Source organism: Giraffa tippelskirchi, chromosome 4 (genome assembly GCF_054371585.1).
Source record: "Giraffa tippelskirchi isolate mGirTip1 chromosome 4, T2T-mGirTip1v1.2.pri, whole genome shotgun sequence".
NCBI classification, from domain to species: Eukaryota; Metazoa; Chordata; class Mammalia; order Artiodactyla; family Giraffidae; genus Giraffa; species Giraffa tippelskirchi.
The window spans coordinates 87,130,724-87,202,812 of record NC_137278.1 but is presented as its reverse complement, the minus strand read 5'-3'; positions in this window follow the sequence as shown (position 1 = coordinate 87,202,812).

Below are 72,089 nucleotides of genomic sequence, written 5' to 3'. Positions count from 1 at the left end.
TAAACCTCGACCAAGATGAACACACACACTCAAATCACACCAAGGTATATCATAACCAAATTTCTGAGAACCAGTCATTTAGGGGACAATCTTAAAAGTAGCCAGAAGAAAGGACATATAGGAACAAAGGCAATAAGTTCAACAGATTTCTCAGAAAATATGCAAGCCAGAAGGCAATGGAATATTTAAAGTGCTTTTTTTTAATCAAGAATTTCATATCCAATGAAAATATCATTCAAAAATGAAGATAAGGAGATTTGCTGCCAGACATCATGATGGACTAACATTCATACACACACACACAGCAGAAAGCAATGACAAAAATCTAAGAGGAAAAACTACCTGAAGGTACTGGAGAATAAACAGCAGCAGACGGATACTGATGGGGCGTTTGTGTTCACATGGAACGGGGATGTGGCCAGCTATAGGCATAAGTTCCTCTTCTGTGAGACTCTTAGCCTGGACTAAGTGCTATTTGACTAGTCTACACAGCAGCAACAAGGACACATGGGGATAAACCTCCCATATTCCTGGGAAGCAAACAGCCAGAGAGGGAATTCACAAATTCTGTCTACTGCATCTGCACACATGAAGAACAGACTCAAAGCAATTCAGCTTAAGACAAAAGTTCTGAATGGAGACAGAAGAAACGAAGTTTGAAATTCAAGCCCAGCCAAGGAAATTACCATCTAAAACAAAAGGAATGATATTCATAAGAGAAAAATAACATAACCCACAATCTCTACAATGTAACAGACAAGGACAAGAGAGACAGATGGGGACATTAAAAGTAGGCAAAGAAATAATGGCTGACATATTTCCAAATTTGATAAAAGAGAAATGATGCTGTAAAAATCATAGGAGTGCAGATATCTTTTTGATATCCAGTTTTCATACTTTTAGTATATATACCCCAAAGTGGAAGTGCTAGATCGTATGGCAGTTCTATTTTTAATTTTTGAGGAACCTCCATACAGTTTTCCATAGTAGCTGAACTAATTTACATTCCCAGTAACAGTGTACAAGGGTTCCCTTTTCTCCTCATCTTTGCCAACACTTATTTTCTCTTTTCTTCTTGATGATAACCATTCTAGCAGGTGTGAGGTTATATCTCATCATGGTTTTGATTTTCTTTTCCTTGATGGTTAGTGAGGTTGAGCATATTCTCATTTGTCTATTAGCCATTTGTATTTCTTTTTGCAAAAATTTCTATTTGGTTTCTCTGTCCTTTCTTTAATTGAGTTGTCTGTTGTTGTTGTCATCATCATTAAGATGTGTGAGTTCTTTATATTCTGGATATTAACCTCTTGTCCAACATATGAGTTGCATATATTTTCTTCATTCCATATGTTGCCTTCATTTTGTTGATTGGTCCTTTTGCTGTGCAGAAGACTTTTTGTTTGATGTAGTCCCACTTGTTAAATTTTTTCTTTGTTGCTTGTGCTTTGGATATCATATCAAAAAAAATAATTGCCAAGATTCATGTCAAGAAGCTTCTTCCCTGTTTTCTTTTAGGAATTATGGCATCAGGTCTTATGTTAAAGTCCTTAGCCCACTGCAAGTTAATTTTTGAGTATTATAAGAAAGGTGTCCAATTTAATTTTTCTGCATTTCCAGCTTTCCCAGCACCACTTATTAAAGAGACTGTCCCTTCCCAATTGAGTGCTGTCTCCCTTGTTAAATATCAGTTGATTGCATATGCAGAGGATTATTTCTGGGCCTGCTGTTGCATTCCATTGATCTATTTGTCTAATACCCATACATACTGTTTGAAATATTGTATATTTGTATTATAGTTTGATTTTCAACAAAAGTTACCAAAGCTATTCAATAGAGAAAATGGTGCTGGAAAGTTGGATCTTTCTATGGAAAAAAAAAAAAACCTCAACTCTTCCCTTATATTATATAGAAAATCAACTTTTAAAATAGATTATAGATCTAAATGTTTGAGTTAAAACTAATAAAATTCTAGAAGAGAACACAGCATAAAATCTTTGTGACATCAAGTTAGATAAAGATTTCTTAAATGAGACCTTCTAAAGAGTGAAGTATAAAAGAAAAATTATAAATATCAACTTCATGAAGATTAAAAACTTTTTCCTTTTCCAAAGATGCAGTTAAGAAGACTAAATGGCAAGCCATACACTTGGAAAACATTTTTACCACATGTATATTCAACAAAGGAATTGTCTTCAGAGTACGTAAATAACTTTTACAATTCAATCATTAGATGATATAAAGTACAATTAAAATGGGCAAAATATTTTAATAGACATTTCATAAAGAAGATCTACAAATATCCAATAAACACATGAAAATATGCTCAACATTATTAGTCATCAGAAAGATGTAAGCTAAAACACAATGTGATACTACTACATTCCCACAAGAGTGGTTAAAATTTAAAAGAGTGAAAATTCTAAGTGTTGACAAGGATGTGTAACAACTTGAAATCTCATACATTGAGGTGTAAAATAGTACAACCATTTTGGAAAACAGTATATAGTACCTTATAAAGTTAAACATACATTTATCAAGTGATCCAGTAATTCCCCTCATTTAAGTATTTACCCAAGAAGAAAGGAAACACATGTCCACACAAAACATGTAACTGAATGTTTAAAGCAACATTGTTCATTATAGTCCAAAACTGGAAGCAACTTAAATGCTCACCAACAGGTGAATGAATTAAAAAAAAATAGTGGTATAGCTATAATTTGGACCACTATTCATCAATGTAAAGGAAACAAATATATACAATAACGTGGGTGCATCTCAAAAACATGAGCCAAAAAGTCACACAAAATGTTAGGTATCAGGTATCTGGTAGGGAGGAGTGGGAGATTTGGAGAAGGATAAATGCATATGCGGTCTGGGGTCCTGTGTCTTGTCTTCATAGCAGCCCTCACTGTAATACTAGCAATCTTCTCTCTTCTAAGTGTTGTTTATAGAAACAAGCTCTGGCACTGTAATTGAAAGAGGGAAGACTTGAAGTATTTTTGCTCCCCCACATTATTCTGGGTAAGCCAGTTCAATCCAAGAGAAAAGTATTAGTTAGTCTAATAGGGTTACAGGTCAAGGTTGTGTTCTCCAAGGAAACTTTACCAGTGAAACTAATAGTTTGATTTTTTTGTTGTTATTATAGAGCTTTATGAGAAATGGATTTTTAAAAGGCAGATTATACAAAGAAGTGAATGGTATAAATATCTAAATTTTTAGATTTCAGGAATTCTTATTTATATAAAACCAAAATTCATCTTGTCTGCTTGGAAAATTCCTAAGCTTTCTTCCAAACCTAGCTCACACTGACCTTTCCTATCTTTTCCGGAAAGAATTAATTACTCTCTCTTCCATGTGTTCATGGTACTTTCTGCATCTGTACTAAATCACTTGCCACAGTTCTCACAAGTTTCTGTTCACATGGCCATTTCTTCTGTTTAATGTGAGCTTCTTAAAAGCAGTATAGCATAACTGTTGAGATAATAGACTTGCAACTAAACATGAGTTCTTTCCCCTACCATAATATTGAGTTGTATTACTTTGGGCATCTGATAACCTTTCTGAGACTGATTTTCTACATTAGTAAAATAGGTATGATAATACTATAATCGGCAGTAGTTTTTAAGATAAAAGTGATAGAAACCAATCTCAAACTAGCTTAAGCAAGAAATATATATATATTATATATTTATATTCATATTGGGAAGTCCAAAAGGTAGCTCCAAGCAAAGGTAGCTTCATCCCTGGATCCAGGATTCCAAACATCATCACTAGAGTCTCCTACTCATCATTTAATAGCTCTGCTTTCTTCTGCTTCATTCTCAGGCAGGGTATTCCAGCAGCTCCAGATTTAGCCATGCCTAGTTCTTGCAATATAAGAAGTAGATTCCTCTATGAAGAGATCACCCTCCTAAAAGAATTCAACCACTGATTAAGTCATGTTCCTAGAAGAAACACTCTCCAAAGGTACATCATGTACCCTTCACGGAGTACATCATGTGACCATGCTGTGGCCAGGAAGCTTTCATTGATAATCCCACAAGACCTAAAATTTACACGGGGTGTGTGTATGTGCATGCACATCCTGGGATAGAAGTTAGTCACAGTTTAGTGCAAAAAATAGAAACTACTTGAATTATCTCTAGCAGAAAGATTTGTCATACAGGGAATTAAAAAATTGTTGGAAGGGGCTGGAGCAAATTCAAGACACTGCTACTGGGCTTCAAAATCGCCTCACTATTGATTTCATAGTCACACCGCTACAACTGAGATGCAGAGGACTACAAACCGCCGTCAGCATTTTAACATGTCCCATGAGGCTGGTGAACACACAGTGGAAAGTAGGTTCTGGCAGCTACTAAAGCTTGCTTGTGCAGAGCCCTCACATGGCCACCACCAGGACAAGTAGGCTGACTATCTCCTTTTTGTATTCTAAGCCTCAGGGGAGTGTCTCTCACTGGCAGAACCTAAATCATGTCCAGAACCCTAACTGCAAGGGAATGTTCTTCAGGCCAGTCCTGGGAAGGAGATCAGAGAAGGGAGGGATTTGGATGTTGAGCACCAGCAAACAATACTGAACACTGGCAATCAAAGCTAATAGATCAGATAATTGGTTTTAAATTTCTATTTAATACACACTTTGCGATTTTACACTTGATCAACTAACATATATAAATTACAACTCACAATTTTTTCTGTGTATAACTAACTTCTTTTTTTTCAGGTTTTTTTTTTTTTTACTCATGTCTGTTGATTTTTTTTTTAATTGGAGGATAATTGCTTTACAATGTTGTGTTGGTTTCTGCTGTACAACAATGCAAATCACTCATGGTTATATAACTTAATGTATTTGCAGGTCAGGGGAAGAGTTCACTTCTTAGTTCCAATGATTATTATTATATGGTAGTTAAATCATTATGAACAAAATATCATTATAAACAAAAATATCAGGACACTACCTGTGTTTAGTTGCTCAGTCGTGTCTGATTCTTTGTGACCCCGTGGACTGTAGCCAGCCAGACTTCTTTGTCCATGGGGATTCTTCAGGCAAGAATACTGGAGTGGGTTGCCATGCCCTCCTCCAGGGGATCTTCCCAACCCAGAGACCAAACCCAGGTCTCCCGAATCTCAGTAGTATTTTTTACTGTCTGAGCCACCAAGGAAGCCCATGGATACTGGAGTGGGTAGCCTATCCCTTCTCCAGGGGATCTTTCCGACCCAGGAATCAAACCAGGGTCTCCTGCATTGCAGTGGATTCTATCATCTAACAACTTTAACTCATTCCTCAAAAGCCTGCTAACTGAAAAATGTTAAATGGGTAAACATTCCATTTATTTCAATGAGAAAAATCAAGATACATTTCAAGCAAAAATACACAAATAATTTCACCAAAAAAGTGTCAATTCATACCAAAGTAACATTATATACATAATATACAGCATTTTTTAAAAAATGTGGCCATGTCATGAAGCTTACAGGATCTTAGTTCCCCAATCAGGAACTGAACACATGCCCCCTGCAGGGGAAGCAAGGAGTCCTAACCACTGGACCACCAGGGAGTTCCCAATATTTAATAATTTTTTAAAAAGTAAATAAAATGTGTACTTACAATGTAATTTAAAGAAGATTTATTGTACTCACTAAAGAAGGGAAATAAAAACTGATAATAAGTGGTAGTTGGTGTAGTTTGGAATGCAGAGTTTCCTTTCTGCATCATTATGTTCATAAATATTTTAACATTTGATGGAATGTGGATATCTTACATTCAAAACGCACTCAACAATGAAAAGAAAAACATAATTGTAACAAAATAAAATAAAAACTAAGTATAAGAACATTTTGAAACATATGGCATCATACACATATACACCAGACTAGAGAATCATGCTGCTTCTTCACCCTTCTTGCTTAGCATATGTGCATGCATGCATGCTCGGTTGCTTCAGTCGTGTCTGACTCTTTGTGATCCCATGGACCATAGCCTGCCAAGCTCCTCTGTTCATGGAATTTTCCTGCAAGAATACTGGAGTGGGTTGCCATGCTCTCAGGGGGTCTTCCTAACCCAGGGATCAAACCCATGTCTCCTGCATCTCCTGCATTGCAAATGGATTCTTTTACCACTGAGACACTGGGGAAGCCCTTAGCATATATACATAAGGCAAAGTGTTTGGGGTTCTTCCAAATATGTTGTGCAAATCTGTTCCATGTGCAATTTTCTGATTACAAACTGTTCTGTCAAGTAAATTGATGAGTCTTTGCCTAAAATCATAATGAAGTATTATTTTTTTTATGGCATTTACTTAATGTGTTTCACAGTGAAAAGAATCATTGGGGGGGGAGGGGCTCTATGTGGTAATGTAGGAAGATCTTGAACTCATCTCCTCCCATGGACCCAACTAATCTACAACTATATTTGGAATAATTCCCTTGGAAAGAGACCTGGAAACTAGATGAACAGAGCTTCCACAAGAAAGTGTAAAACGACAGAATTGAGATGCATTGAAGAGGCAGAGGGATGGTCTCGCCAAGGGAAAGGCTTATCCCAACTATGGTGATTCACAATCAAAAATGATCACTCTTCAGAGATCTCTTCTCTGAGGACTGAGGGATTCAAACTCCATATCAGGCACCCCAACCTCTAGGCCACACACAGGAGAGATAAGCCTCCAAAACAATTGGCTTTGAAAACCAATGAGGAATACACTCAGAAAAGTTAGAAAATTACAGGGATTAGAAAAACCCACTCTTAAATGCCTCATATGCAAACTCACCTAATCCCTAAAACCGGTACAGAAACACCAAATTGAAAAGCACATGGACCATAGGTAAAGGACACCCACTTAGTAATCTCAAAACATCAGCCAGAGAGGTAGAAACGAGTTGAAATGATTCCTGGAGACTGAGATACTGGCAGGACCATTTTTGCCATCTCAGGCTACCTTGCTAAAAAATAGAACCATCATATATCATTTTGAAAGTCTCCCTTTAATCTGTTAGTGTGAGTGGGTGTACCCCACTGAGAGTCCTGCCCACATCTGGGCCCTGGTTATATGTTACAGTAGCTCAATTGATAGGTCCACCAGCATACACAGCAGTCAAGTGCAGGCCCCACAGCCAATTCAGGGGCCAACCCCACCCACCAGCACAATGCAGTAGCCATGACTGAGTCCTGCAACTGGTCCAGGGGAGAGCTCCACCCACCAGTACATCCCAACAGCTGTGACTGGGCCCCCACAGCCATTCTGTGATCAACCCCATACCCCAAGGCACCACAGCAGCAGCCACAGCCCCAAAACAGCACAAAGGCAGATGCATCACATGTGGGGGACACTCCTTCAGCACCTGGCTCTGGTGGTCAGGCAAGATTGCACCTCTAACCCCCACAATACATCTCCTAAACAAGGCTACTGCTTTAAGACTGAGAGAAAAGCTGATATACCTAATACATAGAAACAGAGAATCTGGCAAAATGAAAATACAGAGACGTATGTTCAATTCAAAAGATTAAGACAAAACCTCAGAAAAAGGGCTAAATAAAATGGAGATAAGAAATCTACCTGCTAAACAGTATGTCATAAACCACTCATTTTATTCTAAAGAATTGATGAACAACAACAACAAAAGAGTTAATGAACATAGTGATAATTTCAATAAAGAGAGAAGATACAAGAAAAGGCTAAACAGAAGTTGTAACTGAACTGAAAAATACTATAGAAGGATTTAACAGCAGACCTGACGTGGTAGAAGAATGAATCAGTGAGCTGGAAAACAAAACAAAGGAGATCACCCAGACAGAGCAAAAACATGAAAAAAATTTTTAAGTGGAGATATTTTAAGGGACTTTGGGGACATCATTAAGTGGAATAATATTCACATTATGGGGATCCCAGCAAGAAACTATAAAGAAGGAGAACTAGAAAATTTTCTTGAAGAAATAGTGGCTGAAATCTCCCTAATTTAGGAAAGGAAACAAAAATCCACATCCAGGAAGCCCAGAGAGTTCAGAAAAAGTTGAACTCAAAAAGACACACATCAAGACACACTGTATTGGGGTTCTAGAAGGAGAATAGAGAGAGAAGAATGTCGAAATGAACTTGAAGAAATTATGGCTGAAAATGTCCCGAACCTAAAGAAGGAAGCAGATATTCAAAAACAGGAAGCTCAGAGGGTCCCAAGCGAGATGAACCAAAACAGATCCATGTCAAGCCATATCATAATTAAAATGGCAAAGTTAAAGATAAAGACAATTCTAAAGGCGACAAGAGTAAAACAATGAGTCACATACAAGGGAACCTCTGTAAGGCTATCAGCTGATTACTTGCAGAAACTTTGCAGGTGAGAAAGGAGCGGCATGATACATTCAAAGTCCTCATAGGGAAAAACCTGCAAACTAGGACAATCCTGTTGTTTAGTCGCTAAGTCATGTTCAACCCTTTGTGACCCCATGAACTGCAGCACACCAGGCTTCCAAATGAGTATGAGCAAACTATCTCCTGGAGCTTGCTCAAATTCATGTCTATTGAGACAGTGATGCTATCTAACCATCTCATCCTCTGCCGCTCTCTTCTCCTTTTGCCTTCAGTCTTTCCCAGCATCAGGGTCTTTTCCAATGAGTCAGCTCTTTGCCAAAGAGATGGTAGCCGAAGTATTAGAGCTTCAGCATCAGTTCTTCCAATGAATATTCAGGGTTGATTTCCTTTAGGATTGACTGGTTTGATCTCCTTGCAGTCCAAGGGACTCTCAAAAGTCTTTTCCAGAACCATAATTTGAAAGCATCAATTCTTCAGTGCTCAGCCTTCTTTATGGTCCATCTCTCATATCCATACATGACTACTGGAAAAACTATAGCTTTGACTGTATGAACCTTTGTTGGCAAAGAGATGTCTGTCTACATTTGTCATGGCTTTCCTTCCAAACGTCATGTTCTGTCAGAACTCTTCTCTGTGACCTGTCCATCTTGGGTGGCCCTGCACAGCATAGCTCATAGCTTCATTGAGTTCTGCAAGCCCCTTCACCATGACAAAGCTAGATTGATGAAGGGGTAGAACACTCTACCCAGCAAAATTATCAGTCAGAATAGAAGGAGAAATAAAGAATTTTTCAGACAAGCAAAAACTGAAAGAATTCAGCAATACTAAACTAAAAGAAATGTTGAAGGGTCTTCTCTAAATGAAAAAGAAGCAATAATCTGCAAGAAAGGGAAAATTCCAATAGAAAAGGCAAATATATTTGCTAATCTATGTGTAAAAGCAACTATAACTATAATAAACAATAAAGGGATAAGCATTAAAATGTAAAATATAACATAAAAAACACAAAATGTGGGGGAGGATAGTAGAAAATGTAGATCTTATGAAATATGTTTGAAGTTAACTGATTATCAGTTTAAAGTAGATATAATTATAGGTCAACATATATGAACCCCATGGTAACCACAAAACAAAAACATAAAATAGACAGGATGTCCTATCTTGCCCCTTCTGTTTGACATCGTATTGAAAGTTCTAGCCACAGCCATCAGATAAGAAAGAAGAATAAAATGTATCCAAGTTGGAAGAAAAGAGGTAAAACTATCACTATACACAAATGACATGATATTCTATATAGATACCCTAAAGTTTCCACTCAAAAACTATTATATCCAATAAATGAATTCAGCAAAGTCACAGAATACAAGATCATATATAGAAATCTGTTGCATTTCTATACACTAATAATGAAATATCAAAGAAAGTTCCAAAAAATCCCATTTAAAATCATATCAAAAAGTAAACAAAATAGCTAGGGATAAATTTAACCAGAGGTAAAAGATCTATACTCTGAAAACTATAAAAGATTGGTGAAGGAAACTGAAGATGCTTCAAAGAAATGGAATTTCTTGGATTCTCAGGTGGCTCAGTGGTAAAGAATCCACCTGCCAATGCAGGAGACATGAGTTCTATCCCTGGGCCTGGAAGATACCCTGGAGGAGGAAGCGGCAACCCACTCTAGTATTCTTGCCTGGAAAATCCCATGGATGGAGGAGCCTGGTGGGCTGGAGGAGCCTAGAGGTTGCCTGGTGGATGGAGAAGCCTGGTCCATGAGGTCGCAAAGAGTCAGATGTGACTGAGCACAAACACACGCTCTTGGATTAGGAGGAAAACAAAGGCTAGGACCAGACAGCTTCACTAGCAAATTCTGTAAGATTTTCAAAAATTTAACACTATCCTTATCAACACTATACTGATCAAACTCTTACAAAAAAAACAGAAGAGGAGGGAAAACATTCCAAACACATTTTACAAATCAACATTACCCTGATACCCAAACTAGGCAAGGACACCACCAAAAAAGAAAGTCACAAAAATCCTCAATTAAATATTAGCAAGACAAATCCAACATCATATTGAAAGGATTATACACCATGGTCAAGTGGGATTTATCCCTGGTATGCAAAGATGGTTCAACATCTGAAATATTATCAACATGACACATCACAGTAACAAAATGAAGGATAAAAATCGTATTATTATCTTAATAAATGCAGAAAAACATTCAACATCTATTTATGAAAAAATTGTCAAGAAAGTGAATGTAGACAAATGTACCTCAACATATTAAAGGCCATATATAACAAACACACAGCTAACAGCTTACTCTCAATGGTGAAAAGCAAAAAGCATTTCCTCTACAAAATCAGAAACAAGATAAGGAAGCCCACTCTTGCCACTTTCACTCAACATAATATTGGAAGGCCTAGGCACTACAATCAAGCAAGATTAAGAAATAAAAGCACCAAATTGGGAGGGAAGAAATATGACTGTCTTCATAACATAATACTATACATAGAGAACACCAACGACTCAAAAACCTATTATAACTAATCAAGATATTCAATAAAGTCACAGGATACAAAATCCATATACTGAATCTGTGCAATTTCTATACTATTATAAAGAACTATCAGAAAGAAAAATTAGGTAAATAATCCCACTACAATTGCATCAAAAAAGTAAAATACCTAGGAATAAAATAAACCAAGGAGGTAAAAGACCTGTACATTGAAAACTCTAAGACACTGATGAAAGAAATTTAATAAGACCCAAATAACTGGAAAGATGCTATATTCATGGATTAGAGGAATTCACATATTATTAAAACATCCACACTACCCAAAGAAATCTATGAATTCTATGCAGTCCCTATCAAATTTCCAACAAATAATTTGTTCCAACAAATAATTCTAAAATTTATATAGAACCACAAAAGATTTTGAATAGTCAAAACAATCTTAAGAAAGAGGGACAAAGCTGGACGTATCATGCTGCCTGATTTCAAACTTTACTACAAAGCTAAAGTAATTAAAGCAGTATGGTACTATGAAAGTGAAAGTCACTCAGTCATGTCTAACTCTTTGTGACCCCTTGGAGTGTAGCATGCCAGGCTCCTCTGTCCATGTAATTCTCCAGGCAAAAATACTGGAGTGGGTAGCTGTTCTCTTCTCCAGAGGATCTTCCCAACCCAAGGACTGAACCCGGCTCTCCCACATTGCAGGTAGATTCTCTACCATCTGAGCCACCAGGGAAGTCCAATAAAACTGGAGTGGGTAGCCTATCCCTTCTCTAGGGGATCTTCCTGACCCAGGGATTGAACCTGGTCTCCTGCATTGAGGAGTATTCTTTACCAGCTGAGCTACCAGAGAAGCCCAGTATGGTACTGGAACATCAAGAAAGAAAGAAAGAGAGAAACCACAGATCAATGGAACAGAATTTTATAATCCAGAAATGAACCCAAACATATATGGACAATTAACTTACAACTAAAGAGCCTATTGATGAAGGTGAGAGAGGAGAGTGAAAAAGTTGGCTTAAAACTCAACATTCAAAAACAAATATCATGGCATCCAGTCTCATCACTTCATCACAAATAGATGGGGAAAGAATGAGAACAGTGGCAGAATATATTTTCTTGAGCTCCAAAATCACTGCAGATAGTGACTGCAGCCATGAAATTAAAAGATGCTTGCTCCTTGGAAGAAAAGGTATGACAAATCTTGACAGCATATTAAAAAGAAGAGACATCACTTTGCCAACAAAGGTCCATATAGTCAAGGCCATGGTTTTTCCAGTAATCATGTACGGATGTGAGAGTTGGACCATAAAGCTGAGCACCGAAGAATTGATGCTTTTGAACTGTGGTGTTGGAGAAGACTCTTGAGAGTCTCTTGAACTGCAAGGAAACCAAACCAGTCAATCCTGAAGGAAATCAACTCTGATTATTCATTGGAAGGGCTGATGCTGAAGCTGAAGCTCCAATAATTTGGCTACCTGATGCGAAGAGCCGACTCATTGGAAAAGACCCTGATGTGCTGGGAAAGAGTGAAGGCAGGAGGTGAAGGGGGCAACAAAGGATGAGATGGTTGGATGGCATCATCTAATCAATGGCCATGAGTTTGAGAAAACTTTGGGAGATAGTGAAGGACAAGGAAATTTGGTGTGCTGCAGTCGATAGGGTCACAAAGAGTCAGACATGACTTAGCAACTGAACAACAACAACAATTTGCAACAAATGAGCAAAAAAATATACAATGGAGAAAAGATAGTGTCTCCAAAAAAAAATGGAGTTTAGAAAACTAAACAGTTGCATGCAAAAGAATGAAACTAGACCAACATCTTACACCAAACACAAAAACAAACTCAAAATGAGTAAAAGGCTAGAATGAAAGACTTGAAACCATAAAATTCTTAGAAGAAAACATTGGTGATAACTTCAATTACATCATTCTTAGCAATATCTTTTAGATCTGACTCAGGAAAGGGAAACAAAAGCAACAATAAAAAAATTAGAACCATATAAAGTAAAAGGTTTCTACACAGCAAAGGAGACAATAATCAAAATGAAAAAGGAAACATGTCCATTGACAAATGAATGGATAAAGAAGATGTGGTACTTATATACAATGGACTATTACACAGCCATAAAAATGAATAAAATAATGCCATTTGCAGCAACGTGGATGGACCTAGAGATTATCATACTAAATGAAGTCAGATAGAGAAATACAAATATCATATGATATTGCTTATATTTGGAACCTAAAAAATGAAAGAGATAAACTTATTTACAAAATAGAAATAGTCATACATGTAGAAAACATATAGTCAACAGGGGGGAAAGAGGGGAAAGGATAAATTGAGTGATTGGGATTGACATATGCACATTACTATATATGAAATAGATAACTAATGAGGCTTCCCAGGTGGTGCTAGTGGTAAAGAACCCCCCTGCCAATGCAGGTGACATAAGAGACGTGGGTTTGGAACTTCCTGGTGGTCCAGTGGCTAAAACTCCTCACTCCCATTACAGGGAACCTGGGTTCAATCCCTGGTCAGGGAATTAGGTCCCACATGCCCCAACTAAGAATTTGCACACCGCAACTAAAGCCTGGTGCAGCCAAATAAATATTTAAAAAAGAGAGAGAGAGAGGGAGACTTGGGTTCGATCCTTGGATCAGGAAGATCCCCTAGAGAAGAAAATGGCAACCCACTCCAGTATTCTTGCCTGGAGAATCTGCATGGACATAGGAGCCTCGTGGGCCACAGTCCATAGGGTTTCAAAGAGTCAGACACAACTGAAACGACTTAGCATTCAGGCAAGGACCTACTGGACAGCACAGGGAACTCTACTCAATACTCTGTAATGACCTATATGGAAAAAGAATGTAAGAAAGGATGGATATATGTATAACTAATTCACTTTGCTGTATAGCAGAAACTAACACAAACTTTTAAAGCAAATATATTCCAATAAAAAAAAATTTATGGAAAAAAGCAAAAAACAAAGAAAGCAACCTACTGACTGGGAGAAGATATGTGCAAACCATGTATATCCAACAGCAGTTAAAATCCAAAATATATAAAGACCTTGTACAACTAAATAACAACAACAACAAAAATTAGCCAATTAAAAAATAGGCAGAGAATCTGAATGGTCACTTTTTCAAAGAAAACATATGAAGTGGCCAACAAGCTCATGAAAGGATGTTCAGCATTATTATCCATCAAGGAAATGCAGGAGTAAACCACAATGAGATTTCATTTCATACCTGTTTGAATGGTTATTTTCAAAACCACAAGAAATAACAAATGTTGGAGAGAATAGCAAATGTTGGTGAAAAGGGAATCCTTGTACACTATTGGTAGGAATGTAAACTGATGTAGCCACTGTGGAAAGCAGTATGAAAATTCTTCAAAAAATTAAGAATTGAACTGCTACATAACCAAGCTGTTCCATCTGTGGTTATTTATCCAAAGAACACAAAAACACCAGTTTGAAAGGATAGATATGTTCATTGCAGCATTATTTACAATAGCTAAGATATGGAAACATCCTAACTGTCCACTGAAGGATGCATGGGTAAAGAAAATGTGGTACACATATACAATGAAGTATTATTCAGCCCTAAAAAGAAGGAAAACTTGCAATAACATGGATGGACCTTGAAAGCATAATCTAAGGGAAATAAGTCAGTGAAAGGGAAATAACGTTTAATCTTACATATATATGGAATTTTTTCCAAAAAAGGAGTTCATAGATTCAGAGAATAGATCGATGGTTGCCAGAAGCTAGGGGTGTGGGATTGACAAAATGGGTAAAAGTGTCAAAAGGTGCAAACTTTCAGTTATAGATAATTTCTGAGAATGTAGAGTTCAGCATAGTGACTATAGTTAATAATACTCTATTATATATTCATAAGTTGCTAAGAGAATAGATTTTTCAGTCTCTCAAGAAAAAAACTGTAGCTGTATTTGAGATGGATATTAACTTGACTTATTGTGATAATTTCACAATACATACAAATATATTGCATCCTTATGTTGTACGCCTGAAGTTGTTTCATATAAACAAATTTGTCATGTATCAATTATATCTCAGTTTTTTTTAAAAAGAAGGCAGAGTGTTGCCTTATTCAACCTCAGTTGGAAATATGCCCTTTGGGCAGCTTTAAATTTTCACAACTCTATATATGTGAATGACCATGACACTACAAATACTGATTTGGGATTACAAATAAATTTTAGTGAGGAGGCAAAATTTGAAAACACAGAACCCACAAATAATAAAGATCAACTTTATATTTGTCAAGCTAGAAAGACAGAATATATCTTATTTAATAGTTCACTGGCTTAATTGATAGCTTTTAAATATTTAGACATATGGTATCGGGGCTTCAGTTTGACTCTTACACAGCTTCACAAGCCTCCACACCCTAAGAGCTAGCCCTGGACAGAATTGTGAAGCAGGCCAGATTTTGTGGCTAATGCCTTTAATACATACCTTTTGGCACATGTAATATCTTATTTTAGATCCTGTCCTATTCAGAAGTTACATTGCCTCCTTGTGTTTAGACACACACACACACACACACACACACACACACACACACACACAAATACCATGATTTTTTTCAGCAACTTCCTGTACCCAGAATGGAAAGCAAAGCTACCAAGAAGGGAACACTCTAATGCAAACTGCATCTCATTCCTACATGAAAAACTACCTGCCACTATCTCATCCCCTCAGGATCTTGTAATATGATTGATGAGATAATAAAGATGATCAAATAAATTCCTTTATGATAAGGGGCTATTTGACTCTGTTAAACTATGCCAATGTGCTACCGTTCCCAGGTAATATCAAGCCTCAACTAAAATTTTTTTTTCTGGAAAACCCTTGAATAATAACTTGGGATTTTTAGAGGATGGTTATAGATCCTTCTGGAAGATATTTGAGGATTGCACAGTGCTATTGAATCATATCACCAAATTAGAATCTGTTCCATGGGACACTTTAAGTATTAATATGATCCTTCTCCCTAGTACTCAGCCAGAAATATCATTAGGAAGAACAGGAGACATCCCTTCTGTGTCTTGAAGGAGAATGGACAGGCCATTAGTCAGGCGGAAGTGCAAACATCAAAGGACATAAGCTATGAGGGTGGACCCAGACCACAGCTCTGCTGGGCCAAGTTCACTGTGTTCTTGGAAAAGCAGGTCCACACAAGAAGGAAACTGGGTCAATCTAAGGGCAGATGAGGTCTAAAGAGAAACAGTACGTGTGGGAAGTAGGAGCTGAATGAATCTAGAAGCAAGGAGCTTTAAACACATCTCTTCTAAATAACATTTCTTCCCAGTCCCATGCTTCTGGGAAATCTATCTTTCCTTGGAACACCAAAAAAATTGGTTCCTACACTTTGAAATTTCACCAATTACACTTAATTTTTGAAAATCAAGACCTAAGAATTGCTTTTTACTTTGCTGATTGAACACAGTATTTTTAAACTAATATTTGCCATTACAATATTTTTGAACAAGAAAATATTATGAAATCAAAATAATAGAAAGATATAATTACAGAATAAAAGCAAGTCTTTCCCATTCTACAAAGAACAGTTAACGACCCAACACTGACACCGTATGAAATGAAGTTGCTCAATCGTGTTCGACTCTTTGTGACCCCATGGACTGCAGCCTACCAGGCTCCTCCGTCCATGGGATTTTCCAGGCAAGAGTACTGGAGTGGGCTGCCATTTCCTTCTCCAGGGGATCTTCCCGACCTAGGGATTGAACCCAGGTCTCCCACATTGTAGACAGACGCTTTACCATCTGAGCCACAGAAGACAGTGTATGAACCCAGTGAAAACATTGCTGCAGGCTGGCAGATTCCTGGAAGTAAGTGGCTTGAACCAAATCAAGTTCAAGCTCTGGGCTCATAGTCCCAGGCCTATGTTAGACATCAGAAATCTGGACAAGCTTTCTCATCAGAAAAGGTCTTTATGACTTCTTCAACAAAAGCCTGTGGCTATTTTGGGCCTCGATAGTAGGCCTTGTTGTTTCTCCAATAAACCTTTCCTTGAATCTCCTTTCTACCTTTGATGTTGATCAGAACTTGTGGTGCTGAGTTCAAACCTCAAGCAGAACTTGACAGAGAAGGGCTTGACATCTGATGGTTCTTGTTCAGAAAGTAACTCACACTCTTCTCCTGTCTCCAAAGACAGAGCCTGGCTTGGACCCAGGGGAAATGCATGTTCAAAGCACAAAAGCAGCTACTGTTTCATAATTTGGGTCTTTCTTTCAGGAAACAAGATTTCTAACCAAAGCCAGTAGACTGGTGGGAGAGATGAGTCAGGAAGAGCACATGTGGAGGCCACAAGCTGCTGCTGGGTTTCAAACACCCTTTGGCATCTCACTATACCTGATTAAGAGGCAGTCAGGCCGATGGAGATTTCAGCACACCTGAGAGGCCAGGTGGACTATTGTACTGAGCACCAGGATGCTGGGGGGACCCATTGTAGAGCCGTAGTCAAGATGTTTTACCTCTTTCTCACATGCTTAGTTAAGTTTACATGGGTCTCCTTTAGCCCTCATCTTGGTTTTCTTGACTATTAATCAACCATGAGAAATCCTAACCTATTTCCAGCTTCTGGGAATGTAATTTGGAGCCAAAAAATGCTAGGATACGTTTCCAAATTCTAGTGTCAGCTCCTCCACCAATTTATGATATATTAGGTATTATCACCTTCTACCATCTCACCTCGCTTCACATCCATGTGCCTCAAGTTTGCTGTCTGGGAGGAAGGAGTAATGACCCTAGAAGCCCACTTGCAGCTTAGCTATTGCTCCGAGGGTATATGCCATTATTTGTGCTTTCTGCACAAATTTGTGCTTTCTTACTCCACGTCAGTCAGTTCAGTCACTCAGTCGTGTCCGACTCTTTGCCACCCCATGGACTGCAGCACGCCAGGCTTCCCTGTCCTTCACTAACTCCCAGAGTTTGCTCAAACTCACGTCCATTGAGTTGATGATGCCATCCAACCATCTCATCTTCTCTCACCCCTTCTTCTCCTGCCCTCAGTCTCTCCCAACATCAAGGCCTTTTCCAATGAGTCAACTCTTAGCATCAGGTGGCCAAAGTATTGGAGCTTCAGCTTCAGCATCAGTCCTTCCAATGAATATTCAGGGTTGATTTTCTTTAGGATTGACTAGTTTGATCTCCTTGCAGTCCAAGGGACTCTCGAGAGTCTTTTCCAACATCACAGTTCAAAAGCATCAATTCTTTGGTGCTCAGCCTTCTTTATGGTCCAACTCTCACATCCATACGTGATTACTGGAAAAACCATAGCTTTGAAGGTCCATAAATGGACCTTTGTCAGCAAAGTAATGTCTCTGCTTTTTAATATGCTATCTAGGTTGGTTGTAGCTTTTCTTCCAAGCAGCAAGCATCTTTTAATGTCATGGTTTCAGTCACCATCTGCAGTGATTTGGGAGCCCAAGAAAATAAAGTTTCTCACTGTTTCTACTGTTTCCCCATCTATTTGCCATGACATGATGGGACCGGATGCCATGATCTTCGTTTTTTGATTGTTGAGCTTTAAGTCAGCTTTTTCACTCTTCTCTTTCACTCACATCAAGAAGCTCTTTAGTTCCTCTTTGCTTTCTGCCATAAGGGTGGTGTCATCTGGGTATCTAAGGTTATTGGTATTTCTCCCGGCAACTTGATTCCAGCTTGTGCCTTGTCCAGTCTGACATTTCACATGAGCTACTCTGCATATAAGTTAAATAAGCAGGATGACAATATACAGCCTTGACGTACTCCTTTCCCTATTTGGAACCAGTCCACTGTTCCATGTCCAGTTCTAACTGTTGCTTCTTAACCTGCATACAGATTTCTCAGAAGGCAGGTAAAGTGGTCTGGTATTTCCATCTCTTGAAGAATTTTCCACAGTTTGTTGTGATCCACACAGTCAAAGGCTTTGGCATAGTCAATGAAGCAGAAGTAGATGTTTTTCTGGAACTCTCTTGCTTTTTCGATGATCCAATGGATGCTGGCAATTTGATCTCTGGTTCTTCTGCCTTTTCTAAATCCAGCTTGAACATGTGGAAGTTCTCAGTTCATGTTCTGTTGGAGCCTTGTTTGGAGAATTTTGAGCATTACTTCGCTAACGTGTGAAATGAGTGCAATTGTGCGGTAGTTTGAACATTCTTTGGCATTGCCTTTCTTTGAGATTGGAATGAAAACTGATCTTTTCTAGTCCTGTGGCCACTGCTGAGTTTTCCAAATTTGCTGGCATATTGAGTGCAGCACTTTCACAGCATCATCTTTTAGGACTTGATATAGCTCAGCTAGAATTCCATCCCTCCACTACCATTGTTCATAGTGATGCTTCCTAAGGCCCACTTGACTTCGTTCTCCAGAATGTCTTGGAGAAGGACATGCTTCCACATGTTTCTCCACATAGTCACCTAGAAAGAAGACAACTCTGCCAAGATGATGGGCAACATGAGAGTTCTATTCAAAATGGTCTTTCAGAGATTGAGGCACTGGCAATGCTATGAGGAAAGGACTGACAGAGCCATCATAGCCTTAAGGAGAGTGTCGGATGTGACTTCTGACAAGGAAAACTTTCTTACACTTATAGCTCCCATTGAGTTTCCTGTCTAGGAACTACTGGCCTAGAGCCCTTCCCATCTGCTTGGTTGCCAGCTGGTAACCAGTGGAAAGTCTTTGAATTAAGTTACCGTCTAGAAGTTGAACTAGGGAAAGTCTCATGAAATGAATGATGTCTTTACCCACAGGGATATGATGAATGCTTGATCAAAGAAGGAAGAATGACTTAGGAACCAATCAAGGTAAGAATAAACTGAAGGGGGAAAGAAAACCTGTTACATAATTGATTGTAATAACATATGTGAACAAAAGGAACTGAAGAACTAGCTTTGGAAAATGTAAATCCCACCTGTGGAGAAGGAAATGGCAACCCACTCCAGTATTCTTGCCTGGAGAATCCCATGGACCGAGGAGCTTGGCAGGCTACAGTTCATGGGGTTGCAGGAGTCGGACATGACTAAAGAGAGAGAGAATCCCACCTGATCCAAAGGAGATACGTGAAGACACTGAACTGGCTGAGTGGATAGATGCTTCGGTCCCATTAAGGTAATCTTCCCTCCCATTGCCAACATCCTTTTCTCTGATTCAAAATTCACCAGACAAAATGCTGGGATGGCTTTGATTCTCTGTCCTTCACGGAGAGGATGTCCCCTCAACACAGACACAAATATTTGGGTCTCTGGACAAGCATATCCTTCTCTGAAAGTTAAAAAAAAAAAAATGCATCTTGGTTTCCCAGAAGTCTCTTGTGAATTTCACTTGGGTGAATTGGGCCTGGAAAGTCTTGTGCTCTCTGGAAACACAGACAAAACCAGTTTTTTGCACCAGAATACTGACTACAATGTGAGGATCCCACCAAGAAACTAACTGAAGGCTCAGCCAGCCTCAGCTTTTCTCAGAAGCATCCTCTCATATCAGCAGTCATGACCATTTGCTCTCTGCATATGCTGCCCCATGTAACTGTTTAATGCTGTAACAACCCCCACTTTCCAAGTAAAACACAATCTTGTCCTTTAAATGCTTTTTGAAGCAGGTTGCACAGTGCATAGTGTGAAAACACCTAAAAAATTTCTTGTAGCACCAGGGAAGGATCTGGATGGAGGCAAAGAATTTGTAGCAACTGAATAGAATGCACGATAAGTTAAAAAGAATTTACAAAATGGATCACTGACTTAAACATAAGACCTAATACACAGACTTCCCTGGTGATCCAGTGGTTAAGAATCCACCTTGCAATGCAAGGGACATAGGTTCGATCCCTGGTCAGGGAACCAAGATCCCACATGCCTCAGAGAAACATGCCACAACTAAGTTCCAATGCAGCCAAATAAATAATTCTTAAAAAAAAAAAAAAGACTTGATACCATAAGATTCCTTGAAAAAAACATAGACAAGAAGCCTATTGATATTGGTCTTGGCAAGAATTTTTTGGACAAGACACTAAAGGCACAGACAAAAGCAAAAATTATGTGCCAACAGGCACATGAAAAGATTCTCAACATCTCTAATCATCATGGAAATGCAAGTCAAAACCACAATGAGGTATCACCTCACACCTATTAGCATGGGTATCAGCAAGAAGATAAGAGACAACAAGTGCTGGTGAGGACGTTGTGCAAAGAAAACCTTTATATATTGTTGATGGGAATATAAATTAGTTCACCACTATGGAAAACAATACAGAGATTCCTCAAAAAATTAAAAATAGGTGTAACACACAATATAGCAATTCCACTTCTGGGTATATGCCCTAAGGAAATAAAAACAGGATTTCCACAAGATATATGTATGTCCATGTTCACTGTAGCTTTATTCACAATAACCATGATATGGAAACAACCCAAATGTCCATCAACAGATGAATAGATTAAAAAGATATGATATATATACATACATATACAATAGAATATTATTCTGTCATGGGAAAAGAAAATATCCTGCCATTTGCAGCAACATAGATGAACTTGAGCGTGTTATGTAGGTGAGATAAGTCAGACAGAAAAAGACAGGTACTATAGACATCACTTATGTGTGGCTCCAAAAAAATCAAACCTGTTAAAAAACAAACAGGGATGGTTACCCAGGGATGGAAATGTGGGGGATAAGACTGATAGTGTTTAAAGGTACAAACTAGTAATAAATAGTAAATAAACCATAGCACATTATAATGAATATAGACAGTAATACTGTGCTATAATGATGTGATAAATACTGCTTCAGTGGCAATCATATTACAATATCTAAATGTATCGAAGTAGCACACTGTACACCTTAAATGTATAAGCTATAACATGTTAAATTTATCAAATTAAAATACATTAAAAAGCAAAAAAGAAGAGTATGAACTCAGAATGATGAGACCTAGACTCTATAGTGAGACTGTATTTTAAAACTGAAGGTAAAAACTAGAATATCAACTATTTAAATACCTGTTTCTCTATTTCCCTGAAATTTGGTATCTTCAAGGAGAGACAGAATGATTCAGGTCTGGAAGGAGCTTCATGCTTTCTCCATAGCCCCATGTTTCTAGTGGGCCAGAGGCACAAGTACATGTGGATAAATGATTCTCAGAGACAGCGGTAGCGGACTAGTACAACTTTGATTAGTGAAGACAGATAAAGTAGGTGTAACCCAGTTTTAGGTGTCCTGTTCCTTTCTATGAAAAATGGTATTGATAAACCAAAATCTGGCCACTGAGGGTACTCTGCTTCTAGGATGTCATTCTGTTAGTTCAGTTCAGTCTCTCAGTTGTGACTGACGCTTTGCAACTCTATGGACTGCAGCACGCCAGGCCTCCCTCTTCATCACCAACCCCCAGAGTTTACTCAAACTCATGTCCATTGAGTCGGTGATGCCATCCAACCATCTCATCCTCTGTCATCCCCTTCTCCTCCCACCTTCAATCTTTCCCAGCATCAGGGTCTTTTCTAATGAGTCCATTCTTTGCATCAGGTGGCCAAAGTACTGGAGTTTCAGCTTCAGCATCAGTTCTTCCAATGAATATTCAGGACTGATTTCCTTCAGGATGGACTGATCGGATCTCCTTGCAGTCCAAGGGATTCTCAAGAGTCTTCTCCAACACCACAGTTCAAAAGCATCAATTCTTTGGCACTCAGCTTTCTTTATAGTTCAACTCTCACATCCATACATGACTACTGGAAAAACCATAGCTTTGACTAGACAGACCTTTGTTGGCAAAGTAATGTCTCTACTTTTTAATATGATGTCTAGGTTGGTCATAACTTTTCTTCCAAGGAGTAAGCAACTTTTAATTTCATTGCTGCAGTCACCATCTGCAGTGATTTTGGAGCCCCCCAAAATAAAGTCTGACACTGTTTCCACTGTTTCCCCATCTATTTGCCATGAAGTGATGGGACCAGATGCCATGATCTTAATTTTCTGAATGTTGAGCTTTAAGCCAACTTTTTCACTCTCCTCTTTCACTTTTATCAAGAGGCTCTTTAGTTCTTCACTTTCTGCCCCAAGGGTGGTATCATCTGCATATCTGAGGTTATTGATATTTCTCCCAGCAATCTTGATTCCAGCTTGTGTTTCTTCCAGCCCAGCATTTCTCATGATGTACTCTGCATATAAGTTAAATAAGCAGGGTGACAATATACAGCCTTGACGTACTCCTTTTCCGATTTGGAACCAGTCTGTTGTTTCATGTCCAGTTCTAACTGTTGCTTTTTGACCTGCATACAGATTTCTCAGGAGGCAGGTCAGGTGGTCTGGTATTCCCATCTCTTTCAGAATTTTCCAGTTTGTTGTGATCCACACAGTCAAAGGTTTTGACATTGTCAATAAAGCAGAAGTAGATGTTTTTCTGGAACTCTCTTGCTTTTTTGATGACCCAATGGATGTTGGCAATTTGATCTCTGGTTCCTCTGCCTTTCCTAAATCCAGCTTGAACATCTGGAAGTTCACGGTTCACATATTGCTGAAGCCTGGCTTGGAGAATTTTGAGCATTACTTTGCTAGCATGTGAAATGAGTGAAATTGTGTGGTAGTTTGAGCATTCTTTGGCATTGCCTTTCTTTGGGGTTGGAATGAAAACTGACCTTTTCCATTCCTGTGGCCACTGCCGAGTTTTCCAAATTTGCTGGCATATTGCGTGCAGCACTTTAATAGCATCATCTTTTAGGATTTGAAATAGCTCAACTGGAATTCCATCACCTTCACTAGTTTTGTTGGTAGTGATGCTTCCTAAGGCCTACTTGTTATTAAATACTATATTTATTACATATCTTAGTCTGCTTAACTTTCTTTTGGTTTTACTATTGAATTTGTCAGCTTTACATTATATCCTTTAATTCTACCTGTGTGGGAATCATTTAATTTGTTCTATTTTCTTCCCCCTTCTTTCCCCTTTATTTATAGTTTTGATTTGTTATATTTTATCATATACATTACATTTAGATATTATTCTTTCACATGTATTTTCTCCTTTGATTTAGCCTCAGATCTACATCTGAATTATCTGGTGCTCGCCATTCATCTTTGGCCTAAGTTTCTCCAATCATCTCTTGGTTGGTGAAGCTTATTTTCTAGTAGGTTGCAAAGGATGAGCTGACAAATGTTAACAATATTTTTGCATTCAAAACAGCTTTTATGGGACTTCCCTGGTGGTCCAATGATTAAGATTCTGCACTTCCAGTGCCTCCATTGCAGGGGGTGCAGGTTTGATCCTCTGGTCTGAAAACTAAGGTTCCACACATCTCAAATGGCATGGCCAAAACAAACAAAAAGCAGTAGCTTTATGTATCCTCACTACTTGAAGAATAAAGTGGATGGATATAAAATATTGGCTTCCTTTATGTATTCTGTAGAAGTTTCTCAACAACTTTTGACATTAAAAGGAGCTGTTGGAGATTTTAATGAAGCTCCAATATGCTTCCTTTTGTAAGTGACTTGGTTTTTTTACCTGGAGGTTCATACATTTTTTTTCTTTATTTTTAAAATCTAATAGTTTTGTTAGGACATGTCTAGAGATAGTTAAAGTAGAAAAAATTTCCCAAAGTCATGGTGTTCCTTTCAACAGCTAAATGTGTTTCCTTTTATTTCAGAAGATTTTTCTTAAATTATAATTTTTACATATTAGTTCTGCTTTTCTGCTTCTATTTTTGTTTTCCTTTTTCAGCGTCTCCAATTCTATAGAAGTTGGATCTTCTTTGTTTTTCTTGTAAATATATCGCTTTCTGTCTCTCTTAAGCTCACCCTACCCTTCCAGAGGGCTTCCCAGGTGGCGCTAGTGGTAAAGAATACGCCTGCCAATGCAAGAGATCCAAGAGACCTGGTTCAATCTGTCTATTGGGAAGATCCCCTGGAGGAGGGCATGGCGACCCACTCCAGTATTCTTGCTTGGAGAATCCCATGAAGAGAGGAACCTGGCAGGCTACGGTCCATAGGGTTGCAGAGTCAGACACGACTGAAGTGATTTAGCATGCACACATGCTTCCAGAGCCTCCCAAACGTTTTTTTCTCTCTGCAGAGATTGCTTTACTAGGACTGCTGCATAATTATCTTTTGGGACTTCCAAATAGTGCTATTCTAAACTGGATCCTCTAGTTCCTGGATACTATATATCTTCCTCTTTCTTGATTTATTCCCTTGTTTCGGTGAAGCAGCACATTCTCTGGTAAATTACTAATAAAATGTACATGCATGCATGTGTGCTAAGTCACTTCAGTCGTGTCCAACTCTGCAACACTATGGACTGTAGCCTGCCAGGCTCCTCTGTCCATAGAGATTCTCCAGGCAAGAATACTGGAGTGTATTATCATTTCCTCCTCCAAGGGATCTTCCAAACCCAGGGATGGAACCCTTGTCTCCTATGGCTCCTGCATTGCAGGTGGATTATTTACCACTGAGACAGTGGGAAAGCCCCAAAAGGTACATGGTAAGTAAAATTGTTGAGAACTTGCTTATAAAATTAAATTTAAAAATTAAATTTAAAACATTTTAACTTCAGTCTAGCTTCACACTTTGATCAAATAGAAAATTCTGTTTTCATTCAGATCTTCATTTTTCCAAATGTTGAAGTTAAGAAATAGAATAAGAGGTTAAGAATAAGGTACTATTCTTATTGATTATCTCTTGCTTGTGACTGCTTATTTTCTCTGGAAAGTTTTTAGAACCATCACCTAGAGTAATTCTCTAAAATTTCAAAACGATGTTTCTCATGGTCCATTTCTTATTGCTTACAGGGACATTCAGTCATTTAAATCTGGACACATATTCCTCAATTGTTAAAGTTTTTCTCACATTTTTAAACAATTTCTTCTCCCTCAACTTAATTGAGAAGTTCATTTTCTGCAACTTGTGTGTCAGATGTTGGACCTCATAATTTAATCCTCTAATTTCCTAGGTTTTTCTATCTTGTTTTCCTTCTCTGTCTCATTGTTCTATCTCTGTGTTAGTTCCTCAATTTTATCCTCCAATCTTTTCACTGAACGTTTTATTTTAGTTATTCTATTTTTATCTTCCAGGAGTTATTCTTGAACTCTGATTAGGCTTTTATGTAGCACCCTGTTATTGTTTATTACCAACAAATTCTGGTATCTCTTTAATAATATTTATCACAGTTTCTTTGAAAAGTTTGACTATGTCCCTTGCATTATTGCTTTTCCTCTAGGAAATTTTTCTGCTCATTATTTTTATTTGATCTCCTTCATAGTAAGGTCTTTTTTTAAATGTCTGGTGATTCTTTTATTTCCATTTACACATAAAAAAAGGCACAGTAGAAAATGTAAGTAAGAGTTCTTGGCTGCATGAGCAGGACATGACTGTTGGAAGGCTTCCTTGTGAAGTGATCATGTAATTAGCTCACTATTTCACTGAAAATGAACCAGTATTAGTTGATATTGCCTCTGAAAATGTTGATATTTCCAGAGAGGTCTCTTCAGAACTCCTGCCTAAGAGATGCTTTCTGTGAGCCAACTGTAAAAAAAAAAAAAAGTAATGTTGGTCTCACCATAGGAATCAGATACTCATTCTTCATAGTTCTTTCTGTCTGTCATTTCCACTTTGCCTTTCATCTTCAAGTAGAAAGACTCTGATTCAATTTTTCCAGAGACTAGAGCTTTTGACTCTTGTGGGATGGGAGATAATCTACCAAGAGTGAAATAAGAGGTCAGAGAAATAGTGGCATAAATGCTCCTTTTGCAAACTAAAAAAAAAATTACCTTGTGAACTTGGGCCCAGGTGTAGCTAATGAGAAATTCATTCTCTGATGACCAGAGTCTAGCCCTACAGTAGGGCAGGAGAAAAGCAACAGCTCCAAGCCTGTAAGATAGTCATCCTAACTCCTGGGAGGATAAGAATTAAACATCATCTTATGCAGAAAAAGCTTTTGACAAAATTCAACATCTATTTATGATAAAAACCCTTCAGAAAGCAGGCACAGAAGGAACATACCTCAACATAATAAAAGCCATATATGACAAACCCACAGCAAACATTACCCTCAATGGTGAAAAATTGAAAGCATTTCCCCTAAAGTCAGGAACAAGACAAGGATGCCCACCCTCACCACTACTATTCAACATAGTTTTGGAAGCTTTAGCCACAGCAATCAGAGAAGAAAAATAAATAAAAGGAATCTGGATTGGAAAAGAAGAAGTAAAACTCTCACTGTTTGCAGATGACATGATCCTCTACATAGAAAACCCTAAAGACTCAACAGAAAATTACTAGAGCTAATCAATGAATATAGTAAAGTTGCAGGATATAAAATTAACACGCAGAAATCCCTTGCATTCTTATACACCAACAATGAGAAAACAGAAAGAGAAATTAAGGAAACAATTCCATTGACCATTGTAACAAAGAGAATAAAATACTTAGGAATCAGTTCAGTTTGGTCGCTAAGTTGTGTCCGACTCTTTGTGACCCCATGAACCACAGCATGCCAGGCCTCCCTGTCCATCACCAACTCCTGGAGTCCACCAAACCCATGTCTGTTGTGTCAGTGATGCCATCCAACCAACTCATCCTCTGTCAACCCCTTCTCCTCCTGCCCTCAATCTTTCCCAGCATCAGGATCTTTCCAAATGAGTCAGCTCTTCACATGAAGTGGCCAAAGTATTGGAGTTTCAGCTTCAACATCAGTCCCTCCAATGAACACCCAGGAATGATCTCCTTTAGGATAGACTAGTTGGATCTCCTTGCAGTCCAAGGGACTTTCAAGAGTCTTCTTCCAACACCGCAGTTCAAAAGCATCAATTCTTCTGTGCTCAGCTTTCTTCACCGTCCAACTCTCACATCCATACATGACCGCTGGAAAAACCATAGCCTTGACTAGACGGACCTTTGTTGGCAAAGTAATGTCTCTGCTTTTTAATATGCTGTCTTCGAAAAAGCAAGAAAGTTCCAGAGAAACATCTATTTCTGCTTTATTGACTATGCCAAAGCCTTTGACTGTGTGGACCACAATAAACTGTGGAAAATTCTGAAAGAGATGGGAATACCAGACTACCTGACCTGCCTCTTGAGAAACCTGTATGCAGGTCAGGAAGCAACAGTTAGAACTGGACATGGAACAACAGACTGGTTCCAAATCGGAAAAGGAGTACGTCAAGGCTGTATATTGTCACCCTGCTTATTTAACTTATATGCAGAGTACATCATGAGAAACGCTGGGCTGGAAGAAACACAAGCTGGAATCAAGATTGCCGGGAGAAATATCAATAACCTCAGATATGCAGATGACACCACCCTTATGGCAGAAAATGAAGAAGAACTAAAGAGCCTGTTGATGAAAGTGAAAGAGGAGAGTGAAGGGTTGGCTTAAAGCTCAACATTCAGAAAACTAAGATCATGGCATCCGGTCCCATCACTTCATGGGAAATAGATGGGGAAAGAGTGGAAACAGTGTCAGACTTTATTTTTTTGGCTCCAAAATCACTGCAGCCATGAAATTAAAAGACGCTTATTCCTTGGAAGGAAGGCTATGACAAACCTAGATAGCATATTTAAAAGCAGAGACATTACTTTGCCAACAAAAGTCTGTCTAGTCAAGGCTATGGTTTTTCCAGTGGTCATGTATGGATGTGAGAGTTGGACTACAAAGAAAGCTGAGCACCGAAGAATTGACGCTTTTGAACTGTGGTGTTGGAGAAGGCTCTTGAGAGTCCCTTGGACTGCAAGGAGATCCAACCAGTACATCCTAAAGGAGATCAGTCCTGGGTGTTCAATGAAAGGACTCATGTTGAAGCCGAAACTCCAATACTTTGGCCACCAGATGTGAAGAGTTGACTCATTGGAAAAGACCCTGATGCTGGGAAAGATTGAGGGCAGAAGGAGAAGGGGATGACAGAGGATGAGATGGCTGGATGGCATCACCAACTCAATGGACATAAGTTTGGGTAAACTCTGGGAGTTGGTGATGGACAGGGAGGTCTGGTGTGCTGCGATTCGTGGGGTCGCAAAGAGTTAGACATGACTAAGCGACTGAACTTCCTAAACTTCCTGCTGCTGCTGCTGCTGCTGCTGCTGCTGCTAAGTCGCTTCAGTCGTGGCCGATCTGTGCGACCCCATAGATGGCAGCCCACCAGGCTCCGCCGTCCCTGGGATTCTCCAGGCAAGAATACTGGAGTGGGTTGCCATTTCCTTCTCCAGTGCATAAAAGGGAAATGTGAAAGTGAAGTCGCTCAGTCATGTCCGATTCTTAGTGACCCCATGGACTGTAGCCTACCAGGCTCCTCCATCCATGGGATTTTCCAGGCAAGAGTACTGGAGTGGGGTGCCATTGCCTTCTCTGCCTAAACTTCTTAGGTTGGTCATAACTTTCCTTCCAAGGAGTAAGTGTCTTTTAATTTCATGGCTGCAATCACCATCTGCAGTGATTTTGGAGCCCAGAAAAATAAAGTCTGACACTGTTTCCACTGTTTCCCCATCTATTAGCCATGAAGTGATGGGACCAGATGCCATGATCTTATTTTTCTGAATTTTGAGCTTTAAGCCAACTTTTCATTCTCCTCTTTCACTTTCATCAAGAGGCTCTTTAGTCCTTCTTCACTTTCTGCCATAAGGGTGGTGTCATCTGCATATCTGAGGTTATTGAAATTTCTCCCAGCAATCTTGAATCCAGCTTGTGCTTCCTCCAGTCCAGCTACCTAAAGAAAGAAAAGACCTATATATAGAAAACTATAAAACACTGATGAAAGAAATCAAAGAGGACACAAATAGATGGAGAAATATACCATGTTCATGGATCGGAAGAATCAATATAGTGAAAATGAGTTTACTACCTAAAGCAATCTATAGATTCAATGCAATCCCTATCAAGCTACTAACGATATTTTTCACAGAACTAGAACAAATAATTTCACAATTTGCATGGAAATACAAAAATCCTCGAATAGCCAAAGCAATCTTGAGAAAGAAGAATGGAACTGGAGGAATCACCCTGCCTGACTTCAGGCTATACTACAAAGCTACAGTCACCAAAACAGTATGGTACTGGCACAAGGACAGAAACATAGATCAATGGAACAAAATAGAAAGCCCAGAGAGAAACCCACGCACCTATGGACACCTTATCTTCGACAAAGGAGGCAAGAATATACAATGGAGAAAAGACAATCTCTTTAACAAGTGGTGCTGGGAAAACTGGTCAACCACTTGTAAAAGAATGAAACTAGAACACTTCCTAACACCGTACACAAAAATAAACTCAAAATGGATTAAAGATCTAAACGTAAGAACAGAAACTATAAAACTCCTAGAGGAAAACATAGGCAAAACACTCTCCGACATAAATCACAGCAAGATCCTCCATGACCCACCTCCCAGAATATTGGAAATAAAAGCAAAAATAAACAAATGGGACCTAATTAAAATTAAAAGCTTTTGCACAACAAAGGAAACTATAAGCAAGGTGAAAAGACAGCCTTCAGAATGGGAGAAAATAATAGCAAACAAAGCAACAGACAAATAATTAATCTAATAAATATACAAGCAACTTCTGCAGCTGAATTCCAGAAAAATAAACGACCCAATGAAAAAATGGGCCAAAGAACTAAACAGACATTTCTCCAAAGAAGACATACAGATGGCTAACAAACACATGAAAAGATGCTCAACATCACTCATTATTAGAGAAATGCAAATCAAAACCACAATGAGGTATCATTTCACACCAGTCAGAATGGCTGCTATCCAAAAGTCTACAAGCAATAAATGCTGGAGAGGGTGTGGAGAAAAGGGAACCCTCTTACACTGTTGGTGGGAATGCAAACTAGTCCAGCCACTATGGAGAACAGTGTGGAGATTCCTTAAAAAACTGGGAATAGAACTGCCATATGACCCAGCAATCCCACTGCTGGGCATACACACCAAGGAAACCAGAATTGAAAGAGACACGTGTACCCCAATGTTCATCGCAGCACTGTTTACAATAGCCAGGACATGGAAGCAACCTAGATGTCCATCAGCAGACGAATGGATAAGGAAGCTGTGGTACATATACACGATGGAATATTACTCTGCCATTAAAAAAAATACATTTGAATCGGTTCTACTGAGATGGATGAAACTGGAGCCCATTATACAGAGTGAAGTAAGCCAGAAAGAAAAACACCAATACAGTATATTAATGCATATATATGGAATTTGAAAGATGGTAACGATAACCCTATATGTGAGACAGAATAAGAGACACAGATGCATAGAACAATCTTATGGACTCTGAGGGAGAAGGTGAGGGTGGGACGTTTTGTAGAATAGCATTGAAACATGTATGTTATCATATGTGAAACAGAACACCATTCTATGTTTGATGCATGAGACAAGGGCTCAGGGCTGGGGCTATGGGATGACCCAGAGAGATGGGATGGGGAGGGAGGTGGGTGGGGGGTCCAGTAAGGGGAACACATGTAAACCCATGGCTGATTCATGTCAGTGTATGGCAAAAATTATTACAATATTGTAAAGTAATTAGCCCCCAACTAAAATAAATAAATTTATTAAAAAATTAAAAAAAATGAAAGCTGTCGTAAATATATACAATGGAACATTACTCAGCTATTAAAAAGAATCATTTGAATCAGTTCTAATGAGGTGGATGAAACTGGAGCCTATTATACAGAGCGAAGGAAGTCAGAAAGAAAAACACCAATACAGTATAGTAACGCATATATATGGAATTTAGAAAGATGGTAATGATTACCCTATATGCAAGACAGCGAAAGAGACACAGATGTAAAGATCAGACTTTTGGACTCTGTGGGAGAAGGTGAGGGTGGGATGATTTGAGAGAATAGCATTGAAACATGTATATTATCATATGTGAAATATATCACCACTCCAGGTTCAATGCAAGAAACAGGGTCCTCGGGTTTGGTGCACTGGGATGACCTTGAGGGTTGGAATGGGGAGGGAGGTGGGAGGGAGGTTCGGTATGGGGAAATCATGTACACCCATGGTTGATTCATGTGAATGTATGGCAAAAACCACCACAATATTGTGAAGTAGTTAGCCTCCAATTAAAATAAATTTTTAAAAAAGTGTTAAACATCATCTTAAAATTCCTTATCTGGTGATAAATAGAGCCTCAATAAAAATGTGTAATCAAAATAATACCATATTCTATAGTTCTGGACAGTATGTATCAAATTACTATAATTTTCAAATTTTTCAAAATCTGATACAAATCCCCTGAACGATTTAAAAGGATTGAATCTCTGTGGCTTTGATAACAAAGTTTGCTCTAGCCATACTTTGGTTTGCTATGATAAACTTGGGGTCTCTGTGGTTGCTGAGGAATATAGGAAGAAAGCGGGTACCACATGGGGCCTTTCTTCATTGAATAGGCATGTCAGGAATATTCATTTTTTTTAGAATTAAGTCTGGCCCCTTTCAAGTTTTGACCCAGAAGCTTGAGATGGTTCCTCAAGCTATGCGCTTAGCATGTTCCTGTGCCTAGAGAGGCCAAATGCTAACAAATCCCCAGTTCACATATATTGTCTTGGAATAATGATTGAGAAGACTTCTTTTAACTCTCAAAATTGGTTCTGATGACAGATCACACAGTAACTCTATGTATATCATAATGTCTTAAGAAGACAGAGTCGGAGGAAAGGGGAAAAACCCTGAGCCCCATTCCTTCAATATGAGAGTGCTGTGGGAGAATCTGACTTTAAAGTTTCATTTTGGAGGTTCTCCAAAAGAGTGGGAGAGGAGGTTGGAGAGGCAGCTGAAGTTGTAAAGTCTTTACTCTCCAGGAATGGAGAGCAGTGTCAGAAACATCCACAGGCCCCGAGCCATTGAGAAAGTAGTCTAAGACTTCCCTGAACAAGATTAATGATTTAATAGGAGACATCAAAGAACATAGGATTCCCCGGTGGCTCATCTAGTAAAGAATCCACCTGCAATGTGGGAGACCTGAGTTCAATCCTTGGCTTGGGAAGATCCCCTGGAGAAGGGAACAGCTGCCCACTCCAGTATTCTGGCCTGCAGAATTCCATGGACTGTATAGTCTATGGGGTCGCAAAGAGTGGGACACGACTGAGCAACTTTTTCACTTTCATCAAAAAACTGGTTGTCAGTGGCATGATCTCTGAATCCCACAGCCCACATACTTCCCCTTTTTTAAAATGAAAGTCTAAAAAATAGAAATTCATGGAATTCTTGATTCTAAATAGATATGCTAAATTAAACCAACACTACATGTTTGTGCGCAGGATGCCTAGTGGAGTATCAGGTGTCTTTAACTCTGAATTTGAGAGAGCACACAATCATATTCCTTTGGCTGAAACAGGAAATGTATTTTATCTGTCCAGTGTGGTTGCACTAATGTGAACAAATGTATATAGGCATTTTGTGAGCACATAACATTCAAGCGGCTAATGGAAGAAATGACAGAGATCCAAATTACCCAAAGTTACTAGTTAATCTGGATGACAGTGTTGTATCACAGAAGACTTTGAAGAAGCATAAATAAGAGCTTCTTAAATTTGGGGATCATTCAGAAAACACAAGCCAGAAACTATTTCTTAACAAAAGGCAATTACCTCAATCCTCAGTAAAACATACTAAATGGACAATATTGTAATAGAGGATATGCACAGATCTTGAAAAAATCTCTACTTGTGTAAACTGGCTATTTCTCCCCAATTTTAGAAGATTAGAGAAATTCTTGGTATTTCAGAATAGTAAAATCCTTCAATGATATGGGCCCTTCTGTGATATAGGCAGAAACCAGGACATTCCTTAGGAAAGCCCAGCAGTTCAAGCGGCCCAAGCCCCACAACTTCCTAACTTTGTGATGACCAGTAAGGAGAAGTGCAAAGAAGCACTCACAGCACTGCCCTGCTTATATTGCATTTCTGTGCCAGTCCTGCCTCTGATAAGCTCTATTCTAAAGTTACATGCCAGTTTTCAGGATGATGAAGGTATATGAAACCAGGGAAATGATACTTGTGTCTTTTAATTCTTAAATTAGAATTTCTGGAGCTGAAGTGAATAAAGTCTAAGGACTTCCCTGGTGGTCCAGTGGCCAAGATTTCATGCTCCCAATGCAAGGGGCCCAGGTTCAATCCCTGGTCAGGCAACTAGACCCACAAGCCACATCTAAGACTTTTCATGCTTCAACTAAAGATCCCAAACGCCACAACGAAGACCTAGGGCAACTGAATAAATGAGTAAATAATTTAAAAATCAAGTTAAAATTAAAAAAATAAAACGTATGTGGATAGGGTAAGTTTTCAGGTGTAAATGGAAAAGAACCAATTAACCAATGAGTTTTCTAATGTCAATCTAGGTGAAGCTTAGAAGAGACACATATCAGTTCATAAAACTAACACTTCCTTACTAACTAAGATTTGAATTTGTAAGGTTTAAAATTTAGAGAGAAATAAATATGTGATAACAACAATGCAAAAGCAGAAAGGGGTTATATCAAAGTAAGTATTCCAAGACTATTATTTTGAGGAAATGGTAAAAGTAATCACTTATATTGGAGTGTAATAAGTCAAAGATGTGTATTATAATCTCTATGGTAACCACTAAAAGAATAGTAAGAGAACTCATAACAAATTAATGAAGACGATGGGGGTGAAAAAATAATTTTTTATTAATCCAGAAGATAAGAAAGGAAATAAAGAACATACAAACAGGTAGATCAAATATAAAACAAATAGTGAAATGATAGACATAAACCCAAATTTGCCCATAATTCCATTATCTGAAAATTGACTAAATCTCCAATTAAAAGACAAAAAAAGAATCACATTGGATTTTTTAAAAATCTACATGCTAAAAATCTACATGCTAAGTATAGGAGACATTTCTTAAATATAGGGTGACAGAAAGATTGAAAGTGGAAGGTTGGAAAAAGATACATATGCAAGCACTCACTATACTTATATCAGATGCAATATACTGGAAGACAAAAAAAATGTAAGTAGAGAAAAAAAGGAACACTTAGCAATGAAAGGAGATCGACTCACCAAGAAGATAGAACAATCTTAAATATATATGTATGCAATAATATAGCATAAAATATATGAGACAAAAATTGGCAGAATTAAATACAGAAGCCCACAGATTTAAAATCATAAAGAGATATTTCAACATACCTCTCTTGCTAATTGACAGAACAAGCATACAAGAAATCAGTAAGTTTATAGAAGACTCATACAACATAAGTAACAAATTTAACCTCCCTAATCTACAGGACATTACACCCAACAATGGCATTAAACACAATTTTTTGAAGTGTACATGGAACACTTGGCAAAATTGAACCTTTGCTGAACTGTGAAATAAGTATATTATTTTTCTAGGGCTGCTATAACAAAGTATCACAAACTGGATGACTTAAACAATGGAAATTTATTATCTCACAGTTGTGGAGGCTAGAAGTCTGAGACCAGAACAAGGTGTTGGCAGGATTGATTCCTTACGTGGCCTGTGAGGCACAATTTGTTCCATCCCCCTCTCCTGGCTTTGTTGGTTTGCTGGCCATCTTTGGTGTTTCTTGGCTTGTAGATACATCACCCTGATCTCTGCCTTCATCTCCACATGGCACTGTGCTGGTATGTTTCTGTGTCTGTGTCCAAATTTCCCCTTTTTATAAGGACACAGTCATATTGGATTAGGGCCCCCCAGTGACCTCATATTAACTTGGCAATCTGCTAAGATGGTATTTCCAAATAAGGTCACATTCATAGGTACTGAGGATTACGACTTCAAAATCTTTGGGGAGGCACAATTCAACGCATAACAGCAAGCCTTAACAAATTTGAAAAGGGAGAAATTACTCAGCACTCTAATTAAGGTAAAATTAAACTAGAAAATCTCCAAATGCTTGAAATTTAAGCAGCAATACTTTGAATGACTCATGGGTGAAAGCGGAAATCATAAATGAAATTAGAAAGTATTTTGAGTTTCACAGGACCATCAAAACTTGCAAACATAGCTAAAGCAGAGCAAACTTAACCCAAAAGAATAAAAATAAATTTCTAAAAATAAGACTAGACATTAATAAAATACAATCCTGCAAAGGAAAAAGAACAAAGCCAAAACATTTTTGAAGAAATTTAATAAAATTTATGGACCTCTAGCAACTTGGGGAAAAAAAAGACACAAATTACCAATATCATGACTATAAAAGGAGATACCACTGAAGTTCCTACAAATATCAAAATAATAGTAAGAGGGTATTATAAATAAGCTTATATCAATAAGTTTAAATTTTTAGATGACATGAAAAACTCCTAGGGGGTGGTTTTTCTTGCCCTCCCAAGGGAAGGGTCCTGGGTTCGATCCCTGGTCAGAGAGCTAGATCCCACATGTCACAACTAAGACCTGGCACAGTCAAAAAAATAAATACTTAAAAAAGAAAAACTCCTAGAAAAGCAAATTGAAAATTTTTACTACAATTGAAACAGGGAGAAAAACCAAATCTGGTATCTCTTAAAGAAATTGAACTGTTAATTCCAAACCTCCCCACAAAGAAATCTCTAGGACAAGATAGCCTTGCTGGTAAATTCTTCCAAATATTTCAGAAATAATACCAATCTTAGACACAATCGGTTCCAGAAAAAAGAGGGAGATATTTTCCAACTTGTGAATTATGAAATCTAATAAGGTCACTACAATAACAACAATGAAACCTATAAGCCAATCTCTCATGTACATAAATGCAAAAAATCCCCTTTAAAATGTTAGCAAATCAAAGACAACCGTGTGTGTGTGTGTGTGTGTGAGAGAGAGAGAGAGAGAGTGAGAATGAACAGTGCTCATTTTGCCCAATAGTACAGGCTGTTAAAAAATTCCTATGCAAGCTGAAACCAAGCAACATGATTTTAATAATCAATGGGAAAATTAAAATTGTTCCACAAGCTTTAAACAATGTCAAAATATTAAAAATTCTTTACTGTTCGTTATAACTGTATAAGAAAATGAAACATAGTAACACTTATATTTATTTAGCACACTTTAACACATTATAAATTTTGAGAGGTAAAACTCTTGTTTAAAAAAGGTTATCAGTGTGAGAATGTCACCCTCACTGTGGCCCTCTGCAATGTGGTACCCACAGCATCCCCCTGCACAGGTTCAGACTCAACTCATACATCTAGAAACAGCACATGAATGCCCATTTTCCTCAAGTGAAAACCAAAAAAAAAAAAAAAAAAAAAAGACTTTGCCAACTAGAAGAGTTTCCAATTCAGTCTGGACATCTAGGCATGGATACATGTGGATGCCTCATGCCACATGTGGACACATGTGGTTATTTTTGTCTAAATTAAGCAACCATGGTAGCAACTAACTAGGACTTTTATTCTGCAAAAGTAAAGTAAATGTTCAAAGTGTTTAAAAAAAAAAAGTTATCAAGAGTAATTCAAATAGTGCTTGCCTTCTTGTTGTATGACTTTGATAAAGAGCAAGATTCTTTTCTAGGCCTTGGTGAAGACATAACTCATATCCAGAAGGAATGGTGGTAGTGTCAACAGCCCCAGTCAGCTATTTCTTCTAGAACTCTGTTTATATTCAATGCAAATTTCACTTCCAGTGTTAACGCTTCTTGCTTCTTTTTGGCATTTTCATCTCTGTTGGATAATCGTGTCTTTCAATTTTCATTCAAGTCCATTTCAATTATTAATATTTTTCAATTAAAAATATTTAATGTCGCAGGGGTTTATTACTGAGAACAACGACAGAAGGCTCTCCTGTCCTTACACAACCTGAGTGACAGGTGCCCAGTGACCAATTATTGACAGACTTTTAAAGAAGTGACATGACTGGTCAATGCTCTTGACAGGCATTTGTTATTTATGTAATGATTTCAGGATTGTTGACTTAGCCCAGAAGTTTGTATTTTATGTAATTACTCTCAGTTACTATACTATACTGAAATTGGAACTCTTGTTTGGAAGTTGCTGTTATTTAACTAAATCACGTTCATGGAAATTTGTGCCTCCCAGAGCCATGCACAGTGAAGAGTACCTGTATAATATTGTACTGATCCTACACATCTGATAGAAATGGAGAAAGAAAACTCCAGGGAGGGTGCCATGCTATATTGGCACACCCCCATCAGTTAGTTTTCTTACATTTGTGGTTGTTTAGTCGCTAAGTGATGTCCTACTTTTTTGCTACGCCAGGGACTGTAGCCTGCAAGGCTCTTCTGCCCATGGAATTTTCCAGACAAGAACACTGGAGTGGGTTGCCATTTCCTTCTCCAGGGACCTTCCCCACCCAGGGATCAAACCCATGCTTCCTGCATTGGCAGGCTGATTCTTTACTGCTGAGCCACCAGGGAAGCCCTTCCTTAGAGTAGGCAGGTCCATTTATTCTTTCTTTTCACTGCATTCTCCAGGACGCCAAGAAAGGCACCATGGGAGCGCTGGGGAGTCGGGCCACCAGTTTCTAACATATGTGTTTGTTCCATTCATCATCAAATGCATAGGCTGTGACTTCCAGTTATCATTGCTAGTTTATCAAAACATGGTTTCCCTCCTCATGTCTGATTTTTACCATTCCCTCCTCCAAGGGATATTCCCAACCCAGGAATTGAACCCGCATCTCTTATATCTCCTTCATTGGCAGGTGGGTTCTTTTCCACTAATGCCACCAGGGAAGCCTTACTAACACTTTAGAAAATGCAATTTGTACCATTTTAGGATTAGAATTCCCTGTTGGAAAAAAAAAAGCATTTTCCTTTTAATTGTTCAAATTAACAGGAAAATATTTCTGAATCTAAAAGTTTGCTTTAGGGCTCACTTTTCATCAGCACACCTGTCTCAGATCTAATAAATTAATAAGACAATCTCATTGATGCCCCACCTCCGCCATTATCTCTAGGTTTCACTCTCCACTCACAGGGATAGCTGGGCTTCTGACTTTCCTCCTTCCAGAAGCCTGTGGAAGGCCACGGTCTAATCTGACATTAATCTGAGCTGAGGGGACTGTCACCGAGCACCGTGGGGTCCAAGACAAGTGCAGAGCTCTACCGGGCACTGCTGGGAAAGAAAGCACAGGCCAGGTCCAACCACTGAAAACCACAGGAAGAGCTCTAACAGAGACGTTAATCCTGATCTGCAAACTCCACTGACAATTTCAGGTGATTTTCAGGTACAGAGGTGGGAAAGAATGTGGGGTGGCCACCACACAAACTGTCCTGTCACCAGCAAAGCACATCAATGGCTAACGGGAAGTAAAAATAGAATCTGGATAATAAAATAAAGTCTAACCTATTTTTTTTCCTTCGTGCTTAGTCTGGCATCACTTGCTTGCAGGGAACCATGTGCAAAGGCCTGGCACTGACACTGCAGACCAGCACTCCTAGTGCAAAGTGGCTGTGCCGAAACCTCAGCTCCAAGAAGCAGAAGCACCGTGAACTACACCTCCCTGTAAGATGGTGGTGGGGGGCCGGGTGCCAAGATGCTGCATCAGCTCTGGGATTTGGAGCCTTGAGCACTGCAGCTGCGCCCACCCCAGGAGAGCTCTGTCCCCTCCTCCCACAAAGAGCAGGGGTGCCCAACCTCTGGGATCTAATACCTGATGATCTGAGGTGGAGCTGATGTGGTAATATTAGAAATAAAGTGTGCAATAAATGTGATGCACTTGAATCAACCCAAAACCATTCTCTCTACCCCCACTCCTGGTCCGTGGAAAAACTGTCTTCCACAAAGCCGGTTTCTGGTGCCAGAAAGGTTAGAGGCATGCCTCTCTAGAGTATGTGCTTGCACCTCTCAATTCTTTGATCAAAGAATAAAACTCCTTTGCTTCTGAATCAAATGTGTCTCCTTCTATTGGCTCTAATGACATTGGGTAAAAGGACTCTTGTTGAGGAAGGTCAGTGGCAGTTCCCGTTTAAGTCCTCAAAAGCCCATCTCATTTCAGCACAGCTGCCCACCTAGAGACAAGATGCAGACAATCGTGAAGTCACTCCACTTCCAGTGCGGGTGATATTCTGCCTGCCTCAGTGAGAGTTGCAGGTGTCTGTCTCCCTCAGTTCTTCCTTTACCATGCTCTTTCCAGCAATCAACTGTGCAGTCTGCAAAGCTACTTTATGGCTTTGTTAGGAGATCATCAGGTGCAAAAACTACTTTAAATTAGGTAAATTCAGAGTTCAGGGTTATAACCATTATACGGCATTTCTCTTTTCCAGGTCAGCCTCTCGTCTACAGCCATTATGTTCTTATTAGTCTTCTCAGTCTCTTGGAAAGTCAAGCCTTTTCTGCCTGGGTCCCAGAGACTCTCTTTGAAGATAAACTCAGTGATTGAGCCACTTTCCACTCTAAAAATTAGCAAATCTCTGATTATGAGCCTCTAGTTTCAGTTGCTCCAAACTATCCCTTCTCTGAAAACCACTACAGTGTCAGCCCCTTTATCCTAGCCTGCCCCGAGATGTCTCTTAAAGTCCTTCCAGATTCTTCACAGCCCATTGCCACCATCTCCCCAAAGACCCCATTAAGGCTCTGATGTTCTCAGGGGAGGAGAGCTGGGGAAGCCCCTAGCCCTCTTCCCAGGGTCCCTCCCTTTCTCCTCTCCCTGGGGCTTCCTTGTATTACCTTTGCTTCCCCTTCAAGTTCACCAGTTCCCCAGCTTCAGGCGCAGAAATACACAGTATCTTTCAACCCCATTGAAATCCAAGTCCGAGAACCCTGACGTCAGCAGAGGACAGAAAAGACACTTCCAGGGATCCAGATCAATCTTCACCAAGAAAGAAATATAATTGCATTATGCCCCAACACCCAGCATGTGCTCTAAAATGACCACTAGCTGAAAGGGTTCCCCCCCAAGCAGAGGCACAGAAAGAAGGGAAGAAGTTGAGGGCTGTGAGAAAAGTAACAGTGGGATTCTTCCGATAGAAGGCACTCAGAAATCAGGTTGTGGAAGCCCATCCAGGTGTTTGTAATGCTGGTCCCATGTTTGAAGTTCTGTACAGTGTTCTTTAATCATTGATGTTGCCAAGGAAGGCACTGTGCAAGGCACTGAAGGAGGACAAGATGAGAAAGACAGGATTCCCCGTTATGGATCCTGCAGCTAAGACAGAAATGGAAGTCAGGCAAAACAGGCAACATTTAGAGAACAGTATGAGACAGCAAGCACCGACGGTCTGAAGTGGCAGAGCAGTTATCTTCATGTGAGGGATGCAAAACTATTTACGAAGGAGACAGAATTTGAATTTGGCTCTAAAGAAGGGATAGAAATTGATCAGAGAGGAATCAAGAGCATCCTGGGTAGAGGGGACTTCATGACAGAAGATGGGGAAAGAAGAAAGCGCAGAGCATATTATTCCCAGAACACTGAGAGGTTGTGAAACAGGGGCAAGGGGGAGAGGATTATACATCTCCGTGCTACCCAGCCCCCAACCCCACGTCCTGACGCTGCTGGGCACAAACTGTGACCCAGAGGGAGTCGCCTTTGTTTAGCAGATCAAAGAACACAGCCTGCTGCCCACTGAGTCCTTTGTCACCTGTGGTCACCGCTCCACATTCTCTGTCCCCACCTGGCAACCTTCCTCTTCTGCTTTATTAATGAGTACAAGGTAAGTTTTCACAGGTAACCATTAAAATAAGTCTGCCTTTTATTTCAAGGGAAACTTTTTAAAAAAACTCATCTAAAAGATCTGACTCTTATAAACATGTGGTTTGATGTAGTTTTCTTAGTTATTCTTATATAAGGGAAATAGCAAATGAGAGAGAGATAATACAAAGTTCTGAGATCTTGGCAGAGAGAGACACAGGCTTGAGTTTGGCCAGTGAACCAGGTCCAGAAGTGCATAATACAGTCCAAAGTGCAAACCTCCTGGTGGGTGGGGGAGAGGGGGCAGCGCGGGGGCCACTTCCACTGGTTTGAGCTCTGTGCTGGAGACATCAGTGGGTCTTACCTGATCCAGGTCTCTGACCACAGTCAGGCACCTGCCTGGCTGCAGAGAAAGGGCCCCAGACCAGGACCAAGGGGTCATGGAACACCATCCTGGGTCTACCGTAACGCTCCTTGTGACTTTCAGCAAGTCTTCTCATGCCTCTGTGTTTCAGTGTCCTCCTCCCCAAAATGAAGTGTGTTGCTGATCTCAAAGGCAATGTGACCTTTCTTTTCCCAAGGAAAGATGAAGTCAACAAGAGTGTTCAAGTAAATCTTAGCTTTGTCCCTTTTTAATGCATAATTTGGGATAAATTACTTAACCTATGTGAGCTTAGTTTTCTCCTGTAGCAAAGGAATAAAAAGTACCTACCTAAAGTTGCTGTGAGAAAATCAGTCAGATAATACATGTAAAAATGCCCAGCACACTATCTAGAAAATAGTTGGTACTTGATGTCCTGTTCCCTGACTCTTTGAAAGGGTTCTTTTGTGTTATAACAGTCTATGTTTCCACCCAAAGTAAGGTCTCCACATGTTACCAAAGAGTTTGCAATCATAGCATGGATGGAAATCACCAGACATAAATCAAAGCGAACAATTTCAGCAGAGGGCCAGTAGAGGATTAGGTGAACAGGCCAAATCCCCTGATTTAAGATGCACTTTCTTCTTTGCCAATGTTTCCTAAACATGCTTATTAAAACACCCAAGTCATCAGGAGATTATGAAGTGGAAAGTCTGGAGACCTGGGAATCTGAATATTTAACTAGCACCTACATCCCCACACTCTGGGCAAGTAGTTATCCCAAAGAGGCAGGAGTGAGAAACAGCACTTGATACAGTTCCTCTTGAATCCCCAGCCACCTACTTCTTCATTCTGGCCCTGATGTGACTGCTGGCTGTGCTGCCTGCTGCTGGCACTTGTGTGCTGCCTGAAATTTGCTCGGGTCTTACATCAACTCTTCTGCTTCTCAGCCAGTTCTGTGTATTTGGGGATTGATACTGCAACCAAGGGTGAAGCACAAAGGCCAATGCAAAGGCTGCTTAACTCTGACTCAGAAGCAAAAACCTCCCACTCATTCCTATTGATCTCTGTAAACCCACCCCTACACAGGACCAGGAATTTCCTAATTAGGATTTCCAGATTGATAATCTTCGCCAGGTTTACAGAAGACATGCTCCTCTCTGTTCTTGACTTTTTAAATGATGCATTTTGTAAGACCTGATACACATAAAATGTGTATAATGTGTATGCATATGAAACAAACAGTCATAAGCCCACTGTCCAATCCAAGAATTGCAGCATAATCTGCTAGATGTATCTTCTGCTCTATTATAAAGTAGTTTTTGAAAGTGCTTTCCTTAAATAACTAGCACATACAGTAGAATAACTACAATGAAAAACAATACAATTAGCTTCTCTGTGCCTATCATCCACAATCAGAAAAAGGGCATTCTTACTACCTTTGCAGTCTCCTGTGTGAGTGACTGTGTGCTCAGTTATGTCTGACTCTTTGTGACTCCCTGGATATAACCCACCAGGCTCCTCTGTCCATGGAATTCTCCAGGCAAGAATACTGGGGTGGGTTGCCATTTCCGCCTCCAAGGAACTTTCCCACCCAGGAATTGACCCCTAGCCTCTTATATCTCCTACACTGGCAGACTGACTCTGTACCATTGCACCACCTGGTCCTGTGTGCTCCCCCCCTAATTCTGTTCATGACTATTTGCTACCATTGGGGGTGTAATTCTCAGAACTTGTCCCCAGTAAAAGTGTTCAGGATTTAGAACATGTAAAGCATTCTTTATACTTTAGGGACTTACAACGTGGTCCAGTGGCTAGGACATCACTCTTCTGGTGCTATGGGCCTGGGTTCGATCCTTGGTCAGGGAACTAGATCTCACATACCGAAACTGAAAAAATGATCCCATATGCCATAGTGAGGATAAAGGATCCCACGTGCTACAGCTGAGACTCGGCGCAACTAAATAAATTAAAATAAATATTTTTAAAAGAACACTCTTAATGCATTATACTTCATAGTGTAACACTTGCTTCAAGTTGAAAATATTAAATTTGTTCCTATTTTTCCAAATTACAAAAAGTTACTACTTTGGGCAAAGAGGAGAGAGTGGATGATAAAGGAGAGAGAGAGAAAATAACTTGCTTTGACTTGATATTTTGTGGACATCGGGGACTATCTTTCCTATTTAGGTGTGTCTCTAGGTGCCTAAAGCACAGTAGACTCTCCATAAACATTCCATCTTTCTCAGTAACTCTTTCTCAGTAACTTCTCTCTTGTTCCCATTTCTCATATTTTCCGTTACTTCAGGTTCTTTCACATATGCATTTAAATATCATCCAGTGTCTCCCATCTTTAAGCAAAACAGAACAAACTTCCTGGGCATGCTGAGTTTGTGTCCTTCTGGTTCTCACCTTCCCCTCCTCACCAACACTGTAGAGAGAGTTGTCTACACTCACTGCCTCCATCCTGCCTCCCACTGATTCCACAGCCCATGGTCATCTGGCTTCTGTTCCCCTTCTTCTCCACATCTCAACCTTGCAAACTATTTTCAGCAGCAGAGTTGCCAACAACCTCCTTCTTGCTAAACCCAGAAGACATGTGTGTGTCCTCGGGTACTGTTAACCACCCCCTCCTTGAAGCTCTTTCTTCTCTTACTTTCCAGATCAGTATACTATGAGTTGTCTCCCCAGCTCTTTGCTGCTGCTTTTCATTGTCTTTTGTGGGATTCACTGCCTCTGCTCACACTTTAAAGGTTGACATTCTTGGAGATTTTTTTTCTACATTTTTTTTCTCACTCTGTATATCCTCATTAGTGAGCTCATCAATTTCCTCCCCTATCAGTGGATGTTTGGTTTTTTCCCAAGTAGCTGAGATTGGCAATGCACCAGTTGAGTTTCCAGGGACAGTCAGAGCAACTGTGGGATCTAGGGTTCAGAGTAGCCAGCACTGGTGGTACAAAGTGTGATCCAGTGTTCTGAAGGGGTAGTTTCAGAATTTCACTGAGTTATAATCACTAGGTGGATTATTAATAATAATAGAAGATTAAGAAGAAGATCTAATATGTACTGAGTGATTATTATATACCAGGTGTGAAATAATAGACAATATATATATATAGGTCTTGCGTCCCATTGCTGCACAGAGCTCCTAAAATCTTTGAAATTTCCTAAATGATAAAAACACTAGGAACATCTATAGTTCTAATACCGGTCCTTCATCCCATCCCTGACACAGGGCTCCCAAAACCCTTGTAAATTCCAAAATCTTAAGAGCAGTAGGACCATCTTTGGCGCTTATGAGGTGACCTGAGTGGGCTCTGGGATGCTCCTGGATGGGGGCTGGTCGCCAGAGAGACCAAGCCACAGTTAGAAGCTTAGAATTTTGAGCTCCACACTGCCTCCTCCAGAGAGTGGCAAGGGACTGGAAATGGGAGTTAATAATTGATCATGCCCACTCGAAGAAGCCTCTATAAAATCCCAATAGAAGGGGTATCAGAGACCTTCCAGGCTGGGCACACAGCCACACCAGGAGGGAGATGCTCCTGAACTCCTCGAGGACAGAAACTCGGCACTCAGGACCCTCCCAGACCTCACCCTAAGTATCTCTTTATCTGGATTATCATATTCTTTATAAACTGGTAAATGTAAGCATATCCCTGAGTTTTGTGAGCCACTCTAGCAAATTAATCAAAGCCGAGGAAAGTTCTATAGGTAGTAAATCAGCTCAGGTGATAATCTACACTTGCATCTGATGTCTGAAGGAGGGTTCCGGTGAATGTTGGTGGAGGGCGAGGGGTAGTCTTGGGATGAGCCCTTAACCTGTGGGATCTGATAGGCTGTCTCCAGGTAGATAGTGTCAGAATTGAGCTAAATTGCAGGACACCCAGTTGGTGTCACTGAGATTTACTTGATGTGGAGACAAACTTCCACATCTTCCACAAACTTCCGCACACTTGGTGACCAGAAATGAAGTGTTCTATGTAAAAATAAAGGAGACATACAGGAGAGAATCACAGTCGGGAAGAGCTGAGTTTTTCCTGCCTTAGAAAGAAAAAAACTGAGTTGCTGGGTTTTTTTTTTACAACCAGGCTTCATGCTAAGTGCTTTACATGTATCATCATCTCATTAGGTTTTCTCAACAACCATATAGATAGTGTGGGTACTATTGTTATTCCCATTTTCCAGAAGAGGTAACAGAAGTTAGAGAATCAAAGGAATGTGCGCAAGGTGCCAGAGGAAAAGCTGGTTGGAGGAAAATCTGGTATTCTATTCAGGGGGTTGACTACAGAGCCCACACTCATTCCACCAAACTGTATTGACTCATAGTTTCTTTTTCAGTTTTGAATTCTTATTTCTCTCTACAGAGCTACCCACTAAAATATTAGTCACTTAAGGACAAGGCTATTCATCTGTTTTGTTTACTACTATAACCTCATATTTGGCTCTGAACAGAGAAACTCAATAAAAATTTGTGGAATAAGTAAGTGTTCATTCAACTTCTTTCCATCTCTCTATCTATCAAATAGTCACATCTTTCAGCTGCTTTTTTTGTTGATTGTTGAACTGATTTTTAGAATTTTTAAAATTTTATTTTTGTTATCCTTTAATTTTGGTATATATATACGGAAATAAGTTTGCCCAGTTAATGTTTTGTCTCTTCATTTTTAAATGATTTTTTTACGTACAGAGATTCCTAAATAGCATAGTTTTATTTCAGTCTATTGTTTGTTAATGATTTTGTATCTTTTCAAGGAAAACCTTTCCTATCCTGAAGTCATATATCCTCCTGTACCCTGCTATAAGTTTGCCCTTCACATTTAAACTTTTAATCTATTTGGAATTGATTTGTATGAGTAATGTGATGTAAGGATTCAATTTCATTTCAATGACTTTTAATATAGGCTATATTTGCTTTCCTTATATATGTGGATATATTCTTAGAGATGATTTGCATTTCTGGTTTTCTTTTCTTTTTTTTATTAAATAAATTTATTTATTTTAGTTGGAGGCTAATTACATTACAATATTGTAGTAGTTTTTGCCATACATTGACACAAATCAGCCACGGGTTTACATGTGTTCCCCTTCCTGGACCTTCCTCCCACCTCCCTCCCCATCCCATCCCTCTGGGCCATCCCACTGCCCCAGCCCTGAGCATTTGTCTCATGCATCGAACATGGAATGGTGTTCTGTTTCACACATGACAATATACATGTTTCGATGCTATTCTCCCAGAACGTCCCACCCTCACCTTCTCCCTCAGAGTCCATAAGACTGTTCTATGCATCTGTGTCTCTTATTCTGTCTCGCATATAGGGTTATCGTTGTCATTTTTCAAATTCCATATATATGCATTAGTATACTGTATTGGTGTTTTTCTTTCTGGCTTACTTCACTCTGTATAATGGGCTCCAGTTTCATCCATCTCAATAGAACCGATTCAAATGTATTCTTTTTAATGGCTGAGTAATATTCCATTGTGTATATGTACCACAGCTTCCTTATCCATTCGTCTGCTGATGGACATCTAGGTTGCTTCCATGTCCTGGCTATTGTAAACAGTGATGAGATGAACATTGGGGTACACGCGTCTCTTTCAATTCTGGTTTCCTCGGTGTGTATGCCCAGCAGTGGGATTGCTGGGTCATATGGCAGTTCTATTCCCAGTTTTTTAAGGAATCTCCACACTGTTCTCCATAGTGGCTGGACTAGTTTGCATTCCCACCAACAGTGTAAGAGGGTTCCCTTTTCTCCACATCCTCTCCAGCATTTATTGCTTGTAGACTTTTGGATAGCAGCCATTCTGACTGGTGTGAAATGATACCTCATTGTGGTTTTGATTTGCATTTCTTTAATAATGAGTGATGTTGAGCATCTTTTCATGTGTTTGTTAGCCATCTGTATGTCTTCTTTGGAGAAATGTCTGTTTAGTTCTTTGGCCCATTTTTTCATTGGGTCGTTTATTTTTCTGGAATTCAGCTGCAGGAGTTGCTTGTATATTTTTGAGATTAATTGTTTGTCTGTTGCTTCGTTTGCTATTATTTTCTCCCATTCTGAAGGCTGTCTTTTCACCTTGCTTATAGTTTCCTTTGTTGTGCAAAAGCTTTTAATTTTAATTAGGTCCCATTTGTTTATTTTTGCTTTTATTTCCAATATTCTGGGAGGTGGGTCATGGAGGATCCTGCTGTGATTTATGTCGGAGAGTGTTTTGCCTATGTTTTCCTCTAGGAGTTTTATAGTTTCTGGTCTTACGTTTAGATCTTTAATCCATTTTGAGTTTATTTTTGTGTATGGTGTTAGGAAGTGTTCTAGTTTCATTCTTTTGCAAGTGGTTGACCAGTTTTCCCAGCACCACTTGTTAAAGAGATTGTCTTTTCTCCATTGTATATTCTTGCCTCCCTTGTCGAAGATAAGGTGTCCATAGGTGCGTGGGTTTATCTCTGGGCTTTCTATTTTGTTCCATTGATCTATAATTCTGTCTTTTTGCCAGTACCATACTGTCTTGATGACTGTGGCTTTGTAGTAGAGCCTGAAGTCAGGCAGGTTGAGTCCTCCAGTTCCATTCTTCTTCCTCAAGATTGTTTTGGCTATTCGAGGTTTCTTATATTTCCATACAAATTGCGAAATGATTTGTTCTAGTTCTGTGAAAAATACCATTGGTAGCTTGATAGGGATTGCATTGAATCTATAGATTGCTTTGGGTAGTATACTCATTTTCACTATATTAATTCTACCAATCCATGAACACGGTATATTTCTCCATCTGTTTGTGTCCTCCTTGATTTCTTTCATCAGTGTTTTATAGTTTTCTATATATAAGTCTTTTGTTTCTTTAGGCAGATATATTCCTAAGTATTTTATTCTTTTTGTTGCAATGGTGAATGGTATTGTTTCCTTAATTTCTCTTTCTGTTTTCTCATTATTGGAGTATAGGAATGCAAGGGATTTCTGTGTGTTAATTTTATATCCTGCAACTTTACTATATTCACTGATTAGCTCTAGTAATTTTCTGGTAGAATCTTTAGGGTTTTCTATGTAGAGGATCATGTCGTCTGCAAACAGTGAGAGGTTTACTTCTTCTTTTCCTATCTGTATTCCTTTTATTTCTTTTTCTGCTCTGATTGCTGTGGCCAAAACTTCCAAAACTATGTTGAATAGTAGTGGTGAAAGTGGGCATCCTTGCCTTGTTCCTGACTTTAGGGGTGCATTTCTAAACATTTGAAAATAACAGGCATTATGTGTTTTAAATATTTGTGTTAATTTTCTAAAAACAAGAGCCTCCTCCTCCATAAATATTGAGGAAAATTAACAATTCTCTGCAGTCGTCTCATATTCGCTTCACATTTAAATTTTCACCATTATCCAAAAATGTGTTTATACTTTAGTATTTTTTTGGACCAGGGTCCAGTTAAGGTATACACATCCTATTTGATTGTTACATCTCTTAAGTCTTTTGTATTCCAGAAGAGACTCCTCACCAATTTTTTTTCATGACATTGACTTCTTATAGCTATCAGGTTAGCTGTCCAATAGACTGTCCCACAAATTCTGGATTTGTCTGATTACTTCTGGAGAATGTTAATTCACATTTTCCTCAATCTCTTGTATTTTCTGTAAATAGGAAATTTGGCTCGAAAATTTGGTTAAAAGCTTGGTTTGGTTAAAATTTTGGTTAAAATTCAGGTTAAAAACTTTTGGCACAAATACTTTGCAGTTAATGGTGGGCACTTTACACTGCATCCCATCACAAGTCACATCATGACAAATCATCCCATTGTTATGAATATGAGTTTTCTCCTGGTTAAAAGAATGTCTTTGTTTGCAATTAGCAAGTAAGCTGTGGCATGATACCTTGACACTGTGTAAATATCCTGTTACTGAACAACTTTCTGGGCATCCCTAGTGGCTCAGTGGTATAGAATTCACCTGCCACTGCAAGAGACTTGGGTTCAATCCTTGGGCTGGGAAGATACCCTGAAGAAAGAAATGGCAACCCACTCCAGTATTCTTGCCTGGGAAATCCCATGTATAGAGGAGCCTGGCGGGCTGCTGTCCCCAGGGGTTGCAAAGAGTCAGACACGACTTAGTGACTAAATAACAACAAATTTTCACCTAGTGGTTTTATATCCACCAATAATCTTTGACTAAATGCAAAAATTACTTCATTAGAGAGTTTTTGGGTTTTTTTAAGAAATAAATTGATTCTATAAATCATTTCAGGGAAAACTGATACATTTGCAATATAGTCTCCTTATCCATAGGAGAACATGCCATATCTCTCCATTTACTTATATATTCTTTTAAATAGTTTCATTAAATATAAACTAAATATAAATTTAATAACAACATTGTTCATAATAGCAAAATTGTAAAAGCCCCAAATATTCATTGACAGGAGAACCAATAAAGAACGATATATTTATACAATAAAATTCTATATCAGCATGGAAATGAATAAACTAGAGCTATGCACATCAACATGGATGACACCAAGAAGCAATGTTGAGTGTAAAATCACATTCTAGAGCAATCTATACCACAAGAAAAGTTTTTATATGGAACTTTAAAAGAAACTTACATTGTTTAGAAATACAAACCTGTCTGGTACAATACAAAGAAAGGCAGACTAAGACTTCAGCTTTTGAATTATGTACTGGGTTATTCAGACCATCCCTCCTACCGAAGACATTAAAAGAAGTGATGAAGTACTTTAAAAACTTTTTTAGAGAGCTAACAAGATAGCAAAAAAATTACTGGGCCAAGATCTAGGAAGAAAACAGAAACCCAGAAAATTGAGGCCTCCAGTTGGGGCTGCTTTTGTCCTGGGAACATTTATCAATCTGGAAGTGATGAGTGAAAGACATGGTCATGTTTGGAGAAGCCTTTACAGAGCAGAGTACAGAAACTTCCCTGCCAGTCCAGAGGTTTCGATTCTGCACTTCCACTGTAGGAGGCTTGGCTTTCATCCCTGGTGGGGGAACTAAGATCCTGCATGCCATGCAGTGCAGCCAAAAAAAAAAAAAGAGTCAAGTACAGATGTCAGAATCCAAGAATGCAAAGAGTGAGAACTTTGGGAAACAAGCCCTTATCTTGGAATGAAACCTTGAAAGTCCTCATCTCAGGAGGAAGAATAAACTAGAAATAGATAAGCCCTTACATGGACTGCAAATCAACTTTAAATGTCTTGGGTAATACAGTCTCGAACTCTGAATCCTATGGGTTTAAGGTGAGTCCGAATTGCTACTTCTACTTCATACCAACATAATCTAACAAAATCAGTCTTTTAAAATCCTCTTTAGGGGAAGACAGCATCTTCCTTGGTCTCAAATTATTTCTACAAATATTTTTTAATTGCAGGATAAGTCACAGAATAAAAGAGAATCAGATAGTCAAAACATGTCATGAGATGGAACCAGTAGAAATAGTAGGCTACACCTATGCTGAATAGTCATGAACATCGACATCATCTTCTCAAGTTTAGAGGAAGGTTTTATGTAGATAACATTTATCAGATTTTTAAAGTTCTCTTTTTTTTTCATAATTTGCTGAAAGTTTTTTTTTTTTTATCATGAATGCATGTCAAACTTAAGCAAATGCTTATGCTACAGCTATTGAGATGATGTAGTCGATTAAGTGATTTTTCTAATGTTAAACCATACTTGCTTCCTGGAATAAATCTAACTTGGTTTAAAAAAAAAGAGACAATAGACCACATATAGAGACAACAGAAATTTCAAATAAGTATCACTATAGATTGTAAAATGACTATGTTGACTATGTTCATGGAGCTAGTCAAGCTTCACACATATGCTAAAGAAATTTCTACCCATGTCTCCCATGTGCTTCTTAGCCACATTTTATGTAACATCCAAAAATGAGACCAAAAGTGAGGGTCCCAGAAAGCCTTCTGAGGTTCTTTCAATATTCTGTTTCTTGACCCATGTGATGATCACATGGACGTTAATTTTATAATAAGTTTTTAAGCTGTATACTTATGATAGACACATGGCCCTATATTAGTGTTATTTTCCATATCAAAAAATTTAATTAACATGATAAATCAAAATCTAGATTCATTTTCACTTTTGAGGGGAGAGACAGGACACGAGGCAAGAGGATAAAGGACATGGAAAGCTTCAATGTACAGGTAATGCTCTTGAATTGGATTCATTGCTGCTTACTTTATTAACATACTTTATAGTTTACATATATGTTACACAGATTTTCCTATGTATCAAACATTTTATAATAAAAATAAACATCATTATAGATTAAAATTTTACAAGAAAATGGATGAAGATTCAGCTTATTTTGTGTTGTTTCATTTGCATTCAGTTCAGTTAAGTTCAGTCACTCAGTCGTGTCCAACTCTTTGTGACCCCATGAATCACAGTAGGCCAGGTTTCCCTGTCCATCACCAACTCCTGGAGCTTGTGCAAACTCATGTCCATTGAATCAGTGATGCCATCCAACCATCTCATCCTCTGTTGTCCCCTTCTCCTCCTGTTAAATTATGTTTATGATAACCATGGGACTGCTGGTTATGTCCTTTTGTCTACTTTTAGCAAATCAAAGCTGATTACATGCAGCCATACCTCAGTTAATTTCAAATAGAAGTTTGAAATTTCAAAAAGAAGCAGCCACTTTCAAAGCTCATGTAAGACATTTAATATTTGAGAAATTTATTGGCATTGGCAACCACCCTCTCCTTAAGTTCTGTTTCAAACTAAGCCAGATCATCAGGAAATAATACAAAAATCACATCTACTGAATCCCTCTGAGAATTTAGTTTATTTAGTTATGATTAACCCTTGGCCTCTGTTTTATCACAGGATCACTCACTGGGGCAAGAGAAAATACATGTACCAAATATTATTCATCTTACCATACTAACAGTACATCCTAACACTATATTCCAACTCAAATGCCACCTTCACATGATATAATCTTTTATCCCAAGTAAAAGATATTTTCTACCTTATCACGGCCATTTCATGATGTTGGAGCACTTCTCCAAATAACATAGTTACAATGTACAACTTGTTTAGATAAAGATTATGTGTCCCACCTGCTTTATATTCCTCCCAGGAGGCAATTTATAAATACTGATTGTTTGCCTCACTCATGCCTAAGAAAGACTGAAGGTAAAGGAAGAAGCAGGTATTAGGGGCACATGTTCAAATAAGGAAAACACAAGAGAACTGAAGTAAAGTTACAGAGGGAATGTAACTTGCATGCTCCATAGAACTCTAAGGGCTGCCAAGTGCCCAACAATTTGAAAGGAAAAAATCAACTTCAGGGCACTTCATTAAAAAAAAAATTCTACTAATGATAAAGAATTTATCCTAAATGTTTCCAGAATTAGAGGAAAGGAAAACAAAACATGTCACCAAAAGGGCACAAAATTTTAAATATATTGGATTTCTCACCAGCAACATCAAATGCCAAGAGATGTTGGAGTAATCTATATAAAGTTCTGAGAGAAAACGATTTCTAGAAAAATCTCAAATTCTAGAACCAAGCAAATATGAAGTCAATGATCTCTGGTTAATGAGACAAGAACTTAAAAAGTTGGTTTGTAATTGATAGAGAAACAATTTTAAAACAGTGTTACAAATACTCAAGATGGGGAATGAAATGTAAATCCTCAACTAGCATAACAGAAAGCCAATGGAAAATGTCTATAATTAATAAGAAATAGAAGTTGCATCATTTGGAGATGTGAGTAACCACCAGAAGAAATAGCAAAAATAATTCATTGCCTCTGCGAACTTGTGGGTCGGGGGGAGTCAGGCATAGGGACTTTCACGTGTACCCATATGCATGTATTACTCTAAAAACATTTAAAATTTTTCTCTAAAATGGTTTATTCTTATTGCAAATTAAAGCAGTAATAAAATACTATTTTTACTTAATAAATTGGCACAAAGGCTTCTTGAAATAATACTCAGTATTGGCAAAGAGGCGGAGGCAAGGACATCTCATAGAGTTCCAGCAGTAAATACTATACATTGGTAAAAACTTCCTGAAGGACAGTTTGATATAATGGGTCAAAAAATTTTTTAAACATGCAAAACTTCTGAGCCACCAGTTCCACTTCTAAGAGTCTGTTAAATAATCAAGAGTTACACCAAGATTCATTTACTAGTACATTCATAAAAAGTTTGTTTTAATAATGAAATATTTGAAACAACTTTAATGTCCAACAATACATGTCCAACAAATAAATAATGATACAATCATGTGATGAAATACTTTGCATGGATGTGTGCTAAGTTGCTTCAGTTGTGTCTGACTCTTTGCTACCTATGGACTGTAACCCACCAGGCTCCTCTGTCCATGGCATTCTCCAGGCAAGAATACTAGAGGGTGTTGCCATTTCCTTCTCCAGGGGATCTTCCCAACCCAGGGATCAAACCTGCATCTTTTATACCTCCTGAATTGGCAGGTGGGTTCTTTACCACTAGCATCACCTGGGAAGCCCATGATGAAATACTATATAACCACTAAAAATGAAACAATTGGGAAATACTTATTGATATAGAAAATATTAATAATTTGTTAGCTGAAAACAATGAACCATTGATGGATGAAATCATGTCTTGGATTTGCTCAAGAAACAGTTCAGAATAAAGGGAAGTGATAGAGGATTTAGATAAAACAAGTTGGACCATGGGTTGATAATTACAGAAGTGAAATAATTGGGAAATGGAAGATCATTGTCGTAATCAGCCTGCTTTTGTATATTTTCAAAATCCTCCACAATAAAGTACTTTATAGCTCTGTACAATATGTGTGCATTTAAATATGAAAATGAAAAATAGAAAAATGATAAATGATACACACCAACAGTTGGATGGTCATATCTGCTTACTTTTATTATCATTTGCTTATGTCTATTCTTCAAGTGATCTGCACTAAAAGTGAAGAATTTTTATAATAAGAATTTCTAAAACTCCAACATAAAGTATGGCCTGCTCTACTACTCGTCAATATTCCCTTTAGAATCAAGTGTCATACTGTTTTCACGACTTTGTTTTATAATAGCACTCTATTTTTTCCCGTTAGCAGAAACTATATATATGAAACACCAAAATTGGTTTTTGTTTTAAGTTTGAGAAAAGTTCATCCATGCATTCAGTTACAGGGCTTGCTTTAGAATACAATGATGAACTTATTACTAACTCTCAGAATGTCTACCTTTTAGTTCAGCGGTTCTGCACCCTGGCTGGCTATATTAATACATTAAAATTACCTGGGATATTCAAAACAACACCATTGCCCAGCCTCTGTTCCACCAAGGTTCTAATTTAATTGGTCTGAGACAGGGCTCAGGCACTGGCATTTTTTTAATTAATTTATTTTAATTGGAGGCTAATTACTGTACAATATTGTAGTGGTTTTTGCCATACAGTGACATGAATCAGCCATGGGTGTACATGTGTTCCCCATCCTGAATCTCCCTCCCACATCCCTCTCCAACCCATCCCTCAGGGTCCTCCCAGTGCACCAGCCCTGAGCACCCTGTCTCTTGCGTCGAACCTGGACTGGCGATCTATTTCACATATGATAATATACATGTTTCAATGCTAATCTCTCAAATCATCTCACCCTCGCCTTCTCCCACAGAGTCCAAAAGTCTGTTCTTTACTTCTGTGTCTCTTTTGCTGTCTCGCATATAGGGTCATCGTTACCATCTTTCTAAATTCCATATATATGCGTTACTATACTGTATTGGTGTTTTTCTTTCTGATTTCCTTCGCTCTGTATAATAGGCTCCAGTTTCATCCACCTCATCAGAACGGATTCAAATGCATTCTTATTAATAGCTGAGTAATCCAGATGTTCAAGCTGGTTTTAGAAAAGGCAGAGGAACCAGAGATCAAATTGCCAATATCCGCTGGATCATCAAAAAAGCAAGAGAGTTCCAGAAAAACATCTATTTCTGCTTTATTGACTATGCCAAAGTCTTTGACTGTGTGGATCACAATAAACTGTGGAAAATTCTGAAAGATATGGGAATACCAGACCATCTGACCTGTCTCTTGAGAAACCTGTATGCAGGTCAGGAAGCAACAGTTAGAACTGGACATGGAACAACAGACTGGTTCCAAATAGGAAAAGGAGTACGTCAAGGCTGTATATTGTCACCTTAATTATTTAACTTATATGCAGAGTACATCATGAGAAATGCTGGGCTGGAAGAAACACAAGCTGGAATCAAGATTGCTGGGAGAAATATCAATAACCTCAGATATGCGGATGACACCACCCTTATGGCAGAAAGTGAAGAAGAACTAAAGAGCCTCTTGATGAAGGTGAAAGAGGAGAGTGAAAAAGTTGGCTTAAAGCTCAACGTTCAGAAAACTAAGATCATGGCATCTGGTCCCATCACTTCATGGGAAATAGATGGGGAAACAGTGTCAGACTTTATTTTTTTGGGCTCCAGAATCACTGCTGATGGTGACTGCAGCCATGAAATTAAAAGACGCTTACTCCTTGGAAGGAAGGTTATGGCCAACCTAGATAGCATACTTAAAAGCAGAGACATTACTTTGCCAACAAAAGTCTGTCTAGTCAAGGCTATGGTTTTTCCAGTGGTCATGTATGGATGTGAGAGTTGGACGGTGAAGAAAGCTGAGCACCGAAGAATTGATGCTTTTGAACTGTGGTGTTGGAGAAGACTCTTGAGAGTCCCTTGGACTGCAAGGAGATCCAATCAATCCATCCTAAAAGAGATCAATCCTGGGTGTTCATTGGAACGTCTGATGTTGAAGCTGAAACTCCAATACTTTGGCCACCTCATGCGAAGGGTTGACTCATTGGAAAAGACCCTAATGCTGAGTAGGACTGGGAGCGGGAGGAGAAGGGGACGACAGAGGATGAGATGGTTGGATGGCATCACCGACTCAATGGACATGGGTTTGGGTGGACTCCGGGAGTTGGTGATGGACAGGGAGGCCTGGCGTGCTGCAATTCATGGGGTCGCAAAGAGTCGGACACGACTGAGCGACTGAACTGAACTAAATATTCCATTGTGTGTATGTACAACATCTTGCTTATCCATTCGTCTGACGATGGACATCTAAGTTGCTTCCATGTCCTGGCTAATGTAAACAGTGCTGCGATGAACATTGGGGTACACGTGTCTGTTTCAATTCTGGTTTTTTCAGTGTGTATGCCCAGTAGTGGGATTGCTGGGTCATATGGCAGTTCTATTCCCAGTTTTTTAAGGAATCTCCACACTGTTCTCCATAGTGGCTGGACTAGTTTGCATTCCCACCAACAGTGTAAGAAGGTTCCCTTTTCTCCACACCCTATCCAGCATTTATTGTTTGTAGACTTTTTGATAGCAGCCATTCTGACCAGCGTGAGATGGTACCCCATTGTGGTTTTGATTTGTATTTCTCTGATAATGAGTGATGTTGAGCATCTTTTCATGTGTTTGTTAGCCATTGGTATGTCTTCTTTGGAGAAATGTCTGTTTAGTTCTTTGGCCCATCTTTTGATTGGGTCATTTCTTTTTCTGGAATTGAGCTACAGGAGTTGCTTGTATATTTTTGAGATGAATTATTTGTCAGTTGCTTCATTTGCTATTATTTTTCCCATCCTGAAGGCTGTCTTTTCACCTTGCTTATAGTTTCCTTCGTTGTGCAAAAGCTTTTAAGTTTAATTAGGTCCCATTTTTTAATTTTTGCTTTTATTTCCATTACTCTGGGAGGTGGGTCATAGAGGATCCTGCTGTGATTTATGTCAGAGAGTGTTTTGTCTATGTTTTCCTCTAGGAGTTGTATAGTTTCTGGTCTTACATTTAAATCTTTAATCCATTTTGAGTTTAGTTTTGTGTGGGTGTTAGAAAGTGTTCTAGTTTCATTTGTTTACAAGTGGTTGACCAGTTTTCCCAGCACCACTTGTTAAAGAGATTGTCTTTTCTCCATTGTATATTCTTGCCTCTTTTGTCAAAGATAAGGTGTCCATAGGTGCATGGATTTATCTCTGGGCTTTGTATTTTGTTCCATTGATCTATATTTCTGTCTTTGTGCCAGTACCATACTGTCTTGATGACTGTGGCTTTGTAGTATAGCCTGAAGTCAGGCAGGGTGATTCCTCCAGTTCCATTCTTCTTTCTCAAGATCGCTTTGGCTATTCAAGGTTTTTTGTATTTCTATACAAATTGTGAAGTTATTTGTTCTAGTTCTGTGAAAAATACCGTTGGTAGCTTGATAGGGATTGCATTGAATCAATAGATTGGTTTGGGTAGTATACTCATTTTCACTATATTGATTCTTCTGATCCATGAACATGGTATTTTTCTCCATCTATTTGTCTCCTCTTGGATTTCTATCATCAGCATTTCATAGTTTTCTATATGTAGGTCTTTTGTTTCCTTAGGTAGATTTATTCCTAAGTATTTTATTCTTTTCATTGCAATGGTGAATGGAATTGTTTCCTTAATTTCTCTTTCTGTTTTCTCATTGTTAGTGTCTAGGAATGCAAGGGACTTTTATGTGTTCATTTTATATCCTGCAACTTTAATATATTCATTGATTAGATCTAGTAATTTTCTGGTGGAATCTTTAGGGTTTTCTATGTATAAGATCATGTCATCTGCAAACAGCTCTGGCATTTTTTAAAGCTCCCCTAGTTGATTCTAATAGGCATAACTTAGAGCTACTCTGTCTTATTGCCTACTTCAGACAGTGACTCTCAATCCTAGTCACACTTTGGAATCAGTTATAAAAAACACTGATGGCTAAAGCCTACCCCACAAATTTCTGATTTAGTAGGTCTAGGCTGTGACATGGGCATTGGAATTTTTACTTCTACCTCTCCCTATCCACTCAACATAAATATCTCTCATTTATTCACTGATGTCTGAGATTTACCTCTTTGCTAAGAATATGCTTTTCTTAAAATATTAACACCCCACTAAGAAAATATACACTAAGGTTTGCAATCCCTAACAGTTTCATGAAAGCAAAAATGTGATTAATCTGTCTTTTGCATCAACAATCTGAAAAGTTTTGCATATGGGGAAAGAGAAAAGAGTGACAAGGGAAGGGGTTCGGGAGGGCATGATATATTATATATTGATATAGATAGAGATAAGAGAGGTAGAGAAAAAGGGCGAAGCTCAGTAGAGAGAAAGTACAAGATGAATTTTCCCTGCTTTAAAAGCAGAAGATGGCACACAAAGACAAATACTACTGTATGATTCCACTTATATGAGTTACTTAAGAGTAGTCAAAATCTCAAAGACAGAAGATCAGAGGTGGCTGCCAGGGGCTGGGACGAGGACGGAAGGGGAAGGTATTGTTTAATGGGTCCAAAGTTTCAGTTTTGCAAGATGAAAAGAGGTCTGGTGACAGATGGTGGTAATGGTTGCACAACAATATGAATGTATTTAATACCACTGAACTGCATGCTTTAAAATAGTTAAGACTGGAAATTTTGCTATGTATTTTACCCAATAAAAAAATTAGGGAAAAGCAGAAGATGACAACGATGTTTGAAACCTTAAGGTTGAATCTACACCACCAGCTGAGCTTTAATGAGCTTAAACCAAATATCCTCAGAAGATCAAAAGACGAGTTTCCTCATGCAACCAACTCCCCATTCTGAGCTTGGAGAAGAGCTCCAAGTTCTCTTCTCCAAGCTCTGAAGTAGAAAACTCACTTCACCTTATTGTTGTTCTCAGGATCACACTGAAAAACATCTCTGTGGGCCCTAAAAGATAAAATTGGCTACCCCATTAATCAAGATTTTTAACTTTGCAAAGTATGCCTGGAGCCATATTTTTGGTGTTGAAAGTTTAACATTGATTTTCAAAGACCACAACTAAAACCCAGAGCTTGCCCAAGTTTCAGTAATTTCACAATACATGTGGCGGGCATTTAATATTTCCTTTGCTAATGGCACTCTTCTTTCTGGAACTCTCACTTTTGAGGAACTCACATTTTTCCAGGTATCTGGTTCCAGTTTTTTGTTGCCACTTTCTCTCATCTCCAAAGTTTTCCTATTGCCTTCTGAACTTGAAGCCATAAAACATAATATTGTAAAATTAGCTTGTAAACCCTTAACTAAATACTCAGTAAAATGGAAAATTTCTTCAAGCAATCAATGAAACAGTAACAGATGACTGGGAAAATCTCACTGATATCACATGTAACTTTCCGTTTTCCATTGCAAATCAAAGTCTTCATCTAGCTTTTAGATTTTAGTTTTAAATTGACTTTGTTCTTGACACTCTTGTCAGTGTTTCCTAAGCTTGCCTTATGATACAGACAAGCACTTAGGGTGCTTGTTAAAAAAAAATGCAGACACCCAAAACCCTCCACTGGAGATTCTGATTCAGTAACTCTAGGGTGGAACCCAAAACTTCATAAATGTCTGTGTATCTCTGGCAATTCTGCATTAAGTTCAGTTGCCTGCAGGTAAGACAGGGGAAAGGAGCATTTATAGCTCTTTCCAACTCTCCCACTCCTCATCTCCTCTTGCAACTGTTTCAGAACTTCCCTGCCTTTTCCTTGGACTTTGGTGTCTTGTCTCAATCTTGCTATTCAAACTGTGGTCCTCAGACCCTGGTGAGGTGCAGCAGCCTCACCTGGGAGCTTATTAGAAATGCAGAATCTCAGGCCCACCTCAGCCCTTTCAGAATCTTCAGTTTAACAAGATCCATGGATAATTTATCTGTCCGCTGACTAGTGAAGCACTGAGAGAGAGCTGTTTCCCAAACTTTTTGGTAAATGGCAAATGCACTCTCTCTCTCTCACTGTGTGTGTGTTTGTGTACACGTGCACGTGCACACATGCGTGCGTGGAAATGTGGCCTTTAGATAACTAAAACTTATATAGCACTTCCTATATTCCAAGCACTGTCTTTGTCTTCACAACAACCCTACAAAGAAGGTATGATTATTATCCTTTGACAGAAAAAAGCCCTGAAACACAGCGGCTAATTAACTTGCTCACACTTAGTTTCCACAGCTGATAAGTGGGACAGCCGGACTCCAACCAGGCCCATTTTGATTCTAAACACCGTAGTGCCTGCCACAGCCCTCTGCATCTTCCCCAGGATTTCTCTGCCTCACATCACTGACTAACCTCCACAGCACAACAGTCGCAGGTTTCCTCCTTTTCCTGCCTTGAGAGATATGTATTGTCCTTCTCTTACGGAGAAAGAGGACACAATGGCTTGACCATGAGCCCTGATGTGGCTTCATTAAACCTTTCCTCTACTTCTCTTCTTTTCAGGGGAATAGTCAGGATTTTAATTTTACAGAATTTAATTTTCTTTCTTTTCAATTAAATTAATTTGTTTTAGTTAAATTTCCCTTTTATTTACTGTTACACAATTTTAGTTTATTATAGTGTCATAATTTTAAAGTGAAGCACTTAAACTTAGAGTAACAGTGGTTATCAAGTGTAGGGTTGGTCTTTCATACATGACCTAAAAGTTGAGGAGTTCATCCCAGGAAGAAACAGGCAGGGAAGACTTTTGAGAGGAAACATCGCAAACAATCCTTCCTGAGCAGGACACGGGCTCAGTAATCTGGATTTAAGCAGATGAAACACAAGAGCCCCTTTCAGGACATGGAGCACCACACTGGTGGGTTTACTTGCGGTGTTGACCAAAGGAGGAGAGGGGCTGATGAAACATCTTCCTCCAGTGAAACACAGGAGCAGAAAGTCCCTTCCAGTAGCCACCTCAGAAAGAGAATTCAAAGCTGCGCACCAGGTACAACAGAAGTAAAGTTCCTTAAATTGCATGATTTACCATGTTTGTATAATGAATGGCATCAAAGCCCTTCAGATGAAAAGGGTTGCTTGTCTCCCTTCAGAACAATGAGAAAACTGGCCCCAGGTTCCATTTGCCATAAACAGAATAGATCCCCTCCAGTTAGAGAAGCTGTAAGAAGAGTAGCTGAGAACTGCCACCTGCTACAGGAAAGAAAGGCTTCCAAAGTGGCGCCAGGGGTAAAGAATCTGCCTGGTGATGCAGGAGACATAAGAGATACAGGTTCAAACGCTGGGATTGGGAAGATCCCCTGGAGGAGGGCATGGCAACACACTCCAGTATTCTTGCCTGGAGAATCCTATGGACAGAGGAGACTGGTGGGCTACAGTCCATGGGGTCAAAGAGTCGGACACAACTGAAGCAACTTAGCACTGCACAGCACAGGAAAGAAAAGAGTCAAGAAAGCTGACCCAGGGCTGAAAAGTAAGCCTGAGATCCTGCAGGAGAAGGTTCCTGGCAGGTTCCTGGTAGTTTCTGAGACAGGAGGATCTGAGCTGGCCAGTCTTTAAGGTTGTATGAGAATACATCTGTCCTTCCCCAGCGGGGGGAACCAGAACATCCACACTGGGCCAAAATGGAGGTATGGGGAAGTACAGAGACCTGCCAACCAGGAGCTGGGTTCCTGCCAGGGAACAGAAGGTAGCATTGGAACGCAGGCTGGAGCAGAGTTGGGGCAATGTGACTCCTCACGAGTTAGAGACAGGGTGAGGATAAGGACTTTGTGTGGGGTAAGCTATGCCAACCAATCCAACCATGCCCAGACATCTTGTGATGTAGAGATAAATAAATTCTTCTCTGAAAACGCAATTTCCCTTCATCTCTTAGGAAAAACTCTTTTGTCTTGGCTGAAGTAAGAAAAAGAAGGACAAATTCATAGGGAACATAGTGACTAAGAACATGCTTTCTGTATTTAGACTAGCTGAATTCAAATCTTAACTCTACTTATTTCTATTCTGCGACTCTGTGACCCTGTAAAAATGCTGGAGATAATAATAGCTCTTACTCCTGGGAATAGTGTCAAGATTAAATGAAATAATAGAGATAAAGTTCTTAGAATAATGCCTGGTACACAACCAGCATTCAGTAGATGTTTCCACTGGGTAAGAAGAGGAAGCTCCTGCAGAAGAGGGTCTCAACTTCAATCTGTAAGAATCACCAAAGGAAGCTTCTCTAAATACAGACGTCAGAGGAGTCTGGATAAGAAATGAGGAATCAGCATTTTTAGTGCCACTCCAAGTGACATTGATGCAGTTGGTCCAAGAAAACCCTGAAGAAACTTTGCCCTGGTGATGGCTATGGGTAGAGGTGGCATTTCCCTTTCCCAGTTGAAAACCCAGGAGCAATTTGTAAGGCACACCCTAGAAGAGCTGGAGACAGCTCTCTTCCAGCTCAGAGCTTTCCCTTTCACACTTTGTCTTACATCTGTCCAGTTCTCTGAGCACCTACCAAGACACAGAGCAACAGGCATTTGATGAGGTCATCTCATTACTATTAATATGCAGCATCTCCCATTCTGAAAGAATGAGGACTTCCCTCACCCCTTTTTTAAACTTTTCTTTTCCTCCACTCTGAATGTTGTGCTTTTAAAGAGGGCTTCAAAATGCTGTCCCAAAGGGATAAAGGTTGGAATTAACACTCCATTCACACACACACAATCTTGGGAAATTCTTCTGCACCACAATGATATGAAATGAAAGAGCTTTCTTGGGCTCTTTGAACAGTCTACGCAACCCTTCAGATATGCCCTCCAGCTCCTCCAGAATGCCAGGAACGGCCCCAGATTCCAAACAATAGCAGGCTGAGGCCCAAAAATGCTCTTTGTGGTCTTGGATGCTTTCGAGCAACATCCCAGATTGAAGAGAATTCAGAATTATGCCTAACAGGTTCTCTTGAAGTCCTGCCCCACAATGTCCTAAGTAAGTACTTAGCCTCCTGCTCACTTAGCAATGGTATGGCACTTAAGAATTGTAAAGTGTATGAAAGATACATGACTTTATTGTTCTGTGCATTTAGTTCTGGACTCAATTATCTCCCTAATATCCAAAAGCACAAAAATGGTTTGCTGGGGGTAGGGGTGGGTACATTTGGCCTTTACACTAGAAGGCTGTTTGGCTAAAAGTCTCCTTTCCATGGTCCCTGCCACAGGTTTGAAACAATGGCAAAATTATCCTATTGAGTTTTCTTTTTTATTTTTTTAGGTAACTGAAAGTCCCTGAACAATTTTCTTATATCATCATTTCCTCATACCAATCATTTATCTACATTATTTTAAATGACATTCCTGCTTTGTCTTCTTTGGAGTATAATTACAGAAACATGGACTTTGGAGTCTGGCGGTACTAGTTGGAATTTGGCCCTACCAGTTGACAGCTGTGTGGATTTAAGCAAGTTACTGTTACTTTAACTCTATTTACATTGGTTCCTTTATCTGTAAAATGAAACTAATACAGAAGCTACTTCAGAGGTTCTTCAGAAAAATATCCACAGCTTCTACAGCCTTATTTGTAACATGGTCCACCATAGGTGTTTATAACTTCCTTCTTTAGCTACCCTTTCCGTGTTCCATTGTCTTCATTCAACTCCTCATCTAGAAATGTTTCGTGATCTAACAGCTAATTCAAGATTTCATTCCTGAAGAGTCTGAATCGCTAGCCTGTATTGGGTTGCTATACTATGCCAATAAGTTTTACCAATGGTCATCAAGACATTGGGTCTCAATGACCAGTGGTAAAACTGGTCAGGGGGTTGCAAAGAGTCAGACACGACTGAGCAAATGAACAACAACAACAACATCGAGACATGAGGAGACACCCCTAAAAACCAGGATTGGTAACTCCATACAGTACAGTAAGCCCCTTCTTCGGCTGTTTTTCAAGTTACATGAGATATCCGAAGGGTTCGAGTGGCATTTTCAACTTTCAGGTTAGTTGAGCCATTTCGTGCCCACCTGTGAAAGTAAGCCTCCATAGGAAACTAATAACTCTAAATCAACAAAGCTCAAAGTTGTAGAAATGAGAAGCAAAACATATGTGAGTGGGTTACTAGGTACAACAGAAAGAGAAGCCAGGCCACTTTTCCCCTTGGTGGAGAATAGGACGACGGGAGAAAACGGGAGGGAGCACCTTACATAACCTGCTGGCTCAAAGCACATACCACACCTCATAGGACTGCACCCCAACCTACCAGGGGTTTTCTTCCAGTGGGTACCTAAGTAAGTAATCAGTAGACCATTCTTCCCATACTGCTTTCAGAACCACCAGTGAGTCAGTCTATAATGCTGTAGCTGGTGCCAGCATATCATGTGGATTTTAAACCATTTTCATCTCCATCATTAATTGGTCAAAGGGAACTCCCAAGAGTCTGAGCTACTTGTTTGGACAATTTATTTGTACTTTTAGTGCTTGCTCAAACCTAACTATATATGTGTAATTCTATTTATAAATATAATTATAATTCTATTACATGCTATAACATAATGTATATATTACAATGTAGTATAACGTGCTGTTGCTGTTCAGTTGCCAAGTCATGTCCGACTCTTTGCGACCCCACAGACTGCAGCACGCCAGGCCTCCCTGTCCCTCACCATCTCCTGGAGTTTTCCTAAGTTCATGTCCATTGAATTAGTGATGCCATCCAACCATCTTATCCTCTGTTGCCCTCTTCTCCTTCTGCCTTCAATCTTTCCCAGCACTGTGGTCTTTTCCAGTGAGATGGCAGCAGGCCACGCAGCAGGTGGCCAAAGTATTAGAGCCTCAGCTTCAGCATCAGTCCTTCCAATGAGCGTTCAGGGTTGATTTACTTTAGGATTGACTGGTTTGATCTCCCCACTGTCCAAGGGACTCTCAAGAGTCTTCTCTAGCACCACAGTTTGAAAGTATCAAATCTTCGGCACTCTTCCTTCTTTATGATCCAACTCTCACATCAGTATATGACTACTGGAGAGACCATAGCCTTGACTATATGGACCTTTGTCAGCAAAGTGACGTCTTTGCTTTTTAATACACTGTCTATGTTTGTCATAGCTTTCCTGCCAAGAGGCAATCATCTTCTAGTTTCATGGCGGCAGTCACCATCCACAGTGATTTTAGAGCCCAAGAAGAGGAAATCTGTCACTACTTCCACCTTTTCCCCTTCTATTTGCCATGAAGTGATGGGACTAGATGCCATGATCTTAGTTTTTTACTATTGATAACATTATATATTATGAAAGTGAAAGTGAAGTCGCTCAGTCGTGTCCGACTCTTGGCGACCCCGTGGACTGCAGCCCACCAGGCTCCTCTGTCCATGGGATTTTCCAGGCAAGAATACTGGAGTGGGTTGCCATTTCCTTCTCCAGGGGATCTTCCCAACCCAGGGATTGAACCCAGGTCTCCCGCATTGCAGGCAGACGCTTTAACTTCTGAGCCACCAGGGAAGCCCTTATATATTATAATGCAGCATAATATTTAACATTCTATATTATAATGTAATATAATGTATATATGTATACACATTGGTGTGTGTGTGTGTGCCAAGATCTCTACCATATACTTTGGACATCACTAGACCAGCTGGGTCATAAGATCCAAGTAGCAAAGTAATGTATGATATGATCTAGTTACAAGAGCCCTTAAAAGCTGAGAATTTTCTCCACTTGCTGATATAAGGGAAAAAAGGGAAAGATAGATTTAGTCTTTGAGAAGAACCTGATGCACTCCTAGCTTTGAATATGGGGGGTGGTCATATGCAAAGGAATGCGGGTAAACTCTAGGAAGAGAGGAGACCCTCCTCAGCCAACATTCAGCAAGGAAACTAGGACCTCATCCTACAACCACAAGGAAATGCATTCTGCCAACAACCTGAATGAGGTTGGAAGATTCATCCCTAGAGCCTCTAGCTAGATAAGAGTCCAACCCCCCAGGCACCTTGACTTTGGAAGACCCTAAGTGAGATCCCAAGCCAACCCAGACAATATAAATGGATGTTATTTCAAGCTACTAAACTTTTGGTAATTTGCTGTGCAGCAATAGAGAATAAATAAAACCCCTGTGAGATGAACTCAGATGAAACTGCATCACCTAACATTGATAAGCCCCTACTTTGACAGTTAGACACGGAAGCAACATGAGTCACCAGCAATTAACGTCTGGCAGTGCTTTTGTACAATAGCCCCAGGAAAGTTTAGGTATTTTCCACTTCCCAGTTCACAAACCTTTTTGAAAAGACTAGGAAAAAGATCTACAGTACATCCCTGTGGGTGGCAACAGGATCCTTCCTTCAGAGGACATGTCCTTCACTTCATTCAAAGGGCTCCTTCCTGAAATCTGGCAAACATCTTGGACTCAAGTGACACATTATGACTACTCAAGCTATTTCCCAGTTCACCAGACCTAGAATTTTTTATTATACATAGTAAGTACAACTTTACTAGGTCATTGTATCAGTTTCCTACTGCTGCTGTGACAAATGACCACAAACTTAGTGGTTTAAAATAACACATTCTATTATTCTATTTCTAGAGGTCAGAAGTCTGAAAATGGGTTTTACAGGGCTACAATCAAGGTTTAAGCAGGGCTGAAATTCTTCTATAGGCTGATATAGTTGGAAAAAACTTGTAATTCTCCCCCAGTGTCATTTTTACCTGTCGCCTGGAGGGAGGGTCTTTGAGGATCTTACTCTGAATATGGGTCTGGAGGTAATAAAAAGTGTTAGGATGAGTCTTGGGGTGAATAAGCATCCCTTGGTAATCCCTTTGAAATTAGCTTTCTTAAAGTCATTACAGAGACTTCAAGCAAGGGAAGTCATTACAAAAATCCAGACACTGAACCTAGATGTCTCTGTGCCAGTTCTTAACATCCCATTCTCTCCAGTCAATGTCTCAACTTTCACAAAAAGATCTGGTGAGCCATGAATCCAAATTTGCTCAAATTCTGCAACCCACAGCATCAAATTATGGGTCTGAATTTTTTTGGTACATCAACTATGGCCATACAACATAAAAGGGTCTTCTTTAAGGCAGTCATAAAAGCTCTCTAGCTTTCTGACTATACCCTGATCCAAAAAATTTGTCTTTTTTTTCTTTGTGAATCTTCTCTAATGAAGTCAGTTGTAAACTTATTCCACCCCATAGTCCTTATGCTCCTCATATCTGTTAAAATACTCTATTGAAGCAGCACTTGATTCCACAAAGCCTTACCTTAAAAATACTCCAAGAAGGCTGCTCATACATTTTTCCAATGTTCATTTCATTTGTGGCCAATGAGACTAATTAATGTCAAGGGAAGAACCTTTCCTGAGGGTGAGGCATAGAACTACAGTGACTGGACTACGCATCACAGAGAGTTCAATGGGGGCCTAATCTAAAAATATTCCACTTACAACAGCTCTCTAAGGCTTTCCCAAGTTTCTCATTAAGAATTAACCATCCTTCTGGGATGCTGTGAAAACATGATTTTTGAACCTCTCCTGCATTATCCTCATCTATATGCATGGATGTCCTCATCTAAACTGAGTTTCTTGAGGGTAGATGAAAACTCATTCACTTATGTGTCTTTAGGGCCCACCATTGGGTAAAGAGCTCTCAAAAATATCTACTTATGTGGATTTCAGAATTGCTACAGATCAGTATCTACTGTTCCAATTTTACCCTTTCAGCATGGAAATGTTTGTTGCGGTTATCTTATTCCTGTGCCACCACTGACACAGGCTGAGTTGCAGAGAGTGGTGGGAGACAGTTTGTCTTTTGAGCTCATAAATCTCACAATCAAGAGCCACACATGGACTACATGTAAAGACTCTAATCTTTACCTAGAGATCCTTGGTTTGGGGGTCATCTCCCTTATGGAGGGGATGGAGGCATCCTACGTGGGGGGAAGAAGAATGAACCAAATATTTAGTGTTTGGAAAGTGGGCTGTAGCAGACATTAGTTTTATTCTATAGAGCGAACTATATTTCTTGTCCTCCTCCTTCAAGATAAATGGAAGAAATAACCATGTGATAGTTAGGGACAAGAACTGGGGGGGCATAGGGAAACGATTTGGGGGAGAGAGTATTTAATTGCTTGCCAGCATGCGACACTGTAGAACCCCATTCCTTGCTTCAGCAAGTGGCAACATTCCATATGGAGCCTCAGTCAAGCTTGGATTCCTCAGTGGAGATAGTATGAGCCAGAGCCCCTTAGGAACTACAATGCACATGTAGCACAAGCAAGAAATAAACCTATTTAGTGGTCTTTTTGTTATCATAGCGTTGCACAGTATATGAGGACTGATTTAGCATTCCTATCACTTCTCCAAGCTATTTTGAAATCTTCCTGATTTGTGTTAATTCAAGGGTCGAACCCACGTCTCCTACCTTGCAAGCAGATTCTTTACCATCTGAGCCACCAGGGAAGTTCCTCTTTGGAAAATATGCATTCCAGACTCCCTTAAAACACAGAAATGCTCTCTGCCCCAACCCCAGCAGACATCCATCTTGTCCTGCCTATCCACACTCAGTGGTGGGCACACACTATCTTGTGAACAAATGTTGTGATGCAAATCTGCTTCCTTATATCTCTACCTCATAATCTTAGTTCTTCTCACCTATGCAACTAAGAACGATTCTTTTACCATAAATACCCTCTAGGAAGTTCTCTTCTCTCTGAGCTATTTAATGGTTCCTTACATGTCAGTTTCTAGATTCCTTACCATCTTCATCACCCTTCTCTTGATAGCAGTGTTAATGTTCCACTTAAAATATTATCACAAGACAAATCTCTAAGCTTTCTCAGTTTCTCAGTAAGAATTAACCAACTTTCCTGAAAAATGTGAAAATCCTATTTGTCAACCTCCCTCGGGGTGTTTATACATTACAGTCATTATTATATGCATATACATGTTATATTTCCCCTATGTTACATGTGGTACCTCCTCTGCCACCACTCCTGATCTTGGACGTGGGGTACCTCCTCTCAGCTACCGCTCCTGACCTTGGGCGTTGGGTACCTCCTCTCGGTCGCTCCACTGCGCAGCCGCCGCTCTGCCCGGCAGCTGCCGCTATGTATAGATGTTAGAGTTGGACTATAGAGAAAGCTGAGTGCAGAAGAATTGATGCTTTTGAACTGTGGTGTTGGAGAAGACTCTTGAGAGTCCCTTGGACTGCAAGGAGATCCAACCAGTCCATCCTAAAGGAGATCAGTCCTGGGTGTTCATTAGAAGGACTGATGTTGAAGCTGAAACTCCAATACTTTGGCCACCTGATGTGAAGAGCTGACTCATTTGAAAAGACCCTGATGCTGGGAAAGATTGAGGGCAGGAGGAGAAAGGGATGACAGAGGATGAGATGGTTGGATGGCATCATGGACTCAATGGACACGAGTATGGGTAAGCTCCAGGAGTTGGTGATGGACAGGGAGGTCACAAAGAGTCGGACATGACTGAGCGTCTGAACTGAACTGAACTGGAAAAACCATAGCTTTGACTAGATGGACCTTTGTCATCAAAGTATTGTCTCTGCTTTTTAACATGCTGTCTAGGTTGGTCATAGCTTTTCTTTCAAGGAGCAAGCGTCTTTTAATTTCATGGCTGCAGTCACCATCTGCAGTGATTTTGGAGCCTAAGAAAATAAAGTCTGTCGCTGTTTCCATTGTTTCCGCATCTACTTGCCATGAAGTGATGGGACTGGATGCCATGATCTTATTTTTTTGAATGTTGAGTTGTGACTATAATATGCTGAATAATGCCACCCAAAGATATCCATGTCCTAATCCCTTGAACCTGTGAATATTACCTTATATGGTAACAGGAAGTTTGCAGATGCAATTAAGAATCTTGAGATAGGGAGATTGTCTTGTTATCCAGGTGGGTATTAAATGTAATCATGTGCATCCTTACAAGAGATAGGAAGAAGGAGATTCTACTGTGAGAGAAAGCAATGTGACAACTTTAACAAAGAAAGAGATGATTTAAAGACAGTACTCTGTGGGCTTCGAAGATAGAAGAAAGGACCATGAGCCAAAGAACACAAGCTGTGCCACTATCGAAGCTGGAAAAGTCAAGGAAACTGATTTCATCAGCCTCTGGAGTTGGCAGCCCTGCCAAGACCTCAGTTTGGGGCTAGTGAAGATGATTTCAGACTTCTGGCATCCAGAAAAGCAGGAGAATAAATGTGTATTGTTTTAACTAAGTTGGTGGTATTTTATTACAGTGACCATGCAAAAATAATACAATGATCAAAAGGATTTCATGGGTCTGACTTTCTGACACAGTCTGAACAACACTATGAGCATCTGGAACAAAGCAGTACCACACTTGACACCCACCAGATAGTCTATACTACTTGCAACTACTTGCAAAATGGAGCCACCACATCTTTCAAAAATAGGGAGAGAATTCCTCTTTCCTTCTTTTCAGAAATACAGCAGCAATTTCCATCCTTCCAGGAATAAACCATAAATTAAAATTTGGTTTTCTTAAATTCACATTCTTTCTTCAACTTTTTCATAGTACTGGCATGATTTGAAGTATTGACTATCAATATTCCTTTTATTCAGATAATATACATTTTATTAAGTTAAAAATGATCATACTTTTACTTCAGAAGATTATATTTGAATCTAAATCTGGACCTGAGCCTCCTAATCTTCCCATAAAAGGGAGTAGTACCAGCTGCTGGTTTCTCAATTAACAAAGTAACGAGATGTAGCAGACCTATTGACTCAATGTCATTTCTTCAGTTTTCCTTTTTTTAATTAATTTTAGTATACTAGGAAGGACAGGAACAACAATGTATGAAGGGTGATTCTGATGTCAGGATGAGACGTCAATAGAATTTCAGAAGCTAGAGGAGACACATTTGAGGACCTGTTCTCCCAATGTTAATGACAACCATTGATTTTTTAAACTGAAATTTAGGGTCAAGACATTAGGATTTAGAACCTTGCCATTCTTGATGGTTAGATCTTTGGAACATTTTGTCTAAATCTGTAACATTAATACTATAAAGTGAATCTTCTCGTAAAAGTGAGCATCATGTACTTCAAAAAGGCCATCAAGATCTCATTTTAAATGTTATTACATCCTATTTTAAAACTTAGTTATGGCCTAGGTCCTCTGCCTCTTAGGAAATCTTTGTGTTCTTTTCTTACCCTGAGATTTATTTCTCTATGTTTGCTTAGAAGCATTTGTGGAGGGCATGTCAATAAACAGAAAGTTTAGTTGCTTAATAAGATTAGTTCTGAAGTATTGTATCAAATTTATGAGCATGAAAATGCTGTCTTTAAATACTTCTATCTATGGGTGATTTAAGCAGTGAACTCCCAACTGCTGAAATGACATGGTCACCTAAGACTTAGGATCTACTTCTTACAGTGCACCTGCAAGGCAGATGTAGCCGTAAAGAGCTCAGTGTCTGAATGATTCTTAAAGCACAGGGCATGAAACTATGCAACAATACAAGTGTGTCTGGATGTACACTAACAAGGATCATATGTGAACTTGAAAGTTTTCAAATGAAGTTTAATCTTCACTGAACTCTGTTTTATGAGGGGAAAAATTTATTGAA